Source organism: Papaver somniferum, unplaced genomic scaffold (assembly GCF_003573695.1).
Source record: "Papaver somniferum cultivar HN1 unplaced genomic scaffold, ASM357369v1 unplaced-scaffold_16, whole genome shotgun sequence".
Taxonomy (NCBI): Eukaryota; Viridiplantae; Streptophyta; class Magnoliopsida; order Ranunculales; family Papaveraceae; genus Papaver; species Papaver somniferum.
In genome coordinates this window covers 150921-223009 of record NW_020625486.1, presented here as the reverse complement: position 1 = coordinate 223009, position 72089 = coordinate 150921, and the positions used below count along the sequence as shown (strand labels likewise).

General features: G+C 37.1%; 1 protein-coding gene, 1 long non-coding RNA gene and 3 pseudogenes across 2 annotated transcripts; 2 read left to right on the top strand and 3 right to left on the bottom strand.

Moving 5' to 3' along the window:
* The first annotated feature begins 20181 nt into the window (after positions 1–20181).
* On the top strand, positions 20182–21287 carry LOC113337372 (annotated as a pseudogene).
* Positions 21288–31075: 9788 nt separating this feature from the next.
* On the top strand, positions 31076–37377 carry LOC113337371 (bromodomain-containing protein DDB_G0278469-like). Its single transcript, XM_026583067.1, has 3 exons — positions 31076–31147; positions 36382–36928; positions 37358–37377. Exons 1-3 carry the CDS (start codon positions 31076–31078, stop codon positions 37375–37377), a joined length of 639 nt encoding a protein of 212 aa, XP_026438852.1.
* A 5963-nt stretch (positions 37378–43340) lies between these two features.
* Positions 43341–44880, bottom strand: LOC113337369 (annotated as a pseudogene).
* LOC113337368 lies at positions 44714–46965 on the bottom strand (annotated as a pseudogene).
* Positions 46966–49829: 2864 nt separating this feature from the next.
* On the bottom strand, positions 49830–53708 carry LOC113337333. The gene is made up of 6 exons (XR_003354187.1): positions 53372–53708; positions 52708–53120; positions 51093–51522; positions 50631–50972; positions 50200–50468; positions 49830–50033 (listed from the first exon to the last, which is right to left on the bottom strand). It is a non-coding gene; the product is annotated as an uncharacterized LOC113337333 (long non-coding RNA).
* Positions 53709–72089: the final 18381 nt, after the last annotated feature.

The window sequence follows — 72089 nt, the reverse complement described above, 5'->3', positions numbered from 1 at the left end:
ACTTGATGTAATTCTCTCTAATTTTGATAAGTCAAACTAAGATCATAATCAACTTAGCTACTTAGAAGGATCCAATTATACAAAAATAATTGTACCAATTTCGATAAGCAAAAACTAATATCATATTTTTTCTTATCAGGAAAGTGATTAACTAGAGTATTCCTTCCCTATCTTTGATAATCCAAACTAGAATCAAAATCGATCTAGTTAGTTATCAAGAAATAAATTATTTCGAATAATTCGTACTTCAATTTCCACAACCACACTCCCCACAAAGATATACCATTTAGCCTCCCCTTTGTGTATGTATTCTCTGTGGAAAAAAAAAAGAATGACACAAAGATAATTTATTTCGTGGATAGAAATCGAAATCGATATTTTAACAATGGAAGATCAATAGTCTTATCTTCAGATCTTGAATCAATATAGCAGATCTGAAATCGTTGATACTTGAACTAGTTCGACTGACCTTATATCATAAGAGATGGATCATAGAATAAACAAACTAGATCTATCAAGGTTCAACTTCACCGTTGGTCAGTCAAATCAACAATCGAAAACTAAAATCAACAATACGATTTCATTTCCAACCAACGCTATTACTAAAAGATTCTTGATCTCATATATGACTTCAAACGATAAGAGATTTCCTTTAATTAGCATACTCTCCTTTCCAAAGAGTATTGTAAAGAACAATGGTGGGTTTCCCATACAAATGGTTAGACACTGTGTACTGGGATTAGTATGGTGGTTTGGACAATAAGGAATTACCAAATCCTAAAAATTCTAAAGATACGCAATAATATTATATATTCGGTTTCGTTATTTTCCAATAGTAATTCAACTTTCATACTGAAATATCTCATGGAGGACAACTGCTATTAGCTAGCATACAACATACACTTTACTAATATAGCAACAAGAGATATGCGTATACTCTGGATATGGAAATCATATAACTCTAAATATCTAAAAGATATTATAATATTTTTCGTTCGGGATCTCAAGTTGAGTGTCAAGGAAAATACTTGAATATTAGGTAGTAAGAGTTTAACACATGTTCAAGACACTACACATCCTGTGAATTTTCATTTTTAACCAAATACATTTTCGGTTGCTGTGCAAACCCTAAAGTAATACAACAAATCTAAAATGAAACGTTGGTTAACTAAGGATCGTTTCTATTAGAGATCCATAGGATCAGTCCCAGTAGATATCCTTGGGAGCGATCCTAGTAGAGATCCTTACTAAGGGATCAGTCCCACTAGAGATCCTTAGGATCGGTTCTAGTAAAGATCCTTGTTTAAAGATTCTTTATTAAGTACCTTCTTTCTTATTATAATAAATAAATAAAAAATTCATATTGATATATGATCTAGATTAACATTTTATAATAACAAAAAATTAAGTTGATAATGTTGATGACAATGATGAACGTTATTATGATGGTGGAAATGATGATAGTGATAATACACGTAATTAAGGAATTTCAACATGACAATGAGATTCATTATAGATAGAATAACGAAAAACATATCGGAAAAGATTCAAAAAAAGGCTTCACATCTTTGACATAACGAAAAAAGGAAAATATGACAAAAATGTAAAGGCTTTTGGTAATACCAGAAGTTTTGTGATGGACATTAATGGAAATAATATGGGTTGCTAATGGAAGTGTAAACATAATTTGGAAAATGTGTAGAAGAAGTTTTTATTTTTTTGTGAAAAATTTCCAACTTTTCTTGTGTGCAAAGGAATGTGAGACAAGCCGAATCGAAATGTGGAGTAAATGGAGGATGAAACGACCGACCCAAGGCATATTCTGGCAGGGCAGAGCCTTCCCAATTTTCAAACCTATAAACATTCATAAAACCCAACTCCATCATATTTCTTCATGTTGCTAAAAAACCATTATGAGCAACATCGATTTCAACGATAGTTTCCTCCACCTTAGCTCGCTGAGAAGCACAAGCAAGGGTATGACGCATGATAAGCACATTCAACTTTCTTTGGTCTTCACTTAGATGCCAAACAACATTAATTATTTTTTGGATGAATTGGATCTCCTCCACCAACATGTCCACCATCAGCAGGGTTTCTCCACATGCATGTCTCAGGACTAAGCAGTCGACGAGCATATTCTCCCCATTCAGAATCATCTCGATGGGATTTTATAATACTACGCAAATCAATCTTATCAGGAAATGAATTACATGGAGTTCATGGATAGCTAATTAATTTGGCCAAGTAAAGTTCTTTTGCAACTTGCGATGTTCTCTATGAGCTCATTCAAAAGTAAAGAAATGTACGTTTTTCCATCTCCAGAGTGTTCAGAGGAACTGAAAAAACTCAATTTTTGATTTGATTGAATTAAACAGGACCGTGGAGGATCATGGAAGTCGAAGAGGAGTTGTAAATGAAAAAAAAAATAAAGAAATATCAAGAAAGAGTAAATTTCATGATCATCATGTTGGAGTATAAAAATTTGACTTGAAGAAGATAAAACAGCTGCAGAAGTTGATGTGAAGAGAGGCATAAAGACCGAAGAGTAAAGAGTTAAAACTTAGGGCTTCAAAAATTTAATACTTGAGTCATCATCAGGTTGGAAGTGCTTGTGTATTTATGACCTTTAGATCCTCAATATTAGCTACTCGAAACAGTGATGGATTTCTTATAAACCGCCGATTATTCTTTTAATGCACCCTATCTACTTTGTACGGCGCTGGTTTGGGAATAAACTAGAGTTGAAACCTATGTGATTGGTTCCAAAAAATTACAAACAGTTCTTACCATTTATAAAAATCGGTTCGGTTCGAAATTTGTCGGTTAAACCGACGGTTGTAAGGACATAAAAGTGAGCTATTCGTCAGTGAGATATTCATCGAGGGTTTATCAACAAATCATAAAAATCGACGATACCGCTACTAAATTTCACATGTTTGCTGACATTCGTCACTGTTGCGTACGGGTTCACTAACTCTATGGATGACCAACATAAGAATAACTCTGTTATCGGAGGAATTACGATGTCTTTTGCATAAATAAATATATATTCAACCCAGTTTACCTTAAAGAAAATAAGATATAAAGAAGTTTAAAGAAACAACTCGTTTGAGACCTTATCTTAATTAATGTTCATGTTGGAAAATAAATGGAAAAACACTTCACAGAAAGTTACCCAGGGATTTAATTTTTTTTTTTTTCCAAATCAAAAATTAGAAAGGAAGCTAAAACATATAACTCAATACTCTAAGAAAGGAAGCTAAAATATGTTACATATAAATATTGATAGTGGCAAAAGATCTTCCATGATACATAGCTCTATATTTTCTGGATTTGTTATGCAATAAGGTATTTTGGTCATCATTTAGGATTTTTTTCTTCTAATTAATAAAAAATTTGTTAAAAAAATAGCCAAAATAAAATCTAAATTTAAAAATGAGGAAAATATATTAAAAAAATAAATAATCCCAAACACTTTGTGCCGTTATGTCAATTAATTATCCAACTCTACTTCAAAGTAAAGTACAACTCAAACTAGTTAGTGAGATTTTGAAGAAGTTAGTACTTCTTAATGGGCCAAATTGAGCCAACGTAATTCAGTTTGGGCCTTTGGGGTAGAAACTACTCCTCATAGTATTTGCTGCTCACTCTAAAAACAACTTCCTGCTGGTTCATATTTGTAGTTTGTAACTTTGTCCTACTACTACAAGAATATATGTGCATTTTATCATTTACCAAAGTATATCAACCTCATGATATATGATTTTAGTTCTTATTACGAACTTTTATATTTTAATTTTTTTTATTTTTTTACGAGAAATTGATCATCTATCTTTGAAACTCATCGTTTGCCTATCCGAATGATTTCACATCATGTATGTACAGTATTCAGATCTTCCTTCCTATCAAGTCCCTATAAAGAAGTCAATCAACAGATGTTATCATTGCAGCCTCAAATACCAAGTTCGACAATATATAACCCCTAAACTGCCGCACAGTTTAACCTTTTTAGAAATTTGGCTGCAACGATTTCAATTCAGTTCATGAACAAACCAAAACGACAATCCTAATAGACTGGTCAACTTGGTTGTTATGGCCTTAAGAACCAACTAAACAAGTTTAATGTTATATTTGTGTGAATATCATATGCAAAAAATAAAACAACATTCCAAAGTAGTGGAAACATGCCATAATTCATAAAAGAACTGTATCTCCTTTAATCGGTTTTACAGATGTCCCTTTCAATATTTTCCGGCACGGCTAAATTTTCCTGTTTCATACTGAAATTATTTGCGGTTCATTCGATGACAAAATCAGTTGCATGTTACATATACTAGAAGTGCAGAAAACCTTTTATGTGAACTCTCCATGGGGAAGTGAACTTCTCCTCTTTCCACATAGTCGATCAAATACATGAGTATTATCACTATTCGCTGACCTTCACTTTGCTTGAAGTTTGTCTAATCATTTCCTTTTTGGAAAGTCCATACATAACAACACTTTGTTGTTCCCTAGTATCAACTTAATTAGTGTTTTGTTGATTTCATTGGTATCGGCTTAAATATTACACTCTTTTCACAATTATGATTTCTGAGCCTCATTTATTTTTTATTTTTAGATATAAGAAGAAGGAGATCGGCATGGTGTACATTAGTATCTGTCTTACCCTTATACCAGTGGAACAAATGCTATTGCGGCAAAAAAAAAAATTAAAAAAATAATAAGAAGAAGATAGTTTTGAATATGACCTCATACTAACTACGAAATCAATGTTAAACAACATTGTCATTTCGATTTTAAGGTATTTAACAAGGTTTGGTTAACTTCACACTGGTGACCCGTTTCTTAAACTTTGATAAGGACTCTTTATTAAGCACCTTCATTTTAATTATAATGATTTTTTTCTTATTGACATCTGATCAAGATTAATATTTTATAATAACAACAAAGTTGGTACGTAGTAATGAAAATTTTTATGATGGTGGTAATAATAAATTGTGATAATAAATGTGATCAAATAGTTTCAACATGACAATGGGCTTCAGCATAGAAGAAATAACAAAAATCATATCAAGAAAGATTCACATAAAGCCTTCACATCTTTGACATAATGAATAAAGAGAAAATATGACAAAGACGTAAAGGTTTTTTTATATTAGAAAAAGTTTTGTGATGTTTAGTGTAAACAACATGAGTTATAATGTAAAACGATAAGATAATAACGCAATATGCAGATTGCTAGGGATGCAAAGAGAAGATAGAGATACGAATAGACGATATTAAACAAGAGAAAGAAAAGATAAAACGAATTCTTGTTATAAGAATAATAATATAATTGATAATAATGTGTTCGATAAAAGATATGCCTTGGGAAAATATCATATGCCTGTTTATATAGGATTTTTCTAATAAATACCTAAAATAACAAAAGTTCTAAAATCTTTGATACCTCAAAAGTCGGCAACATGGTTTAACATTTGCATCGTGTCCTAGTGCTTCTTTCCTACCTAGTGACCTGGAATTTATCACGTGAATCCAAATTTTATGAGCTCCAATTTTCCTGACGATAACTCAAATTTATTAAGTAATACATATCAGCCTAAAAGTTATCTTTATTTGTACGTAGTCCATCTCATAATCTAAAATTTCTATTACATCCAAAATTTGCATGATGACACGAAAATCTTAATAGTATCACAAAATTTACCAATATTACCAAAATTAAACCACATGACTTAAATAAAACTCGCGAGGTAGGGGTATACTCAGATTAATTGGGGTACACCAAATAAAACAAAATATGGGTCATTATGAAGTAAACTAAAAGCCTCCTAGCCAAATATTTTTGAAAATGGATAAATTATCCCTAAGTGAGAATTAATTTAATCTATATGATTAGCTAGTTAAATTAGTTGGATTATTTTTTTGGTTTATATATATGATTTTGGAAATTATTGAGAGAGAAAGAGAGTGAAGTTGTAGAAGAAGTTTTGGGGGAGAAAGATAGAGCTTTGAGGATTTGGTGAGATGAGTGCTTTAATCCTAATTTTGAAGTGGGGGCATCTCCTACAACACCTATAGATGAATCTCTGCATGATAATCTACAAAATCATGATGAAATGGATTATATGCATGATGCTCATTTTTATATTGCTCAAACTTAAGATGCCTATATAAATTATAAATCTTTTGAGTCAACTGAAGTATCAAATGACTCAGAAGAAAAATTGGGAGCTGAAAATAATCAGGTACATGTTTTACGTAGTGAAGACTGTAGATTTTACATGTTTGAATCGTTAAATGATGGATAAGTTTTTTTATTTTTTAAGAACTTTTTGTTACCCAGTGTTATCACGGTCGACTTTTGTCTAACCTTGACGACCACTATGATCGACACGGATTTTTATACCAAACCGGATGACTTTTCATGAGTTCTATTTTAGTTATCATGTTTTTAAGACCAGAAAATATCGATCGGATTAGCTCGTGTTGAAGTCTTCATTGTCAATATTATAAACCTTCCCGACCAAATGTGTATCTGCAAAGAGAACTATGTTGTGAAATATGTTTCGGTCGTCAATATTTATATATGTTGACCACGATAACTATTTTTTTGTTGTTAGTGTTTGCATATGGCGACCTTGGCAACTATTTTTCGGTCTTCAATGTTTGCATCTATCGACCTTGCCAACTTCTGTTTTTTTACCCTACATTATATCTAAGTTGTGATGTTTTTATAAATTGTATTGACACTAAACCATCGGCCTGAAGCTCACAGTGTTAGGGAACCTGATACTTCCGCCCATTATGGTAATGATTTCGTATGTTAATCAATCTTGACATGTTCTTTATCTATGGATGAATAAGTTTCATAGTCCTTCTAAGTTTATTTGTTAGTTGCGCAATGTAGGAATTGTTGCTTAAAGGCGAAGCAGTGAATTCGATATTGAGAAAGCAAAAGAGAAGATGTGTGTTCTAATGAAAAACACCCAACAACAACCTACGTGGTTTGAAATGGCTTGCGAGTGTGGTGAGTGTCTGGTAAGTCATAAGAGAAATGATTATGTGTATGCTAAGAAGACGAATATGGTGTACAAGGTTAAGTCAAAAAAAGTGTGGCTTCCCATTCAAGATTATATTATTGTTGAACCAATACACCAAAATGTGAAGAATGCATAGATTTGCTATTGCTTGCATAACTATAAAGATCTCCTATGTGTTGCCAAGTTGAAACCGCACGAGTTTGATCAAGTACAAACAAGTTGGGGATTTAAACCAAGTAAGCTCCTAAGTAAGTTCAAGAGAGATGACAAGGGTAAGCTTTCTTCATTGTCTAAAATTTATTCGGCCAAAAAAACTATCAAAAGGTTTGAATGGGATAATACGAAGACAATGCAAAAATCACAATAGTTGGCCCAGAAACACAACTACACGATCAGACACCATGAATCACTTGAGGAGAAAGTAGATCGTATTTTTATTGTGCATCCGAAGTTCTTATACCAAATTTTTTTTTCTTGATTGTACTTTTTTTTTCTTGATTGCACTTATAAGACGAATAGGTACAACATGCCTTTGTTGATTATTGTAGGAAAAACCTCGAAAAAGCAATCATTCAAAATGAAGTTGATAATGTAATCATAATGGTGAATATTATTATGATGATGATAGTGATAGTGATACTGATAATAAATTTAATTCACGAGTTCCAACATGACAATGAGCTTCAACATAGAAGGAATAACGAAAAACATATAGAGAAAGATTCACGAAAAAAACCTTCACATCTTTGACGTAATGGATGAAGAGGAAATATAACAAAGAGGTAAATATTTTTTGTGATTGCAGAATTTTGTGATGTATATTAATGGAAAGAACGTGGGCGGCTCATGGAAGTGTAAATATATTTAGGAGATGTGTAGAAGAATATCTTTCTTTTTGTTTGACAAATTCTAACTTTTGTTGTATGCAAAGGAATTAATTTATCTTGCTGATGGGTAAGTTAAATTTTTCAGGACATCTTGCTCATTATAGAATTTATGTCTGATATTAAGGTTTTGGTCAAACCTAGGCATTCAAAAACTTTAAAGTATTTATAACTTGGTGACCCCAAATAGCATCTCATGTGGAGATTCATAATGTAAGTACGGTGAATCAAACTTGTTAATAATATAAGATGCAGTTAGAATGGTTCCACTCAAAAATTAAAGAAAACCTACGCTTATTTAGTAAATGTATATATGTTTTTGTTTTCGAATACCCCATTTTGTTGAGACGTAACTGCAATGATGAAAAATCCTTTGATATCTATTTGGAAACTTGGGACATGACATTTTCCACCAATATAAGCCTTTGAAGTATACCTTTTTGTGTGTAGGATAACTGGCAAGGTTCATATGTTACTGAAAAAGAACACCTCTTGAATACCCAACGGTTTAGGAATATCTAGGACATGGTAAAATACTTTCACAGCGAGCCAAGTATATATTCAGAAATGGTATCTCAATTTGGATGCAATTATATGCCTGATAAATAAATAGATCAGTATGGTTACAAATGAATATGTTGGAGCAAATCAGTTTAGACTGCAAGAGTAAGACCAGTTCCTATGGACTCAACAAAACAAGAATTTGTTGATTTTGATCCCACTATGGACTCAACAAACATGAAAAACGGATGGAAAAACCAACAAATTTGTTTGTTTGTTAAGTGAGATGCAAGAATAAGAGCGCGCGAGACCGGGCAAGCGTGGCACAAACGCTGGCGTGCGAGCCAAAAGGGCTTGCGCTTCCTTCAATCTCCCGATGTAGCTTCACCCGCCAGCGGCTCTGGTTAAAGCTCCGCGTTTTTTTCGAAAAGCGCCAACGGCTGAAAACTCTTGTGACCTAACAATTTTTGAGTTCTATAAATACTCCTCATTCCAACTCTAAATTCACACATTCTTCACTCTCAAATCATCTACAAAAATGCCTCCCAGAGTTCGTGGTGTTAGATTCACGCAAAAAGAGGATTTATCTATTTGTAGAGGCTTTGTTTTCATATACAAGATGATGTCAATAGGAATGTAGCCGAGTCAACGTTGACTTTCTGGGAGAAAGTTTATAGAATGTTCACCGCTAAAACGAGGAATATTAATGGGCGTGATTCTCACTTATTGTCGCATCGTTTTATTTTAATTAGTAGTCATGTATCAGAGTTCATCGGTTTACTAATGGAGAATCACAAAAATAAGCTCAACGGTGAAGTTGTATATGAAGTGGAACCCAAAACTCTAGCGATGAGGGCAGTATCTCATGGTGGTCGTGCTTTCGACTTCCATGCTTGTTTCAACATTCTTAGGGTGCTCAACAAATACAATCCCTACATCTCCCTAGGAATTTCACCACATGAATTGACGCCTATGTAGTATTTGTTTTAATCTAATGTATTTCTTGTATTCTCACGTATGATGTGGTTTTTCAATGCAGTATGTTTTTATTTATGAGTTGATGGTGCAATGTTTAATCCAAGAAAAATTTAAATTAGTTATGATATTGATGGTGCAAATGTGAAGACATCCACATGTTTGGTTTCAGATAATAATTAAACAAAATAAACAACAAACTAAATAACATAATACCATAGTGAATCGATTTGTGATTCAACTTCAATCATCCCACTCTACCAAAAAACACCTAGGACATTCCCAGAAATGCCTTCCATATGTGTTTTCTTGAGAAAAATGCGCAAATGCATAAAAGTCTTACAAACGGGATTTGAGCATCCACTGATTCTCTGCGGACAATGTTTGTATTCGTGATCTCCGTATCCACAATGCTTCCAGTGTAATAACTCCTTCTTCAGTTTGGCTTTAAGTTTGAAGTTTTTGCAGAGTGTTGCAATCTTTTCTTCTTCTTCTTTAATCTTCATAGCATCATCTAGCATATGTGGTTCCTCTGCACAGTTGGGATCTTGACATCGCAAATACCTGATCTTTTCCGATTATGATTCAATCACCATTATGATGCGTGAAAAACCTTCCCACGGACACTTTGAATACATCCAAGGGCATTGCATAAGACTGTGGTTATCCATGAAACATAATGGACAAACCTATTTTGCTTCGACACATAATATTTGCTTCGCTTTTCCTTTAGGAAACATGGTGGATGTAGTTGGCTTAAGAAATAAATTTATTAGTTTTGTTGAGAATAAAACCTAGTGCTGTATTTATAACAAAAAGATAGGCGTTGGTAATTCAAACAGGCGTTTTTAGTAAAACCACACGTTACTACAAACGTCAACTCCTATAGTAAATCAAACGGGAGGTAGTAAAGACATGTTGTTTCACTACAAATTCCAATGTCTAAATTTCCAACTGCTCGATTTTCTTTCTCGCCCTATAAATTCCATTCTTCCCATCTTCTTTTTCTTCTTCTTTCTTTTTAAAACTCTTGATCTCTCTCGCTCTGCAGAAATGTCTGTTAGAAATCGTGGTCCCAAGTTTAGTGAAGAAGAGAATATAACTATATACAAAGCATATTTTTTCATAGGGTAAATCGTTGGTATGGGCTTTCAAGACGGTTATTTTTGGGAGAACGTTTTCTCAATGTTTGTCTCACTGACGGGGAACCAGGGATACCGAGATGCTCGTCGATTGTGTGCTCTTTTTCAATCTATTAGGCCTGCAGTCCATCCACTCCTTGATCTGGTAATGGAAATTGATCGAGAAAAGTTCATCGGTATAACTGAAGATGAAGTGATCCAAACATCTCTTGATAACTTGGAGGAAGCTAACAGTAAACCTTTTCGTTACGAAGCGTGTTTTAGAATTATAAAAGATTGTCCATCTCAATCACATATTTACAATGGAAGAAGATTTTACTCTTGTTCGATCTTGGTTACATCGTACGATGAGACCAATGAACAATGACTATTTCTGGGAAAGAGTATTGGGATAATTTGTAGCATCGCTGAACGAAACCATAATTTCATTCATTACTTAGGAAGTCAAATACTATACATAAGTTTTGTGGATGGTTCACCATATCAATTCCGGATTATCCAACGAAGAACTGGAGAGTATCTTACCTTTGTCCTCACTGATCAACTGCATTATAAATATCTGAACTGTTGTTTATCTGTTTTACATAAAATCATCGCTCAGACCAAGTTTACTGAAGAAGCCGTAAGAGAGTTTAAGCATTTTGAATACTATGAACTCTACAGAGAGAATGTCACTGGATTTGATGTAGTTTGATGTTTTTGTTGTGGTTTATCAAAATGTAGATTGATGTTATTTGCAAGTTTAAATTGTAATAAATTTCGTGTAATCTGAAGTGGAAATCTATTTTAAAATCTAAATGTTTTCATTCATTGATATTACTACCAATTCTTTTACAAGATATAAACTTAGACAATAATAAAAAGTACTAAACAACTTCAATAAAAATCAAGTACAAGCTTTGGCCTCCTATTTATCTTCATTTGACGTATCTTCCATTCAACGCGCTCTTTGACAGTTTCGCCTTTGTTTTTGAATATTTTGTTGTTAACTTTCAAAACTGGAGCTCTTCTTTTCCTTTTAGCGGAACATTTTCTTGGAGCAACTTCAAAAACTTGCACTTCCCTCTTACAATTTTCAATCTTTTTAAAACGCCCACATATCTTTAGAAACAGCAGCTTCGAGTTTTGCATCGCAAAAAAGTGTGATTGCCTTTTCAGCCTTTTCAGCAACAATAAACTAAAAAATTGAAATAGTTTTTAGAAGACAAAATTCAAGAGAAGTGAATTTTGGTGTGAGTGAATTGTTTGAAGATGATGGTAATTCATAGAGGTAAAAAGTGAATTTTGAATTTTCAAAAAACTACCCGTTGGTGTTTTTGCTCCAAACTCCAGCGCTCGAAGTTTGAACGTCACGTTTATGTTTCAAACGCCGACGCTTGTGGTTTCAACGCCGGCGCTTGTGGTTTCAACGCCGACGTTTAATTCTCACACACTGGCGTGTGTCCCTAGCCCGGACGCTTGATGTTCAACTGCTCATTTTTGTTCCATAATGGAGAAACCTGTTTGGCCATCCACCCGGCTCAACAAAAAAATGAATTTGTTCACTACACCATTTTTCCCGAATAGTAACTAAAATTCGTAACGGCCCAGCAACCGTTACAAAATTGACAGTTACAAAAAGCCTTTACAACCTAATTGTAACAGGTTGAAGCCGTTACGAATTTTTTTTGTGATTCATAACAAGTGTCAGCTGTTACGAATCGTAACAAGCTAATTATTTACGCATGCTGCTCACACGCTTGGTCACACTAGAGTCGGGTAACATGTGTATTTGCGCGTGTGCCATTCAATCGTGTGCCATTTTTTTCCACCCAACATGGATTACGCTAGAGGATAATTTCACCCTTGAAGAAATGATTTTCCCCCATTCCCATCGAGTAAATGGTAGGCTTTTAAGGATGTAAGAAAATAAGAGCAAAGAGGAAGCCTACTTGTTAACCGCAAGTGCACGGTGTCGATTGTAGCTTGTGCAAATACGGGTCGAATCCACAGGGACTAGGGTGTGTATTGAAATTCTCCTAAGCTACTCTCTAAGTTCAAGGCAGTGAAGTAAAGAGCCAAAGAAACAAAGTAAAACAGTGGTAGTGATGGAAAGAGTGCATTGAATAAAAGAAGCAAAGAAGATCAAAGTAAACAGTTGTGGTAACACTACTAGGGTCTTGAATCCACCTTCTTAATCCTATGCTAAGGCAATATTTATTCAAATTATGTTCTTGTTCCTTTCCAGAGAAAACTACAAAGAATGATTTATCAGTTAATCTTCCTAACTCACCCCTAGCATAGGCTGTCTTCTTACAGCACAACCTATCACAGGCTAATTTGGTTCAATTAGCTAACTCTCATTCCTTTCTCAATTAAGCACATTTCTTATTCTATGGTGGGATCTCAAATGGATAACTTATCAACCAACTTCACTAATTCCCCCTAGCATAAGCTGTCTTCTTACAGTACAGCTTATCACAGGTTCATTTGATCAATGTAGCTAACTAGCATCCCTAAAGCTATGAAGCATTATAAGAACAATAATATGAGCTTGAATTATCTTAACATGTGATTAAGGGTTTCATCTAAACCCTAGCAGATTAATTTAGAATATGAACTGAAATTAAATTCTAAAGTGAACTGAAATTTACAAAACAATTTAAACTAAGAACTAACCCTTGAGGCACTGGCTATTCCAGTCCTCTTGGGTGAAGCACTGGCTAGCCCAGGCATACCTCTAACACATACCCATCATCCCTATTTATACACAAATCCAAAATTAGGGTTAACACCCTCTTCCCCAAAACAGTGAAATTAGGGTTTGGTGAAAATCAAAATTAGGTTTTACCTAATCACTGATAGCAATTATAAATCTTCACCCATGCCTTTATTTCCTCTCCTGATGCAACCCATGCCTTCAATTTGTGCATGCAAGCTCAATCCCAAAAATCCCCAAATAAACAGTAAATTAGGGTTTTAAAATTACTCCTTACCAACTCTCTGAAAATGAATGATAATTCTCACCCATGCTTCCAATTCTTCTCCTGATGCTCCCCACGCTTCAATTGCTTCTCAATTTCGACCTAATTTCCCAATTTTACACGCTAGGGTTTCTGATAGAAAACGTGCAGAAATTGATAAAATAGGTGGCTAAGGAGAAGGGAAAATAATGGGATTAGGTTCCTTTGATGGACGTGGTGGTTATGATGATGGTTGAGGTGGTGACAGAGAGTTGGTGGCGGAGCAGGTGGTGGAAATAGTGGTGGTATGGAGTCTGTAGAGGAAGAGAAAGGGAAAGAAGGAGATGGCTCGATGGAAAATGGATTGGGTTTGTTTGGTTTTGGGTTATAAACCTAGATGCTAGGGTGTTGAGTGGGTTTAGCAATTGTTGATGAACAGCGAGGATGAGACGTTGGATGCGAAGATGATGGATCGATCTAACGGCGAGATGGAAGGAAGCGGGAAGCGACCGTTGGATGCCCGATACAACGAAACCGATGGCTCAAGATGGAGTTAGGTGCTGTAGTGTTTGACATGAGCTTCAGACTTCGATGCACGACGATGAAGCGACCGTAGGATGCTGAGATGATCCAATCTGACGGCTAGAAAGGGAAACGGGTATGGATATAGGAATTGGATTTGGGTGAGGGTTTTGGGCCTTGGGTATGCCAAGCCCATATCTTCTTTAAGAATAATTCTTCCTCTTCAAGCCCACTTCTAGTTTATCCGGCTCTTGAAAACATCATTCTTCGCTGCCTTCCTGCGGGAGTCTTGACCGTTTCTTTGCTCTTTTCGCTCAACAATTCATCCAAGCTTTATTTAGTACCTAAAAATACAAAATTAATTAATAAAAATATTTATTCTTGAAAACAATGAAAATACAGAATATGGGATAAAATGTAGAATTAATGCACAAAAGATGAGTTAAATGCCAAGAAAAATATATAGAAATATGCACTTTTTAGCACTCATCAAATACCCCCAAACCTGAATTTTACTTGTCCTCAAGTAAAACAAAACTAAGGAAATCCTACCTATACCACTGTCGCTGGTCTCTCGAATGCATTTAGCATATGCACTAAGCCTTTTAAACCACTAAGTGTCCCTAGTGGACGAGTGAAGTCTCGTGAAGGTTTGCTTAGAACGTACCTACAAAGTTCTAGGACAAAATATAAACTCAGATTCCATCAAATGTGATATGTGCAAGTCAGTTTAAGCTCACAGCAAAATGGAGATGTTAATCTAGCTATCTAAGGCACAATCCTAGCACTGATAACAAATAAAGACATGTGATAAGAGTGTAAAGTGTATCTACACATGTGTAAAGAAAGATCGGATGTTATGACTACTAATCACCAAGAGATAGTTTCTCAGGCTAAGAACCAAGGTCAAAATCTAGCTAGCTGTCCGGACTTTACGAAAATTGTGAATGAGTTGGAGGTATTTCACAATTACTCGCGTTGTACATCAATGGCATACACCCTCCTTGCTTATTACAATGAAACAACAAAATGACTCTTTACATGACTCTTATTTACATTGACTACTCTCTTTTATTTTTGGAACAAGAGAGGATGGAATTGATAAATACTTGATTTTTTTTTTTTGATATTTTTCTGAATATATACTTTTTTTTTTTGTGAATGGAATTTACAACATGGTAACTCTTTTGATACATAGAGAGAAAGGAATAAAAATTACATGACACTTAGCACGAGGTAGCCCTTTTTGATGCACCCAGTTAAATTCGATGGTTGTCTTTCTTAATGTAACCTCCACCTTCTATCCCAACCAACCAAGAACAAGCTAGTCAAGTTTCGTTCAGTATTCTAAAGTGATTGGCAACTAAAACTTCCGATAGAACACCTCAAGGATGAGGCTATACATGTATTGGTAGATCGTGCGCGTGCAAGTTTCTTATCACTACGTGAATTGTGCTAGAATCAGGGGTGCCTAAATATCTAGACTAAGAATCCTAATAAAAATACATATTTGCACAAGAGTCAACATTTCAAGGTAAATGAGCTCCATTTTTATGTTTTTTTAATTTTTTAATTTTTTTTTTTAAATTTAAATTTTTTCAAAAAGAAGGAGTTCTTGTTTTCAATTATGGCATATTATCATGGTATCTACTCTATACCCCCAAACCTAAACTAAACATTGTCCTCAATGTTTCAAAAGATGTAAATAATTATAATACAACATATGAAGAGGATTATGCTGAGTAGAGAAAAAGGAAAGAGAATACCTGATTTCGGCGAAAGCAATATTAGAACTCCGTTATTCAAGACAAGAATCCAACATATGTCGACTAAGAGTCACATTGGATTAGCACAATATATACAAAAGAAACAAAAGATTTAACTAAGAAATTATCTCCTGGATTATATACAAGAAAATTCTACCATACATTTGGTTTTGTGGGAAACATTTGGTTTTACGGGAAATATTTGGTTTGTAGGGGTTTGAAAAACTTTTGGTTTTAATTGGGAAAAAGAGAAAGAAAGGTTTGGTTTTTAAATGGGTTATGTGGTGAAGCCCACTTAATTTGGTTTTTAAACTTTGAAGACAAAGACCAGGATTTGGTTTAAATGGGTGAGGCAAATGGATGTTTTTGAATCAAAAAGAGCTCAAAGTACGAAGCCCACAATTCAGTGAACTAGGCCCAGTTGGGTTTTCAGTTTGTTGAGGCCCAGAGTTCAGTTAAATACTAGGCCCGGATTTTGGTTTTCAAAGTTACAATTACAAGCCCACAGACAGTTTAAACAAGCTCACAGAAAGTTCAAATAAGCCCACAAACAGGGTTCAGGAACCCAGTTGGGTATTTAACTGTTGGACTCTCAGAAATTCAAAATACGAGGCCCACTTGGGCTTGAAATTTATTTTCAAAATTTTGGGTTGGGTTCAAGCCCACAGTTCAGTAACAAGCCCAGATTCAGTTTGAGTTGGGTTTAGGGCTAACAGAATAGCCAAAGGATTAGGCCCACTTGGGCTTTGAAACTGTTTCGAAAACTTTAGTTTGGGTACAGCTCATAATTCAGAAATAGAAAATAATTACAAGCCCACAAAATAAACACAATTACACTTTCAGAAATTTCTACGTTGAGTTTAGGCTTACACTCTGAAGAGGGGATCCCCGTTGGGCTCCTTAGTTGCACAGCCCAGTTGGGCTTGGTTCTCAGCAACAAGCTCAGACCAGCAACTCAACAACAGCAGAAGGAAAACAGCAACAGCACCAGAGGCTGGCTATAGCAATGGCCCAAGCACCAGCAGCAGCAGGAACTCAGCAGCAGCAGGGAGAAGAAGAAAGTAGCAGCACAGCTGCAGCAACAACAGCAAGAGCACCAGAGACTCAGCACCAGCAGCAGTAAGTGGCAAGCCCAGCAGCAGCAGCACAGCAGCAGAGGCTGGCAGCAACAACAGGAAGCAGCAGCAGCAACAACACCTGTTGGCTCAAAAAGAGAAGTTTCTCTTGAAAAAGAAGCAATGAGGGATCAATACAGCAGTGATATGAAAACTAAGATGCAAACTAATATGCAAGATGCTAATGCAAGTTACACTAAGATGCAGTTAACCTAAGATGCAATGCAAAACAGTAAGATGCACAGCAAGTTATGCAAAAACAGCAAACTAAGATACAAGAAAAACTTCAACAAAACAGCAGCCAAGTCCCCGGCAACGGCGCCAAAAACTTGGTGGGTTTTATAAACAACCTACAAATTGACCTGCAAGTATACAGGGTCAATTGTAGCTATAATGGGAAGAAAGGGAAAGTCCACAGGGACAAGGGGGAGCAAATGTTGTTTTCTAGCTTCTCTAGATGCTTCCTAAGCTAACATGGAGCTGAATGGACTGATGTATGAGAGATGAATGGGGGCAGTAAACAGTGAGTGAAACAAGTAAAGATTGTGGTGCTAAGACACCACTGTGAGCATGAGGGGAAAACAAACAGTGAGCAATGAAGGTAAAATAAATGAAAGAAAATAGAAAACAAGCAAAACAGTTGAAGATGGAAGTTTATGAAGATGGATGAGAATTCTCCTTCACCTAGCTAGTTCACCTTGGTTACATCCCTGTCATGTGGCTAGTTAACTACCTAAAGTCCTTGAATAACCCCTAGCATTGCCTATCTGATTAAATCATAGGCAATCACAGGTCATTTAGGGTCTAGGTCTCTAACTAATATGGCTTTGTGAATCCCTTAGATTATCACTAACTCCTAGCATTAATGGTCTGTTTAAAGCACCACTAATCACAAGCCAGTGAACCTTTGGAATGTTACTAACCTAAATGTTTTGAGCTCAACAGGGTCTAACCCAAATGGCTAACCAACAAAGTTCAGTTGTCTTCTCACCCTAGTGGTGAATTAGAACATAACAAACATGGTGATTTACATGAACATTAACATACACAAGAACATGAACATAACATCAGAACAGAGTTTAATAGTGAAGAACAAGTACTGACAGTATAATTGAAATTGAAATTAAACATGAAATTGAAATTAAAATTAACCCAATTAGGGGGTATCTCGGCTAACCCAATAACACCTATTACAACACCCCAAAGCATCTATTTATAGTTTATACACACTCTCTCCAAAATCCCCAAAAAAACAGAAAAATTAGGGTTTGATAAAAATTGAAATTAATGCATACCTAATATCTGAAAACACTTGAGAACTTCGACCCATGCTTCTATTTCCTCTATTGCGTCTCCTGCTACTCTCAATTGCTTCTCTAACCTAACTTATTTCATCATCCCTTAATCCTAGGGTTTCAGAGAAAAAGGGTTGAGAAATGATGAAATAAGTTTATAGAGGGGTAGGGTAGTGATGGGTTTACGTATGGAAGAGATTTGAGGGCTCGTGTGGAGTTGGTGGTGGTGGCAGCGAGTTGGTGGAGCAGGTGGAAGGGGAAGGCTCTGCTGTGGAGAAGAAGAAAGGGGGAGAAGAAGGAGAACCCGATGGAAATTTGTTAGGGTCTTGTTTGGGTGTGGGTATTAGGTATTTGGGTATTAAGGTGTGAGGCAGGGATAAAGATTTTGATGTTTCGCGAAGCTGAGCCGTGGGATGATAACTTCTGAAACGAATCTAACGGCGAGATGGAGACAGATTATGAGCGACCGTTGGATGCCCGATACAACGAAACTGACGTCTCAAGATGGAGATAGGTGCTGTAGTGTTTGACAGGAGCTTCAGACTTCGATGAACGACGATGAAGCGACCGTAGGATGCTGATATGATCCAATCTGACGGCTAGAAAGGGAAACGGGTATGGATATAGGAATTGGATTTGGGTGAGGGTTTTGGGCCTTGGGTATGCCAAGCCCATATCTTCTTTAAGAATAATTCTTCCTCTTCAAGCCCACTTCTAGTTTATCCGGCTCTTGAAAACACCATTCTTCGCTGCCTTCCTGCGGGAGTCTTGACCGTTTCTTTGCTCTTTTCGCTCAACAATTCATCCAAGCTTTATTTAGTACCTAAAAATACAAAATTAATTAATAAAAATATTTATTCTTGAAAACAATGAAAATACAGAATATGGGATAAAATGTAGAATTAATGCACAAAAGATGAGTTAAATGCCAAGAAAAATATATAGAAATATGCACTTTTTAGCACTCATCAGTAAACCCCATTTCTCTTTTCCCATTCTCTCTTTTTTTCTCCCCCTTCTCATCGAGTAAACCCATCTCTTATCTTCCCCCTGGATATTCAGATGTGCACTACATCTGATTTTAAGTCTTCTCAACTGAAGATTTCAGTTCTTCAATCATCTGTTAATCATCATCATCATCATCGTCATCATCATCAGTTTAGGGTTTCGATTTCAGTTTCTCATCATCAATTTTAGGGTTTTATCTATTCTGTTATCAAATCATCCGATCTTTGAAGAATTGGTCTTCAATCATCTGTTACGCGAGTTTAGGTTTTTGATTTCACAGATCTCTGTAAATATTTATCATCTGTAGGATTTCAGTTTGTAAATTAGATTTTAAGGTTTTAGTATTTCAATCGATTTTAGGGTTTCTTATTACTCGTTTGATTTGGTATTGAAATTATTAGGGTTGGGTTTGATTCTCTGCAGACGAAGCCATATTTAATTAGGGTTTGATTTGAATCGTTGTAAACATATTATAAACCTTCTCAATATGATGCACATAGTTATTATTTATGATTAGTCAATCTGAACTGAAAGCATATTAGATTTCTGATTCTGATTTACGATTTTAGTTGTGGTATGTATTGTTCATTGCATAAATAAGGTTTAGTATTAAGTTTATGTCTCTTTAATAATTATACATGATAGGTAGGGTTCATTGCTTAAATAAGTTTCAAATTTTTTCATGTAACTCATCTTTAAGTGTATGAATCAAGTATCAATCTTTTTTGCACATGTATTCATAAATCCAGTCAGTTGCACTGATATGATAGTGTAGGAATTTAGTTATATTTGTTTTGATGGTAGTTTGCAAATATGCGTGCTGTCAAAGAGTTGTTGCTAATGTCATTGTTTGTATTTACATATGCCAAGATTTTGATTGTTAGGAGATTCAGTAATGCCACTGTCTAGGGTGATATGAAGCACTGGCCATTCAAGGTTCTATGCGGTCCAGCTGACAAGCCCATGATTGAGGTCTCATACAAGGATGAGGAGCAGCAGTTTGCTGCTGAGGAGATCTCTTAAATTGAAGGTCATACCTGAAAAAGTATGGGGTTGTGGGTCTTCCTTAAGAGTGTTGGATATAAGTAGAAATTCTATTCATGAAATTCCTTCTCAGATTGGTTCTTTAAACTCAATCCAGGTATACGCTTTAGTATATACTATTGGTTTTATTCGATTTGAAGGGGATTGTAATTTTATTATGTTTGTAATTTGTCGTGCTATATGTATCTTGTGCAGTTTAAATTCATTACCATCTTGATTGGGTAGTTTGGTCTCTCTAACACAACTTCATGTTGCAAACAACAAGCTGACTAATTTTCCAGTTGAAATTGGACTTCTAACTCGTCTGGAAATCTTGAAAGTAAATAACAACTGGTAATACTCACGTTTATAACCATTTTCACTTTGTGAATTTTACCGTAGTTAAAGTAATTGCTCTCTCTAAATTATTCATGTTATTGCTTTGGTGGCAGGATAAGCTCAGTTCCGTCGAATATAGGGATTTGTGTCTCCCTTGTCGAGGTGGTATTCTGATCTTACTTTATTATCCAAAAATTCGTATTTGTTACAAGTAAAATATATATATATATAACTTGGATTTGTGATCCGAAAAAATTTCTTGGTGCAGGTTGATCTCAAATCTCTTGGTAGACTTGCCTGACACAGTTGGGAGTTTACGGAATCTTGAGGTACTCCAATCTTCTTTTTTCCTACCATTGTCAATTATCTGAATCATATCATCATTTACTTAGTCCCATGTTTGTGTAGGCTCTGCATCTGAGTAATAATGGCCTCAAATCCCTTCCTTCGATGCTATTCAAACTGTGCACCCAGCTCTCGACTCTTGATCTTCATAATACAAAAATCACAATTGATATTCTCAATCAGGTATTGACTTTTGATTTTATTTTTTTCTTATCTAAAACTTTTGCAAGAGGTGATAGTCTTATGTATCCAAGTATTATGTCACACAAGCAGTTTGAAGGGTGGGAAAGTTTTGATGAGCATCATAGATTAAAGCATCAGAAGCAACTGGATTTTAGAGTTGGAAGTTTTGGTGTGTTTGATGAATGTGCTGATAAAGATTAATAAGGTACTCGATCTCTCAAGTCACATATTGCCGCTGTTAAACCGTTGTTAACAGTGTTTTGTGTCTGCAGGTGAAGTACTGGGTAGCTGCTTCTTTCTTGGTAGAGAAATCCTGTTAGAGCAATGGCCATTGGATTGAAGATACATAGCTGTTGTCGCGTTGGATTCCATCAGCTTTGTTTATCCTGCTTCAGATGCAGCAGTCTGCGGCATGAGAAGGCTTTTATGTGAGTCGTGTTTGTGTTTCTGTTATCCTGTGACATGGGAAAACTTAGATATAAGTTAGGAACTTATAAAGTTTTTTAAGTTTCTATGAACTGAACTTTGAAACTTAGTAAATTTCTGTCTATGTATTCCCTCAGAATTTGGTACTTAACAAAAAAAAATTGATACTTAGAAAAATTTGTGTTTTTTTATATGAATGTGTAGATATGAATTGATTAGGTATAGTATGAATTGATTGAAAAATTATGCCACATAGTTCAAGATATCCAATCTGCAATGCCAGCATCAGTTGGCTCAAACTTGGCCAGCACCTCAAAATCTCCATCTCCACAGGGTGTTTCTGCTTCACCTCTATCATCTCCACAGGGTGTTTCTGCTTCACCTCTATCATCTCCACAAGCTGCGACGAGTTCACCAGCTGCATCAGGAGTACATGGCATGCCGCGTTGTTCATTACTGAACTTCGAGGGTCAAGTGGTTGCAACTGGTAACATCTGTACTGGTGGTTTAGGAGAAATAATTCACGGAGATCTTGTACCCTTACATCTTACCAAGGTGTGTATCGATACTATTTCCAAGCCAGATGCAATAACTGTGAGTGCCAACAAGTTTTTAGGCTTATTTTCCCCTTTTTTTTTGCAGTTCACACTTTTGTGCATAAGAATAGCTTTACTTGAAGCAACTTTTTTTGTCCGATGTAAATTTTTCCTGAATTATGTGAACACAAACCGGCTTATGAATGGATGTGCACTTTAGTTCATCATTTATTTGTATATGTGTGGGTGGCTTTTGTTCTGTTATATGTGAATGCACAGGGGACTTCTCGCAAGGTCAGCTGAAGCAGCAGTAGCCATCCGGGGAAATATCAATCCCTGGTAAGTACTTCACTTGGTTATATTTGTACTATAAAGTTTAAGAGGCGTGGTTTCTGACCTTCAATTTATACTTACGAGGTATTATGCTGGTGGGAAGTGAACTACAGCTGGATTGGCATCAACTTGTGTACCTGCTAGAATACCGGGTAAGTACTTAACTTGTATATTTCTAGATTCCATGTTTCTTACGGGACTTTTGTTTGTTGCGCGTGCGAGAGAGCTTATGGACTTTGGTTTGTTTCAGGACCAATTGCAATGATGGTCTGGATCAGTGGTTGCAGTTTCAGTTGAAGCTCTTGATGACTAAATCATGGGCTTGTTCTTATTACAAAACCACAGTAAGTATTTCTCATTGTTCTTCTCCCCAATTTATATTTTTTTGAAGTTTTGTCTGCTTTTAACATAGGTTGGTATATATGCTTAGGAAGTTTAAACTTAGCAGATGCTTTTCATCTATAACTTTATGCATGGATTTCGAAGTTGAAGTCTTAAAATTTGCACCTTCAAGTTGGTTTATCAGCTCTAGCTGCGAACATAGAAAATTTGCAGTAAGTTTCTATGTACAGTCTAAGTTATATAAATTTGTGAACATAGGAATTTCTATGAACTGATACTTATGGGAATTTGTATACATTCCCCTACTATTTGGTACTTAGAATAATTTAAGTTCTATTTTGTATGAATCCATTTGAATGTGATAAGAATTGATTGAATGCACATGAATTTGATTGAAAAAAAAATATTGTTGATTGTGAAGGATAAACGAAAGGTGTATGCAGGTGGTTATTTTGAATTCCGGCGTATTCCGGCCGAGAATGAGCTGCCGGCCAACCTTGACCTGGTCAAAATTGGTCATTGCTGACTGATTTTGACCAGGTCAAGGTTGACCGGCAGTAATTTTTTTACTGTTGCAAAAAATTCGTAACGGCCTCAGCTTGTTACAATGTTCTGTTACTAAATAAATTCGTAACGGCTCTCGCATGTTACGACAGTGCCACGTAGTAACGGCTCTATGCTGTTACAAGAGCCGTTACACAAATAGTAACAGCTGCTGGGCCATTACAAAAAAATTATAGCACTCCTTTTCGTAACGGTCCGGAACAGTTACAACCCCGATTCGAACGTTTAGTAAAAAAATGGTGTAGTGGTTCATTCCGATTGGAATTTCCCTAAGCCAGTTTGTAAACGTATTAAATGTAGACCTTGATTTCAAGTGTGTATTTAAAGTTGCAGAAGTGAGTTTTGAATATTTTATATTGCTTTTTGGGTGTGATGTGGGGTGCATGGTTATATGATTCTAGAGTTACGAAGTGGATAAGTTGATTCTCAGTTTTGTTGGGTCTATATTTTGTTGCTTTTATGTAATTTATTGTTGTATGGTATATATTTCATTGAATTCCTGAAGTAAGCTAGTCTCTGCTAGCTAGCTACATTGTTTCCATAATAACATGTAAAAACAAGTTGTCATGTAATAACACATATACGTTATAATAGCATTGTTTCTCATGATTTAATAACACATATGTGCAGGGATCCTTCTAGGTGTGATTCAGGATGGTCAAGCGAGATTATTTCATCTCACATCATGTCGTCCTGGATTTCCTAGATGTTATGAGGCTCAGGGATATGTAGTTGATGGTTCATGTTTCTCTGACGTACTAACCTACCTACTGCATTACTATGATCCTAATATGGATGATGCTTTAGCGTTTCGACTGGTGAAAACTTGTGCTGATCTCGTGGCGGCAAGGGCCATTAGTGATTCTGTAAGAGAAGCTGCATGTGGATTTGTGCATGCTCCTTATGTTGGAGGGTCATTTCTTGGATTGATCATCCAAGAAAGCATGCCCTACAGATTACACGATTTGGGACAATGTGTCCCAACTCGTCTGGTTTGATATAATTACTCTGAAAATGTAAACTCTATTGCCAGTGGTACTATACTTTCATGATATATCAGATTCATTTTGTCTTGGTAAAAGTGGATTCATGGTTACACATTTGGTTCTGTTAAATCTTTATACTTATTTTGCTGTCACAAGATAATGTTTTGTCTAAATAACACCTAATGTGGCTGAAATATTTGGAGCATGCAAATTGCTTAGTTTCATCCTAACTTTTTTTTACATCGATTATTCCTTTTTGTATCGGTACTCTACTTCCTTTCTTTATTTATAAAATGGTTGATTTGGTAGGTTAGTAGGTTATAATTACTACAAATTTGAAGAACTGGCAGTATATCATTGTAGACCTGTGGTAAATTTCTTCTCTGGTCTGTGTTATTAGCACATTGCATTAGTTAGTTTATCACCACAAATATACAGTATTATAAGAGAATGTAGTAAGTATCACTACGGGAAAAATATAAATCTACAACTGGAGATTTACAGCACTTCGCTATACATCGTAGAAAGTCCTATGTTTTACATCTGGTTTCAAAGAAAGAGTTGTCGTATATCATCACTACCAACCCTTAGGAACAAGGGGTTGCGCTAAGAAAACAAACGACAACTCCTTTAGCAAAACTGTTGTGACGACATTTAGGTATAACAACTTTGTTTCATAAGTGTAGTGACTTAGCCTATCACAATTCTCACAAGTGTTGTTGAAGAACACAAAAATATGATAATGAAAAATACGTTAGAGGGGAGATTCGAACATGAACCTAATGCATGGATGTATAGCTCATCAACCATCCTTACAGTTCACAAGTTTGGGTTTTTTTTTTTTTTTTTAATAGAAACGTATAACGACACTTATAAGTGTTGTTGAAGTTAAAATATAGAATGTGGGAAAAAATTAGGTTTGGGGGATTCGACCCTGAGCCTCCTATATGGAAGTCTACACCACTAACCATACCTACACTATCACAAGTTCTGTAAAGTTGGTGGTTCTTTAATATACTATTATGACAACCCTTCATAAGCGTTGTAAAACAAAATATAATGCGCAAAGCCGACTGAGCCACAAAGAGCGCGAAGCATTCTCTGTAACCATATACATTCTTCTCTGTAAATAATCACATACATTCTATAAGACCACCCGCTTTAAGCAAAGCATGCAACTGGGGAATTATGGCAAAAGTATACCATCAAACAAACAAATATTCTGAAAAACATTACCATCTTCAAACCGATATTTACACACAAATGATGATAACAAAAGCAACCCTGAATTACCAACAATAGAACATAGAGTTTGATAAGTGATAAATACACAAGCCAATACAGAACTAACAATCAGCTGTAGCAAGAAACTTGAGAATAGCAGGAAACTCATACAGAACTACACACTCAGCTGTAGCAAGAAACTTGAGAATAACAGTTGAAGTAGATTACTGAGAAGGCAAATAACACCAAATATTGCTAAAGTAAGAATACAATACCGTAAAAACAATAAACTACTGATCTAACTTGTGAACTTCTTTTTCTTCTTCTTTTTGTTCTTCTTCTTTGTCGGAACCACTATGGTATATTCCCCATCTTCTCTTAAGTAACTCTCGTTCTCGTCATCCATTTGGAAACCAAGAGTTGAAATATCCACTGGTTGGAAAATTGTGTCATGCTTTTCATTGAATTCCTCTAATTCATGGAAACCCCTGGGCGGTGGTTTCACCATCACATACCAGTTAGATGTATTTGACTCTCGAGAATAGAAAACTTGTCGCGCTTGCTTTGCTAAAATGAATGGATCGTTACAGTATTGGTTCTTATGCTGCTTTAAATTGACTAATGTAAAGCCATCTTCTACCTTCACACCAAAATTGGTGTGAGCCCAATCACATTTGAATATTGGAATTTGAAACATATGATTGTAGTCCAACAATAGAATTTCTTCTAAAACACCATAGAACCCACTAGTTTCTGACAATCCTGCAACTAAGGTTGTTGATTCAATTGAAACTCCACTGTTTTGTGTGACTCTCTTAACATCCTTCGTAATAAACCTAGTGTTATTGATAAGCAAGCCTTTATATGATATGCAGTTTTCCAACGGCCCATATGACAACCATTCTACCGTGTGTGATATTGGCATGCCTTGTTCAATTTGCATCTTAACCTACAAATGTATAATCTCAGAACATAAGAATATAACTAAATTTGTTATCTAAGCATAAGAAGTTAGATTTATATGATGGTGTGCCGAACATGGATTGTTCTATGTGATAGAATGAAACAAAATCACACGCATTTGTGTTTTTTGTAGTAGTTTTTCGCAGCAGCAAAATGTCCAAGTGTTTAAACTATACTAAGATGCATAATCTGACTAAGAGTGGACTAAACATACCTTTTGTTGAAACCAATCTGCAAATGTGTCAGACTGTATGGAATTGAGTTGGTCTTCACTAGTAATTGCCCTCCCAGCAGGAGATTTTAACTCGTCCATATGCATTCTAAGACAAAATTAAAATTAGAAAATGAAGTATTAATTGACAGACCATTTTAATAAACGTGAACATCATACTTACATCATATATGGGTCAATTTCGGGTGTGTTAAAAAGCACATATCTGTGAGCTATCTTTAACTTCTCACTATCCATACGCACTTGGACACCTTTAGAAAGAGGACGTGCTGCCGGTGTGCAACCATTTTGAGTGTTTTCGTTACGCCTTTGCTCTACTCCTGTTTCAGCTGCTTGGGCCTTACGAATATCAAAATACCTAACACCTCTCCATTCCAAGATAACACTCGGCTATACAAGCTTCAGGTTGTGCATAATTCTTTACATATTCTTTGAATGTCTTCATATACCTAGTAAAGTCGAGTATGCAACAGTTACTAGTTAATTAAATATTAGTATCTCTAAGATACAAAGGGCATAACTTTCTACACAAAACCAAAAAACAGAAGTAATATAAATTAAATTGGCATACCTTTCAAATGGATACATCCAACGATATTGTACAGGTCCACATAATCGCACTTCTCGAGCTAGGTGAATTGTCAAGTGCATCATGACATCAAAAAGTGACGGAGGGAAGTACCTCTCAAACATACACAAAGTCTCAGCAACTTCTACTTCAAGTTCTATTAATCTATGGAGATCAACTGCCCTTTGGCATATTTCGTGAAAATAAGAACATAACCTGAAAATTGCCTCCCTTGGCCCTACAGGTAAAAGTCCTTGCAAAGAAACGGGTAATATTTGTTGCATAAGAACATGGTAATCATGAGCCTTAAGAACACCTAAGCAACCATCTTTTGAGAAATGCTTTCTAAGATCAGAACTAAAACCATATGGAACCTTTAAATTTCTCATCCTATTATACAATATAGCCTTTTCCTTGTCATTTAAACAGTATGGTGCTGGTGGAAGGATCGTTTTTCCATTTATCTCTACTGGATGTAATTCTGGTCTTATTCCCATACTCTTAAGATCATTGCGGGACTTTAGACCGTCTTTTGTTTTGGACTTTATATTCAATATGGTACCAATAATACTCTCGCAAACATTTTTTTCTGTATGCATAACATCAATATTGTGCCGTAGTAATAAATCCTAGGAAGATGGAAAAACCCAACATTAGTAATTAATTCTATAAAGAAATAAAAGATCAGACATTTAATCTATGTGAAAGTTATAATGTCATGCTGTCGAATCTTAGGTAAGTAATTAATTCTATTATAATGTCATGCTGGAAAAAACAGAAACAAAATGCTCATTATACTGAAAATATACTATTATGTGTCAATTATGGTGCAATCAAACTGATGCTGCCGATGCTTTATCACATTGGGAAAAGTACTCAGATGCATTATACTTCCCAAACACTATATCAAAAGAACGAGTGTGCCATTTAGATTGCATTTGTTGATAATGTGAAGTTTAGAGGCTAACATGGTGCAAAGCAGAAGAACCCATAGCCAAATATTAACAAGTAAGTTTGAAGTTATGGAACTAACCTTCCAGTAAGGCAAGTCGAAGAATATTGACCGTTTGTTAAACACCCGAAGTTCAGTTTCATCATCATTTGCACCAGAAATAGCCGCATCAGCAACAACATCCCTTTTCCGCTTCCCACATTTAGAATTACCCACATTTGCACTTGCTGCCGCACTACTCTTGCCCTTATTCTTCTTCTTTTGCTCTTTCTTTTTCCTTATCTCCTCCTCGTTCTTCTCCGCTTTCCCAAAATCATTTGTAATACTATTCTGACATTCAAGTGCCGCAGCACCAGACATAACAGGTGGCTTTTCCTTCCTCTCAATCTCTCCATTAAACCAGTCTTTTTTCTGCCGAAGAGGATGATTATGACGAAGAAATCTCCTATGATTCAAGTAGACAGTTTTACGACTAAATGCCAACCAGTTTGAAAGTGTATTTTCACCGCAAAGAGGACAGGCTGCCTTCCCTTTATACGTACATCCAGATAAATTACCATATGCAGGGAAATCGTTTATTGTCCACATTAATAACGCCTTCAAGTTAAAATCTGTTTTAGTAAACGAATCATATACCTGCACCCCTTTCTCCCACAACTCAAAAAGATCATCAATCAAGGGCTGCAAGTATACATCAATGTCATTACCCGGTTGTTTTTTTCCTGGAATCAGCATGCTCAGAATTATGTTGTCACCTTGCATACACAATTGAGGGGGCAAATTATAAACCACGAGCATCACTGGCCAACAACTGTGGGCTGCGGAAAGATCACCAAATGGATTAAATCCATCAGCAGCAAGCCCAAGACGCAAATTACGGGGATCTGAAGCAAACTCGGGATACTTTGTGTCTATGTGCTTCCAAGCCAAAGAATCTGTTGGATGACGCATCTTCCCATCCTTACTCTTGTTCGTCGCGTGCCATATCAACTGCTCAGCCAGTGCTGCTGATTGAAACAATCTTCTCAATCTCGGCACAATGGGGAAGTACCTAAGCACCTTCACCGGTATCTTCTTTTGCGGCTTGTCTATCATTTCAGCATCGTCCATGTTAGATGTGTCTGCCTTCCACCTAGAATAATGACATTTAGGACACTCGTCTGCATCTTTCAAATCTTTTCTAAACAAACAACAATCATTAATACAAGCATGTATTTTCTGGTAAGTCAATTGATAAGATTTCAGGAGCTTTTTCACTTCATATGTTGAGCAAGGAAGACAATGATCTGGCGGCAACAAGGAACCGATTGTCTTGAGAAGTTCGTCAAAAGATTTCCTAGATAAACCATTTACTGTCTTGTGCCTATACAATTCAACAGTGATGGATAACTTTGTGTGTGTTTTACAATTAGGATATAACGGTGGGTCCGCCTCTTCCACATGGTTTTCCAAACCCTCATCTTGCACAGGTTCATGTCCCTGATCGATATGTGCATCAGCTTCAACAGCAGCATCTATATGATATGATCCCTTGTTGCTCCCTCTTGGTGTACATCAGTAGAAGTGTGCATAGTCTCCCCGTGAAAAACCCACTCAGTGTATGTAGGATCCCAACCTCGTTTCAGCAAGTGAAGATGCACTTCTTTCGTAGGAAGTGGGAAAGTGAGATTCTTACAATCAACACAAGGACAACTGAATTCAGAAGGATTTCCAAGTCTCTGACAAACGGTATCTATGAAATTCTTCAAGGCCTCCTGATATGGAAGATCACCCCTACATGAAAGAACGACAAAATAATTAATCACGGAATAACACAATAAAAGAGGGAAAACCAATGTAAAGAATGTAATATTCTACAGTGAACAACATATTAACCTTGGCCAATGAACCCAATCTTTATTCATAATTTTGAATGACTTGAATCTGCAAATCTGTTCAGTTCTTCAATCCAGTTAAAAAAAACCTTTCAATTTCCCTTCTTGATAACGAAAATAGCTGGCACAAAGAGTATAACCAAACGTAATCAGGAAAACGGTATCTAATTGCTTTAACCTTTTATCTCAAAATGAACTTCAGTTTACGACTTTTAAATTTCATTCAGAACAAAGTACATATACTACAGGGACTAACACAAACATATCCCTGGGTTAGTATTGACATCTCTAATCATATGTGCCACCTAGAACATCACAAATTAGACAAAGAAACACTAACACAATTCAGTTAGGACTGATCTTTTTCTCTTCTAGTATGCAAATCTTCAGTCTTTCGAAGGACCACGATTATGAGTCACAAATTCACATATTCAAGCCCTCACCTGCCAAATCGAAACATACCCAACAAACTTAATGAGCCAATTTCTGAATCATGATTATGATTTACTGAAAATTAGACAAAGCAAACAAAACATTTTCAACAAAGCAAGATAAGAAGACTGCAACGTCTATGATGCACCTTCGACATTAAAATAAAAAAATCAACATGACTGCAGAAAAAATAAAAAGAGACTGAAGGAGAAACTACCCATATTGTTGATTTTGATGAAATCAATATCATAAGAAAGGAACAAACTACCCATATTGTTGATTTTAATGAAATTTTAAACCAAACCCATATTGTTCTGTGTTGATTATCAAAAAACCTAATTCAAATTTTAATGCAAAAAAGTCACTGAAAAAAACCTAATTCAAAAATCAAAAAAACAATATACCCTAAATTGAGCTTTGGTTACAGATCGATCTTCAACTTCGGGAAATTGGTGGAAGTGGTTAGTCGAGATATGGGTTACAGATCGATCTTCAACATTGTGTGGTGATGATGAAGTTGGTGAAGTAATCTCCTGAGATCGATGAAGTTAAAAACGATGGTAATGAATGGAGCTGTTGGAGTCGTAGACGATGAAGTTGCCAGTGGTTTGAGTTATGGAGGTGCTGTTGTACCGAAGTGGTTTGAGTGATGTTGGTTTGAATAGTGGTGGTTTGAGGTGAAGTTTCTCCGTCGAACACACTGGGGAGATGCAGTTGAGGGAAAAAAAGAAAAGGATAAAGAAGGAATAGAAATGAGAATGATGTTAAACAAAAAAAAAACTTAACGGCTGTAGATGAAATAGAATTAAAAATTAAATGAATGGGTGGTTATGATGTGATGATATACATAGAATATTCCAAAGGAATATTCCCAGTATATGGTTGGATTCATCGTTCTTACGAAGTCCCCGACTTAGAGTAGTCCACTCATCGCCAGGTTTCGATCTCGGAGCCATGTTATGTCTCGAAGTTGCCAAAACCGGTCAGGTTTAAGGGTTGGAGGAATATTATGAAAGCATCTTACCTATGAATCGACAGATTCATCGTTCTTACGAAGTCCCCGACTTAGAGTAGTCCACTCATCGCCAGGTTTCGATCTCGGAGCCATGTTATGTCTCGAAGTTGCCAAAACCGGTCAGGTTTAAGGGTTGGAGGAATATTATGAAAGCATCTTACCTATGAATCGACAGATTCATCGTTCTTACGAAGTCCCCGACTTAGAGTAGTCCACTCATCCAGGTTTCGATCTCGGAGCCATGTTATGTCTCGAAGTTGCCAAAACCGGTCAGGTTTAAGGGTTGGAGGAATATTATGAAAGCATCTTACCTATGAATCGACAGATTCATCGTTCTTACGAAGTCCCCGACTTAGAGTAGTCCACTCATCGCCAGGTTTCGATCTCGGAGCCATGTTATGTCTCGAAGTTGCCAAAACCGGTCAGGTTTAAGGGTTGGAGGAATATTATGAAAGCATCTTACCTATGAATCGACAGATTCATCGTTCTTATAAGTCCCCGACTTAGAGTAGTCCACTCATCGCCAGGTTTCGATCTCGGAGCCATGTTATGTCTCGAAGTTGCCAAAACCGGTCAGGTTTAAGGGTTGGAGGAATATTATGAAAGCATCTTACCTATGAATCGACAGATTCATCGTTCTTACGAAGTCCCCGACTTAGAGTAGTCCACTCATCGCCAGGTTTCGATCTCGGAGCCATGTTATGTCTCGAAGTTGCCAAAACCGGTCAGGTTTAAGGGTTGGAGGAATATTATGAAAGCATCTTACCTATGAATCGACAGATTCATCGTTCTTACGAAGTCCCCGACTTAGAGTAGTCCACTAACCACCAGGTTTCGATCTCGGAGCCATGTTATGTCTCGAAGTTGCCAAAACCGGTCAGGTTTAAGGGTTGGAGGAATATTATGAAAGCATCTTACCTATGAATCGACAGATTCATCGTTCTTACGAAGTCCCCGACTTAGAGTAGTCCACTCATCGCCAGGTTACGATCTCGGAGCCATGTTATGTCTCGAAGTTGCCAAAACCGGTCAGGTTTAAGGGTTGGAGGAATATTATGAAAGCATCTTACCTATGAATCGACAGATTCATCGTTCTTACGAAGTCCCCGACTTAGAGTAGTCCACTCATCGCCAGGTTTCGATCTCGGAGCCATGTTATGTCTCGAAGTTGCCAAAACCGGTCAGGTTTAAGGGTTGGAGGAATATTGTGAAAGACTCTTACCTATCAATCGACAGATTTATCGTTCTTACGAAGTCCCCGACTTAGAGTAGTCCACTCATCGCCAGGTTTCGATCTCGGAGCCATGTTATGTCTCGAAGTTGCCAAAACCGGTCAGGTTTAAGGGTTGGAGGAATATTATGAAAGCATCTTACCTATGAATCGACAGATTAATCGTTCTTACGAAGTCCCCGACTTAGAGTAGTCCACTCATCGCCAGGTTTCGATCTCGGAGACATGTTATGTCTCGAAGTTGCCAAAACCGGTCAGGTTTAAGGGTTGGAGGAATATTATGAAAGCATCTTACCTATGAATCGACAGATTCATCGTTCTTACGAAGTCCCCGACTTAGAGTAGTCCACTCATCGCCAGGTTTCGATCTCGGAGCCATGTTATGTCTCGAAGTTGCCAAAACCGGTCAGGTTTAAGGGTTGGAGCAATATTATGAAAGCATCTTACCTATGAATCGACAGATTCATCGTTCTTACGAAGTCCCCGACTTAGAGTAGTCCACTCATCGCCAGGTTTCGATCTCGGAGCCATGTTATGTCTCGAAGTTGCCAAAACCGGTCAGGTGTAAGGGTTGGAGGAATATTATGAAAGCATCTTACCTATGAATCGACAAATTCATCGTTCTTATGAAGTCTCCGAGTTAGAGTAGTCCACTCACCGCCAGGTTTCGATCTCGGAGCCATGTTATGTCTCGAAGTTGCCAAAACCGGTCAGGTATAAGGGTTGGAGGAATATTATGAAAGCATCTTACCTATGAATCGACAGATTCATCGTTCTTATGAAATCTCTGAGTTAGAGTAGTCCACTCACCGCCAGGTTTCGATCTCGGAGCCATGTTATGTTTCGAAGTTGCCAAAACCGGTCAGGTTTAAGGGTTGGAGGAATATTATGAAAGCATCTTACCTATGAATCGACAGATTCATCGTTCTTACGAAGTCCCCGACTTAGAGTAGTCCACTCATCGCCAGGTTTCGATCTCGGAGCCATGTTATGTCTCGAAGTTTCCAAAACCGGTCAGGTTTAAGGGTTGGAGGAATATTATGAAAGCATCTTACCTATGAATCGACAGATTCATCTTTCTTACGAAGTCCCCGACTTAGAGTAGTCCACTCATCGCCAGGTTTCGATCTCGGAGCCATGTTATGTCTCGAAGTTGCCAAAACCGGTCAGGTTTAAGGGTTGGAGGAATATTATGAAAGCATCTTACCTATGAATCGACATATTCATCGTTCTTACGAAGTCCCCGACTTAGAGTAGTCCACTCATCGCCAGGTTTCGATCTCGGAGCCATGTTATGTCTCGAAATTGCCAAAACCGGTCAGGTTTAAGGGTTGGAGGAATATTATGAAAGCATCTTACCTATGAATCGACAGATTCATCGTTCTTACGAAGTCCCCGACTTAGAGTAGTCCACTCATCGCCAGGTTTCGATCTCGGAGCCATGTGATGTCTCGAAGTTGCCAAAACCGGTCAGGTTTAAGGGTTGGAGGAATATTATGAAAGCATCTTACCTATGAATCGACAGATTCATCGTTCTTATGAAGTCCCCGACTTAGAGTAGTCCACTCATCGCCAGGTTTCGATCTCGGAGCCATGTTATGTCTCGAAGTTGCCAAAACCGGTCAGGTTTAAGGGTTGGAGGAATATTATGAAAGCATCTTACCTATGAATCGACAGATTCATCGTTCTTACGAAGTCCCCGACTTAGAGTAGTCCACTCACCGCCATGTTTCGATCTCGGAGCCATGTTATATCTCAAAGTTGCCAAAACCGGACAGGTTTAAGGGTTGGAGGAATATTCTAATGGCACCGATATTATTTATAGATAGACGGATTCATCGTTTTTACGAAGTCTCTGACTTAGAATAGTCCACTTACCAGTTACCGTCAGGTTTCGTGCTCGGAGCCAGGTTATATCTATGTTACTTAGAGTGTTACCACCAAATTTTTTTTGTTGTAATTTTGTCTAATCCAACGTACCAAAGTTAGGGGAAGCAACTGCTACTAAATCTAACGGTGGGAATTTTGTGTTTGTTTGTCAAAAATTGTGTTTCTTTGCCAATCCGTATGCTTTTGCTTAGACCAATCAGAATATTCCACTTTCCCGCCCAAAATCCCGCCCAAATTTGGTCACGTGTCTGCCCAAGAATTTTTCAGAGAATATTTAATTTTTGACAACTGCAACGTGTCCTATCCCATGTTTCCCCCCAATATTTTCACAACGCGCCCAAAATCATTAGTCTCTTCACTCTTCACAAAAATAAGAAAACTCTCTCACCAAAAAAAAAGGAAAAAATCTCTCACCTATCGCCATGTCTGCAACTGTGAAGCTCTAACCCTAACAATCTCTTATCGTAAAACCCTAACAATCTCTCATCAGAAAACCCTAACAATCTCTCATCAGGAAACCCTAACAATCTCTCATCAGAAAACCCTAACAATCTCTCATCAGGAAACCCTAACAATCTCTCAATCACTCAAACTCTTCAGAAAACCATAACTATCTATTAATCTCAGAGTTCTTCAACTTTGAAGAAAACCCTAACAAATTTTCAAGAAAAGGATTTCACGAAGGGGTAACCTCTCATACTCTCAAATCTTAAGAAAATAAATCTCTTTGTTCCAGTTTTCTATTTTAGTAATTTTGAGTTTTTTTTTCTTCACATAAATGTTCAGATCTTCACATGCAATTTAGGATTTGTTGTTTCCATGATGAAATTGGTATTGGGTCCTATTTAATTTTGGGAATTTTCGATTTTAGGTCTTTTTATGATGATTTTCATTTCGATGATTGTCTCTGCAGCTCATGTTCTAGTTTTTTTAGGTCTTTGTTCTGTGTTATAACAAAAAATCCCCCTTTTCTTCCTTCCTATTTCCAATCCCTCTCTCCATCTTTCAATTAGCAAATACAGAGAACCCTAGATGGCCATGATTCTCATTAGCAACAGAGAATAAAAAATCATGTTAATGGGGAGGTGCTCTTCATGGGCTCATGACTACATCTTTAGTGTAATAATTGTAGTAGCAAAGATAGGTGTATGATTTGATTATATTTGTGCCAAAGCATGAAGTTTAGCCACTGTGATTATATTTTTGCAAGGCATAACTGCAATAATGAAGACTAACAAGGAAACAATAAAGAAAAATCTGGTCAGGGAGTTGGCCATAAAGGTAAAGGCTTCTCATCTCAATTTCAGTGTAAATAAATTTATTCACCATATCATTTTAACTAACCTATATGCATTATTGTTGCAGATGAAAAACAAACAGTCCAAAACTGATAAAGGTTCTCCATCTGCAGAACCATCCCTTCCAGCTGAAAGTAGGCGATCATCACCAAGGAACAAGAAGTTTGCGATAAAGGTAAAGACTTTTCATCTCAATTTCACAAAAAACTACTTACCTTCTCATTTTAACTAAGCTACACTTTTTGCAGATGAAAAACAAACAGTCCAAAACTGATAAAGGTTCTCCATCTGCAGAACCATCCCTTCCACCTGAAAGTAGGCGATCATCACCAAGGAACAAGAAGTTTGCGATAAAGGTAAAGACTTTTCATCTCAATTTCACAAAAAACTACTTACCTTCTCATTTTAACTAAGCTACACTTTTTGCAGATGAAAAACAAGCAGAACACTCAACAGTCCCCAACTGAAAGTGCTTCACTCACTTCAAAGCTGCAACCCCCAACTCAAACCAAGTCCCCGACTCCATCTCTTTCACCTGGAAGTAGGCGATCATCACAAAGGAACAAGAAGTTAGAACCAAGTGCTGCTGTTTCTTCTCTAACTAAATGTGCAACAACTCCAAAGCATCGTCTACAACCTGAAAGTGCTGAAATGTCATCACCAACTACAAAGAGACAGGCTACTAGGAAGAAGAATGTGCAATCTGAAAGTGCTCAACATTCACAGACCACAACTACAAAGTCCCAATCAAAAAGCTCTGAAGGAGATACTGAAAAATCTGGAGTGGGGCGAAAGAATGTAAAGCGAAAACTTGACACAAGCAGCACAGGCCCATGTCTGAATGTTCAACTTAGGGATCCACACGACACTCTCGCAGATTTTCAAGATGAAGAAGAAGAGGAAGAGGAGGAGGAAGCTGTGGAAGAGGATAACTCTGATCATGTGGAGCCTGATGTGGAAGAAGAGAATGATAATGGTAATGGTGATGAGCCTGAATTGGAAGAAAAAAATGATAATGGTAATGATGATAATGAGGAAGGTGAAGAAGGAAAAGAATCGAAGAAAAGAAAATATGTTCCACGTGGTCCAACCCAGATGTATGCACTGAAGTTAGATTCTGCTGATCCGAAAAGAACAATTTCCTTCAACTCTAATGAACAACCGATTGGTGATCCATCTGTGCAACTTGCCAGTGTGCTAGGGGTGCTTGTTCGGAAACTTCCATTAACGTACAAGGATTGGAGACTTGTCCCTTATGAATCCAAAGAAAACATATGGAAGATAGTCTCGGTTCGCAATTGATAACTCTTTAACTCTTTTCATTTGTCAATAATTATTTAAGTCATAGTCAACAATTATTTAATTCATAGCGTATTCTAATTCAATTATTTAAATTTATTTGTAGAACCGATTCATTGTGCCTGAGTATTACAAAGACTATTATTTCAGCAAGATGGGAACTTATCTTAGAGAAGCAAGGTCAAGGAAAGCTGGTTTGGTACTCGACGCTTTGGATCGGCTACAAGGGGAAGAACAAAAGAAACGGCTGGAGAAGTTAATGCCCAGGACCATGACAGTTAGGGAGTGGGAAGAGTTTGTGAAACATGTAGACTCTATTGAATTCAGAGTAAGTAATTTCTATTATATAGAATGCCTATATATTTGTATTAAAAACTTTAAAGTCTGTCAAATGATTTTTTTACTTTTCTATTCAGGTCAGAAGAATAAAAATGCAAGAAAATCGTTCAAAACACACCACCCCACATACCATAAGTCGAGAAGGTTACGCCCGATTGGAGGTGAAATTGGTATGTTCTACAGTCTTGATATTCACCATGTGAAAGCTATTGCATCGTTAAAAATATAATTGTTTGAAGTTCTCTACAAAGTTTTATCTTAGAAATATTCTGAGATAATACCATGTTGTTATGCTATTCTTGATGACTCATGTATTGATACATTTATTTGGCAGCAAAAAGAGCAAAACACAACCAAAGAGATTGATAGAGCTATAATCTGGAAAGTTGGTCATAAACAGCGCAAAGGAAAGAAACCACATCCTGGTGTTGTAGAAGCTTTGGTAAGAAATCTTCTCATGTTACTTTGTTTTATTTGTGTGTGCTTGAAAAAGTCAAAAATATCTGATGTTTTACACGCTTACACAGGAAAAACTTGAAAAAGCTCGAGAAAAGTATCATGCTGATTGTGGATCATCCGTGACAGATGATATTCTTGCAAAGGCCTTTGGTGAGGACAAGAAAACTAAAGGGAGACTTAAAGGAATTGGTTTTGGAGCGACACGTAAAAAGGTTGTTGCGCAGTCCCACTATAAGATGATGATTAAAGAGTGTCAAGAATCCTATAAAGCATTGAGTGATCGAGTGGTGCAGCTAGAGGTGAGAATTTAACTTGTATTTTATTAGGTCTCCTTTTCTTGATAAACTCAAACTCGATAATGCCCCTCATACTGCTGTTTGGTCTTAATATAGGGAACGAAATCAAAATGTGTCTGCAATGGAGTCTTACCCTCTCACATGTTAAGTCCCAGCAACAATCATGAGGCTAGCACTAGCAGAAATGTTATCTGTAATGAAAGAGTCTCAACTGATACCACTCCAAGTCATGTCAGGAAACAAGATGAGGTTCAAGTGCCAAAGAGATTCCAAGTTTGCAAGTTGTTAAGCTGGTACAAGGAGGACGAGGTGGTTGCAGAGGCTGAAATTGCTGAAACAGATCCAAGTAAGCAGATACATGGAAAACCAATCGGTCTTGGAGCCTACACTGTATGTGTGAAGGTTTCTTATGTTGATGATGCTCTTGTCTACCAAGCTACTTCAGAAGTCATAACTGTTCATGATGATGTTTCAAATTTTATCACATGGCCCAAAGATAGAATAATCTACCAATAGACTTCTTAATCTTCTGTGATCTTTTTGGAGACTTAACTTTTGGTAACAAACATATCACTGCCACTTTTTTGTATGTTTTGTATATATCACATTGGTATGTGAATGCTTTAACTCTGGGTTTGGTTTAATTTGAATGAATCTTTCAGTTTAATCCAATTGTTTATTTACATTTCAGTTTAATCTAGTTGTTTCTTTACATTTCACAAATAGTAGTGACAAAAGTGAAATATATATTCTGAAATATGGGTTTGATCTTATTCATAAGTATTGTAAAAGATAGTCCTACTACACATAGTATAGTTGTATCAAGGTACTTCTACAATGCTAACAAGTGTACTAACTGTAATATTCACAATACTAATAAGTGTTGTGTTAACAATTTCTGCTACCCATGACAATAATTGTAAAAACAAATGTTCTACAATGCTAACAAGTGTACTGACTGTAATATTCACAATACTAGTAAGTGTTGTGTTAACAATTTCTACTTCATACCATAATCATTGTAAAATGAAATCTTGCAACATCAGCAGGTGTTGTTCAGAATAGTTATACAACTCAAGGAAGTGTAGTGAGAAGAGTATTCACAATACTAATAGACATCGTGAAAAGGTTTTCAACTACATAAACTAGATATAGTGAAACAGTTACTTTACAACATAAGTTCTTTGTTGTCCAAGATAGTTCTACAATTCATACAGGTGCTGTGCAAATATTATTCATAATACTGGTAATTGTTGTTGCATATGTTTCTACGATATGCAACTTATGTTGTCCACAATTGTTCTACAATACAAGCAAGAGTTGTGTTAGGTTATCAAAAAAATTGAAAGAGAATCACAACATTGGCAAACTATTGTCGAACCATGAATCACATCACTCTTTACAACACATGTCATCCATTGTAGAAAAACTTGGACTTTCTACAATACCCTCGTTCCACAATGCATGAAATGGAGTTGTCGTAGGGGTACTGCAACTCTTATCTTGTGTCGTCAATGATGATTTTTCCCGTAGTGTATTGTAGACTAAAATTTACATTATATATGGAAGCTTGGCCATTGTTGAGAAATTCGTACCCTCAAAACGTCACTCGGAAGATATTGGTACTAGCTATGTGCATTGCAAAAGCTAAAAATGGTACTATGTGCGACGCTGAGGAGGTGGTATCTCAACAGAAAAACAAGACAATATCAGTTGATAAAAGTTCCACAGACTCCGCAAAAAGAAGTGCCAGGAATAGTCTCAAGGAGGAACAACCAGGAGCCAAGGTATCCGTTTCAGAAAGTTCAAACAAGAAAGATCCAGAATTTTCAAACAATAATTCTTCAGCACCTAAGGGTCCCTGCTGTGCAGTGTCCAATTTTCCACTCTTCGATTAAGAAAATACATAACCAATAGGAGCAACATATTTCCTCCAAAATAAGAACTACCAATGAATACACGGAATACTAGAAGTACTCACCGAATAAGAAAGCATTAAAGCAAAATAAAAAGAAGAATCAACAAAGGGAAACTTGCGTAGCAAAGTTTATGTCCAAGAGAATATGGAGATCATGCTTATTATGCAAGAAAAAACTAGCTAGCTAGATGACAGTATTAACTGGCATGGTCAAACTACGAATCCAGTGCATATGAATTATATACATCTGGAAAAAGAAAAAAAAACGGGAACCAATTAAAAATAGTAAGAAATACCATATGGTCCTAGAAATAATATATTAGAGAGAGTCTAGTCCAATTGATCTAGTCAATTATCCGTTTGGTCCATTTTGAAAATATAAATTATAGTTTGGTCAAAGAAATTATAGTTTGGTCCTAATATGACGTCATGGATGATGTAATTTTCATCATGTAGTGGCACAAATATCCTTTTGGGACCATGACGTCATCCTAAGATATATATGGTCAATTATCAAGAGAGAAGATATTATTTTCAGATTTACTTTCTCTCACCTCCATATTTTCAGATCTACTTTCTCTCTCCTTTTTTTTCTTTTCTTTGCAATTATTTTTCTGCTACTGTAAAGAAGATGAAGAAAGAAATAAACAGTTGTTGTTGATAAATGATACTCGTGATGATGTTTTGAAGATGAACACATGATTGTTGTTGTTGAAGATGTGAAGACGATAAAAAAGATGATGAACGACGGAGTTTTTAGGGTTTGTTTGGTGTTGTTGTTGTTGAAGACGACGAAGATGATGAAGATGATGCTTGTGTTAAAGATGAAAACGACGATACTGATGTTTGCTGTGAAGGATGAACTAATATCAGATTATTAAAGAATGAACTAGTGTTGAAGTTCTTGTTTTTTAGATCTTTGTCTTGTTGTTGCTGCTGTTGGAGATGATGAAGATTTGTGTGTGTTTTTCGTCGTTTTTTAGGTTTTTATATGGAGTTCATTTCTGGAATGAACTCTGTTTTTTTAGGTTTTTATATAGAGTTCATTTCTGGAATGAACTCTGTTTTTTTAGGTTTTTATATGGAGTTCGTTTCTGGAATGAATTCTTTTTTTTTTAGGTTTTTATATGGAGTTCATTTCTGGAATGAATTCTGATTTTTTTAGGTTTTTATATGGAGTTCATTACTGGAATGAACTATGTTTTTTAGGTGATTTCTGAAAAAATAAGTAGAAATTAACAGGAGTTCATTTTGAAGAATGAACTGCTACAAAAAAAAAATAGAAATTAACACGGAAGGGTACTTTTGTCCATTTAATATTTTTAAATAATTACGGACCAAACAGTAAAGGCATTTTCCCAAAGGACCAAACTGACATGGGCCCACCTAAAAAAGGACCAAACGATATTTTTCCCTTAAAAATACAATTCAAGTGACAAGTGCGAGAGATGACACCTTTTTAGCCTGGCTAGTTCGGGCCTAGTGGGTTTATTTGGGGCCTATGGTTTTCTCCATCCACCCAATGAAGAAGGATAAGGGGTTCTAAAGTGTATTAAAATACTAAATTACCCTTACACAAACTTAATAATTCCAACTATCTAAAACAAATACCAAATCCTAAACATTTATATTAACCATCTTCAATCAAAAAACTAAAACCCAATCCATCAAAATCAAAATCTAAAACCTAATCACAAACAACAATTCAATTCTCCATTTTTTTTGGTTTTCGGACAATATTTCAACGACAAACAAATTCGAGTAATTGAGTTAAATAACTTTAGTACGTTCCTTTAAAGAGGGATTCGTTAATGATTTAAAAAATTTCTCATCAAAGTTTTCAGAAACCAAACCAGAATCGGTTGATATAAGCATTAACGTAAATCGAATATGATTGATGTTCCCCAGAATCGTTGTATATAGTTCACTTACATAAACCGATTATAGGTTGATGTGATGAACATCAACCACAATCTGTTTATGCTAATGCACACATAAACCGATTCTGGGTCCAATTTTGGATTTATAAAGAAATCAAGAATCGGTGTTTATGCGCCCCACATATAAACCGATTATGAGAAATGCCTAGTTTTTTGTAAGTTTTTTTTTGCTATAATCGAATTATGTGAAAGACCACATAAACCGATTCTGGTAGCCCATTTTTCTTTTCCAACTATTACTTGATCACCGAATGAGTATGAAAGCGTACTCGATTTCAGTTCGAGTACAAGTGAAAATGGTTTTATACCCGAGGTGAAAATGCGTATGATTTTGCACCCAACGAGTATAATTTTTATACTCGAATTGAAAACGAGTATGACTTCTCAAACGATTTGAGAAATGAGTATGAAATCATACTCATTGTTAATTCGGGTATATATATATAGTAGAATGAATGTTAGTTTTATTTGATGTTTAACAACACATAATTTTCAGATCAAAATGAAAAATCTACCCAGAATCGGTTTATGTTCATGTCCATATAAACCGATTCTGGATAATCGGTTGATTTTCATATCCATAAAAACCGATTCTGGGTAAAAGCAAATTTCAAAATAATTTGTATGTTTTTGAAGTTACAATCGGTTGATACCAATGTCAACATAAACCGATTCTTGGTGTGTGTTCTTAAAAAAAGTTCAAAATTTTAAATTTTTTCATGTTTTGAATATTCATTAACAAAAGTTAATTTCAACTAAATTAACGCTAATTTAATTTCAACTTAGTTAATTTCAACTAAGTTCATTAACACAAGTTAGACACGATATTTTTACTACTAATCAACTAAATTAACGCTAATTAATCGAGGATAAATTAGCCATTACTAAAATAATTGGATAAGGGGTTTCTAGAAATTGATCCTTTTTATTTTTTTAGTACCAGGCCCCAAATAATCACATTAGGCCCCAAACTAGCCAGGCTTTTTAGGCCAACTGCTAATCTGTCAAACTATACTTTGCTAGCAGGAGAACTAAGCCTTTAAAACTGGTAAAAAAAATTACAACTTTCAAAGAAAAGTTTTGGATAAAAAGCACCCTTCAAAGAAAAGTTAGCCAATGACAACCGGCACTTGGTTCTTAAGCGCAAACAAACACTTCAAAAAGACACAGAGAAGATAGAATAACAACAGAGGAGATAGAAAAACAAACACTTCTAAACACTTCTAAGGATTCTTCAACTTGGGGATATTGAGAATGAGAAGCTGCAAGAAGAGCAGCTCCAATTCCAGAGCCATCGTTTGCATGCTCAATAACAACGGTGCGCGCAACTTCATCTCCGATTAACTCACTAAGGGATCTGAATTCCGTATAATGCTCAAATAATCCTCCATCCACGGCTATAATGTTTCTCTCCCTCCTTGACCGTGTCTTTTCCCATCTTTTTCAAAATACCAAAGATCCCCGCGGCAGATAGACGGGCACCTCGTGTGGCAACAATGTTGCAGAGGTCTACAACAACTCTTCTTGTTTCAAGGCAAGTACCAGATATCCCAAAGATGTCCTTCAGTTTGCTTTCAACCACTCTCAAACCTGGGGATGTGTCATGATGCATGGCAGACATTTCAGGAGTTCTCAAAGTGGATGGAGTCTTTTAAGTTTTGGTGGAACGATATCACCAAAAAAATCCAGCCTCCTCGGCCATTTTGCAGAGGACTCTACGTACAATATCTCCCAAATACATCCCAGAAATAATCTTCTCAAAAATCTGCTCACCAACGTTAAGACTGTCCTGGTCCAAAGCCTGATCATACTCGGTCACAGGAAGGTATGTTGATTACTGTTTCTCCTGATTGATTTAACTGCACTCTCTACATATGCTGCGTTTGTACCAGCTCCCAAAATAACTGCAGCCGCAACATCATTGTTCAAGTATTTGCCTCCAGCTAATGTCCCAATTGTATCATTCACCAGAGCCGCAACACGCATATCTATGCCCTGTCTGTCCAAGGCTTTTGTTAGCTCTACCACCACATCTTTATCAACCGATTGAGAAACCCTTTGTCCACCTGATAAGAGTTCCAGACGCGATTGATAACTGCTTTACAGGGAATGAAAAAGTAAAACCCAATTCCCTCTTGACTACCAGGAGGAAGGAAGAAACTCAGTTCACTTGCGAAAAAACAGTATTATCAAAGATTAAAAATCAACCATTGATTTAGAAACCTGTTTTGAGGCATACATCTGTCTAAGTTCGGCTGAAAAGTTATCAGCCGAACCTAGGCAAAAACATAGGTTATCAGCCGAACCTTGAGTATGCCTCAAAATATGTTTCTTGATTTAAAAGAGTAATGTTTAATGGGCCTTGCCCAGCAAATTTTGACTAAGATCCTGTAAAATTTGGAATTTTAGATGGCCATTTATACTATTGACACTGGGTAGAAAATTGAACTTTTTGGTGCCACTTAAATTAAAATGGCACAAGTTTTTGTGAAATGGAAACTAATCACAGGGAAACCACACGCAGTAGAAGTCTAATCTACAACGGATGCATCTTAACTTCATAAACTAACAATTTAAACTCTTAAAGGAGCAGAAGAAAATCCTGAAAACCAAAACATCAAAACCATCTCTGATTTAAAAGTTACAAAATCATGTACGGCGTTTACTCAAACGCCATGAATTGGCTCATGACATACAGTGGCTCAATCTTTCCTGTCGCTTCCTTTTACTCATCTTTGTGAGATCTGCAGCTTTAAAGAATCTTGGGGCCGAATCAACTAGACATTCAGGGTCAATGACTGTTACCTCACACATGTATTCCTTTGCAGTTATTACCACCTCGTGGTAGATCAATCTGGCTGACCCTGGAAAAGAGCACTGCTTCTCCACTAGTGTCCTCGGGATCCTATCTGCATGGAACAAGAATCCTGCAGCAGTTGCCTTTCTCATCTTGGTGAAACTCTTTCCTGCATACACGACATCCAGCTTATACCTGAAATTCCAGAGAGAGCGACGTTAGTTATGCTGGTTCCATTTATTATAATTGGGTAACATTTATAAAGCACAGTTAGCAGGTTGTAATTACGGACTACAGATCCTCAAAACACAAACAAAAAATACACTAATACATAATTTCTAATCCACCCTAAGAAGCTTATGCCAAGTAAAATTGTCTTGGAGAAAGAAAAGAATAATCAGCCTCCTAATTAACAATGATATATCCAAGATTAGTTACCATACCTGTCCATAATGGTGAGAAGTTGTTTGTTTCCTTACGTCTTGCGCCCTCCTCAAAGATCTCGACTGCACAAAGTTTTCAAAGCACCACGGCCCGGAAAAATTCTTCGCCTTCCATGCCTCATAAACAGCAAGAAGTGTGAGATGATTTCCCTCGGGCTGAAAAAAACTTGCTTAGCAGATGCTTGTGAGATGGGAGTGATGATAAGGAATCAAGTCCTTGCTTCGGGTTATATGCGTTCTGCTTGGCAAATCCAGGATCAATGACATAGAATATATCATCAATAGTCAAATATGCCTCAGCAATATTAGTAGCTACGACCACCTTCCTCTTCCCAGGAGGAGCAGGATCAAATATTCTTGACTGCTTTTCACTAGGAAGAGCACTGTAAGCAGGCAAGATAATTAGCTCCAGTACATTTCTCCCAAGCCCTTTCATTCTCTCATAAAGGGACTGACAAGCGTATTCAATATCCACCTGACCAGTGAAGAAGAGAAGAATATCACCCTCAGGTTCTATCAAGTGGATCTGCAGGACAGTGATCAATGAAGCATCCAAATAATCACTCTCTGGCTGTTGTGTACATGATCTCAGCTGGAAAGGTTCTCCCAGGAATGGTGAAGATATTAAAATTGAAGAAATAACCAGAAAACTCTTCAGCATCTAGAGTGGCAGATGTTACAATCAACAGAACATCAGGTCTTTGATTCAAAAGTTGCTTGAGTAAACCAAAAAGGACATCGGTTTGGATCGTCCTCTCATGAGCTTCATCAACCGTGATAACAGAATACTGAGAGAGGCTTTCATCAATCAAAATCTCTCTAAGAAGCATACAGTCAGTCGTATACTTGATTACAGTATCTGGTCCAGTGAAGTCCTAAAACCTGATAGCATAACCAACTTCCTCACCCAGACGGCAACCAAATTCTTCGGCCACCATTTTCGCCACTGACATAGCAGCAACCCTACGAGGTTGTCTACACCCAATTTTACCTTAGGTTGTGTAACCAGCCTCTTCAAGATACTGAGTCACTTGAGTCGTCTTTCCTGAACCTGTTTCTCCAATGACAACCAGTACCTGGTTATCGTTTCGAGCTCCTCAAAAGGTAAGGTTTCCTTCAGGGACAAGACTTCATTGCAACGCCAGAGTAGCTCATACAGCCAATCATAAAACCGGAAAATAAAAAAATAAAAAAAATAAAAGAGGATAAGGAAAAAGTATAAAACAAAACCAGAAAGAGGGATAAGATAAAGAAGCCTAGCAGACAGGGTATACATCCAAATAGTACAGCCTCTGCCACTTAAATACTTGAGATCCGAAATACACATACCTGTAAAACACACCAACCAGCTGTGTTGATAGCTTTGAGCTCCATAGCTTGCCATGATGAAAATGTCTTCTGATTCCAAGGTCTTGAACAATATACTGCTTAAGCCTTTTACATTTTCTAAATACACCATCTGCAGCTTCTTCATATTGCATACCTTGAAACATACCCTTTCTTTTAGCATGAAGTAGCCCATTTCAAACAACTACAAAATTGGAGTAGTCATTTCGTCTTGTTAGGAACTCGTATTCTGAACATGTATCGGACCCAGGAAGCTCTTCAATAATTTCCTGCATAAATTTCATACTGAGTTATCCTGGTTTAACCATTTCTCCACTTCTTTGCGCATCATCTCGAGCTCATCTAACCTTGAATTACACGGGGTATGTGCCTGGGGCCATACAGATCACAGATTTGGTGCGGCTGACCAGAAAACTTTTGCTTCCAACCGGTCGGGTACGACCCGCTTGGAGAGCTCCCATTCTCTGATACACCACTCGAGAAACCAGATTTCCAAATGACTCTGACCAATTTGATTTTCCCAACCAAATGTTCACTGATTTATCCCAAATTGCTTTATAAGCAGGCAAACATTGCTTATATACTTCAATATGATTCCCATCGTTTTACTGTGAGGATACACAATATCTCTTGCCAGAGTAGTCGGATACCAGCCACCATTGGCCAGTTGCCAATGGTCTTCTGGGTAACCACCCATAGGTGGGAGCTCCCGAGTTGGGCCTGGCAATTCACAGTATTCAGACAAGCTCAACATAACATCTTTTTCAAATGATATGAACTACTCAAAAGAGTTAGTAATCATTTCCATATCGATGATATGAACTGTCATCATAAATAGCAACCATCCTTTATTCTCAGATGATATGAGTCACCTCATACAATAATAACCATTGCTTAACTCACAAATCGAGACAGATGATATTACCTCGGACGGTAATAATCATCTCTTGTCTTATGGGTTGTTCAGTTATCAAACAATATGAATTATCTAGGAGAGACAACAATCATCTCTTTACTAGGTAGTATGAAGAGCCAGTACTTGCCAAGGTTGCAATCATTTCCTAATAGTTTATGTAAAAACTATGACATTCAGCAAACATTTAAACCGTGTGCATCTCTTTGAATACTATATGATGGATCAATTCTGGACCATCGTCTAACGATCGTGATGCTCTTCCTACTACCGGAATGGAAAAATATATTCCTAGTTGTGATGATCAATCTTTATTAAGGAACCTGGTGGTCCAAGAGCTAGTAAACAAAAAATGATCAAATGTTATGTGAAAAACCTAGCTAAGGTTCTTGTTTACCTTGGAATAACCTTAGCTATGGTTTTCACATAACGGTTGATCATTTCTTGTTTACTAGCTCTTCGACCACCAAGTTTCGTCATAAAGATAAGTCAATGTTGATAATCACATCCAGGAATATATTTTTCCATTCCGGCAATGGAAAGAGCATTGCCGTCGTTAGATCCAGAATCAATCCATTGTATGGTTTAAATGTTTGGTAAATGGCATAGTTTCAACAAGCGCAATTTATGCAACCAAGGTGCTAAGTCAGCACATAAGGTTACCAAGACTAGCAGACATGAAAATAAATGAGATCTAAGATCTCCAAGGTACAAATCCAAAAATAGTACATCAGGACAGAAATCAAAATCACAGGCCTCACGTATCAACAAATTACAACAATCAGATGGAAGCAAGGAATATTAGATGCCTTGTCGTCGCCACGACAAGGCCCAAGAAAATTTTCGCCAGTTCTTAATACTGGATACCAGCAAAAGCAAATGAATAACAACAATCAGAGACATTTTCTTATTAGAACATTTAAAAGAAGGCGAATACAATTTCCATAAACATAATGGTTATAGAGATGAGGCACCACAGCAGCATGCTAATACGGAAGTTTTAACATAAGTGCAAAAGACTGTATGCTGTAAGTCTAATAGTCTTTCCCACTAATGACGAGTTGGCTCACTTTCATACAAGCATTATCCAGTACAAATTCATACTAGTACTTAACTTCAAATACCAATTTATTAACTCATCTCTGTCTAAAGGAACATTCCATCTGAACTCTAAAGCTACCCTAAGAGAAGAATATATATGTGTCCATCATTCATAGACTAGCTGACTTGAAATTAAATACAGACTAACACTTAGTTGAGGGCTTTATTTACCTTGAAACCGTAGATGATTATGACTAAATTAGCTCACTCATAGAAACACCATCATTGTTCATACACTACACTTAGTAACACCAGTTTAGTCCATGTGTGAAAGCGCGATACGACTTGGTATTACTTCAATATAAATCCAAAAGGGTAAGGATATTAGGCATAAACCACAGTAAATACGCACGCACTCAAAGAAAAATCAGCAAGATTAATCGACATCGATACACAATTTAGCACACGGTACATAACCCAAGTTCACATAGCAATTGAGTACACATAGTAATCTAGGTACACAGTAGTTCTACCAAAAATATTTGAAATAAGAATACCAAACTTAAAAAAGAGCTGATGCCTTAAGTTTAAAAGGTTAAGGTTAAATTAACCACCACAATTGTCTAACCATACTGGAAACATTACGATTATGAATCCAGTAAATACATTAACATTTTATGCTAAAATAAGTTTTCATAGAGTCGCAACCGTAGCTTATAGTACACTAAAACTTATTAGTGCAGACACTGTGTATGTACAATACAAAACTAAACGTAGATAACTAGTTATCCGTAAGACCCCTTGATGGTCTAAATTACTACCCAAATTCCCACAAATGAAATCCATTTTTCTTCCAATCAAATGTATAACCAATACTTATACTTAGGAAGAAAATTATAATCTGTAAATGGTGAGCTTTGTAACTCTTGTAATCATTTTAAAACTCAATAACCAATGGAGTACCAAATTCGGTGGTACTATTTAAACAGAAAAATATCAGTTGAGTATACAATTGATTTTAAGTCCAGTGCCGGTATCTCCAGGAACTAACAAGCCAATTAACACATTTAGAGTATCGGGTCGGTATATCTGACAAGTTTAATGGAGTCACATTTGTATAAAATTGTGAAACTGGCCATCAACAATGGGTAAACGTAAAATCAATCAAAACCCAAAATTTGATTTCTTAGAGAAATACATAGCTCCTCTCCTTACCTCTTCCGGCAGGAAAATTCTCCCAAAACCCACACGCCAACAGCAACATCACTTCTCTTTCCTGCCAATCTTGTCTACAAAAATGACATCTTTAATTCGATGCAATCAACAAATTCAAATCTCCATAAAATCAGATCTCTAATTGCTTCAATTTTCAGTTTAATCTCATCTGCCATTTTTTCTTAGTGAAATTTAAGAGAGGAGAAAAATGCATCCCCCAAAATTAATAAATATGTTTACCTAGTTGTCTCACAACATGTGATTAGCTGCATGGATCACTATTATAGCACCCAAGGGTTTGACTAAGGCAGACTCTATTTAGACACCATCATCTGTTCTTGAGGCAACCTAAAAGTGGACAGGGAACCAACACCATTTCTGTCCTTGGCATCTGCAACAGATTACTATTTGACTCATGGGTGCAACAGAACTGAACACCGCAAGAATTCTCAAAGGCTTCACGGCTGAAGTTGATGACCTTCCTTCAGCAAAAACTCACCAACTTCATCCTGAAAACCAACTTATTAGATATGACTCCACCAGATTTTTGGACTAAGCAATTGGCCTGTGGGGTCAAATTGTCTTATATAACTCAGTAAGTTCACTAAGGGTACTGACTGCGAAACATGATAAAAGATCTTGCTCAGGTGGATAAGGATCGAAAGAAGTACCTGAATGTCAGCGACCTCGGTATCACTAGTGTCTGACAAAGTGACTGTTCCACTTTCTACTTAGCTTTCACCTTCGGACTGACCAAGAATTTGTCTTAGTAGGACTATTGACGCATCGGATATGACCGATGCAGAGCAAGTATATCGTCTGACCTTGAAGACTGGTCTAGAGCTTCCACCATCCGGTACATCAAACAAATAAACAGATCCAGCAACCTTATCATGCCAACTAGATCTGTAACCAACAGGCCTGATACGGCTCCTATCATGATATGATGGTTGAGAATCAACCTTCCTTGAACAGGTAAGGAAGAGATCTTCAAACTGAACCGGAAGTCCATCCTGAAATCAGAAACAAAATCATGTATGCTGAGCTGAAAGAACCAGTAACCTAGTGTCTGCTGGATTACGGTTTACTGGTGGTAAGTAATTATATAAGGACAAGAACAAAATGCATCTCACATTAGATCGACCAGAGGCACAGCCACCGTTTCTCCCCTGTCCTTCTTAACTCTTGCGCTTCTCCCAAGATTGCTGGCATGAGGTTCCACAATCTCGACATCAGAAGATAAATCCCCACTTCAACTATTCCTTAGAGCTTCTCGGTTATCAGCAAAACCATTAGTTCTTGAGTGTCTAGCAAGCACCTTCCTTCTGGGAGGAATTAAAGAAACTATTACTCCAAAATCTTCTCATATGAGTAGGGTGCAAATCTGCCTCCTCATAACTCTTATTCATAGTTGGTCTGCGGACTAAGAACCTTTCAGAAGCTATTTTGATGGGGTGTGAATTTATGTACATCAGATCCAGCACCTGGATGCCACAAGATTCGATACTTCACAGGAGTACCATACGGAAAGCCACTAAAACGGGTATCACCCAGGTATGCATCCTACAAAAGCAGCAAGACAAATTAACTTGAAAAATTAAAGTCCAAGCAATTAACAGCAATATTAACCAAATACTAAAAATCATGCAACAACAAATTTGACATGAATTAACTGCTAGCGACAGAAGAAGCCAGCGATCTCCTAACTCCTAATTAGCTGAATATGATTTCTTAAAACATCATTGCCATGTGAAACAGGAGCTGCAGTTTACTCATACCATCAGATGTTCTAGTGTGCTAAATCACAGTAACTAATTGCTTATTTCCAACAGTAATAGCCAAATGGAAAATAAAACCATCTGATCACTATTTACTGTTGCAACTTGTAATTCAATGTTTATCTTCAACTTGTAACATATTACGTACTGCATCACATACGCAGTATGTGTACCATACCAATCAAAATTTACGAGAGCACTTAACTAGATCCTTTAAGCAAAAAGTGGCGATCATTCTGAGATATCTATAATGCTAATCTGTTAGGCACTCTAAATAAAGTACTGAAATGAACATCCATAGTAGGAAGAAGCTTTAGTTTTGTGAAGTTTATTCATCTTTGTTTTCTTCTGCTTAACCAGTCAAACCATTTTCAGCTTTACATTTTAACAGTCAGCTAGTAGTTGCCTTATCGTCGGCCACTCAGAGTGGGACCTTACCAAGTGTATGATCCACCTGAATTGATGGACTAACAGTTTCAGCAGAGGAGATACGATGCACCCATGACATCTGGCACGCAAGGGTTCAATGTCACAACAACCTAGAGTATGAACCAGCAAAAACTTTTCCTTGTTGTCAGCTTATGCATGAGTGCATGACAACTGTCAACATGGCTACAATCTCATGTCTAGCTAGAGATGGGGACTGCATAAGCATAAGTCACTAGGAAACTACGTGTTTGATCATGACGAACAGAATAAAGAATTCCATGTGAACGCCCTTCAAATGCCTGGTGGTCATATTATAAATACCAATAAAAGAAAAGTAATCTTAAAAAACAGCAATTTAGTGTTACCCATATTTGCATGCTCGCTTCATTTCAAATGCAGATATTTCTTGGTCATTTATCCCTTGAATAGGTTAATAGATTAACTTCATATTCAAACAAGTAGAACCAATAAAAGAAACCCAAATCAGCAGAAAACCAAAAGAAACAAGAAGAAAGGGAATAGACAACTGGGAGGGGCATACCTAGAATGTCGTTCCAAACTCTTTAAAAACATCTGCATCTCCAGGAGGAGAAACATTGATATCCAAAAGCGGCCTAACAGCAGTATGTTTATTCGTCGGAGGAGGAATTAGCAACAGTAACGTTAATGAAAACACAACCCAAGTTCCATCTCTTAATACCAACACCATTCTGTCTAAACAAGAAGAACAGATCCAATCTTCTAAAACAATAGCTTGACGAGAACACTTTCAGCAACAACCCAAATAAAACTGTCTATCACAACCATCACAAACTAGTACACCACCTCTAGCTTCAGCTCGGCCACAAACACATGGTACACCACGTATATCAGCTGGTAACTATTTGAAGATTAAATTTCACCACAAAATCATCAATAATTTACCTATCCAGGATAGTAGAATGGAAGCTCAAGCTGCATAAACAACGTGTGCACCGATTAGAAACCCTCTTGTAGCAAGACATATCTCAATTCAACGAAAACTCAAAGAAGTAAACAAACAAGCATCCATGATACCATATCGTCTCTATAATTTCCAAAAACAAAATAATTTTGGTCAAACTACATCATAATAATCTCCAAAAACAAAATAAAAAAATGAAACAACCCAGCAAATCCATAAACTCAATTTCCAATAAATGCAGCTTTAAACTAGAATTCCATACCTTATAAAACTCTTCTTCCAATCTTGTGTTTGTCTTAACATTCTAAAAGCTTCAATTGCTTCAGGTGATGTTAATGCTACTTCTTCACCTTCATTTGAAATTCTTCTAGCAAAATCAGCTTCAGGAGAGAGAATCTCTTCCCAAGGTGCCCAATTTCTTTCAACCCAGTTACCTTTACGTGGTTCGTCTTCAGTTTCTTTTATCTGTTGGACCAAATTTCTTTAAGAATGTTTCATCTACTGGAAATTCATCTGCTTTCAGTTTGAAAGCGTTCGGGTCCATGGAAATGGAATATGAGATCTGTGGGGCTGAGGGTTTGAGTTGGGTTTTGGTGGGTTTTGAAGATGGGAATGGAAAAAGAAGAAGAGGGTTTAGCAGGGATGGAATCTTGGAAATGTTTACAGAGGAAGTGAGTAAGGACCGAGGGTTTTGACTTCTGAGTAACCAAGGAAAGAGACAAAGAGTTGTGTGGGACTGATATGGTGTAAACGGGAGTACTTAAGTGTTTGTGGTAGGGTTTATAGAAATTTGTGCATGTAAAAAAAAATGAAAAAAAAGGTAAATGTAAATTGCTTTCACTTTCATTTGATTTCATATTTGGGCGGGCATTGGGATGCTTTAGTGTTGAAACTGGCATGGTTCAACCTGTTAACACTTGAATGCTTTAGTAGAATAGTGCAGTAGCAAATTTCAACAAACAAATCACAAGCTCAACACCAACATTACTCTGCTTTTCATTTATTGAAAAAATCAGCACAAAGTATCTCGACAGAGAATAAGTCCACATTGCAAACGCACATATATTGGCTTAGATTGTTGGTAGTAAATTTCAATATACAATCAGTGTTGGTGTCTCATTCACACACTTGGATAAGTTCCTTATACTTTTCTGAAGCAACCGCCTAGGAACAAATTTTTCTCTGGCACTGCTAGATCATATTTGGTCTAGCAGCACCATGGCCAAGCATCTGTTGTTTTGTGATGTCAGATAACTCACACTTTAACTATGATTATTATAATATATATTAATAAATTTTTAGCATTCCTTCCCCGAGTAACTGACTAACATATCAAAATATCTTATTTCTAGAGAGAGATATGACTAACACTCAATCATCCAATCTTCATTTTTTTTCAGCTAGTCGGTAACACAAATCTCTTCTTCCCTGAGTTCCCTCTAGGCGTCCCCTTTCATTTTCTATTATTGTTTTCATACTGATTAATACTGTTTTTTTTTTCTCTAGAGTTTTCAAGAAATATATACGTTGGAAGATCTTAGATCCTGAATTATTTTAATCTATAGCTACCCAATTTTACAACATACTACCAACTTCCTCCCAAATTTGATTAATTTTGTTTTTTCTATTTGTTCGTTAAATTTTGCCAACGGTTATTTGTGTAGGAGTATTATGGAACTAAGAGGCTACTTGGTCAAAGAATATATAATTTGGTTACACCTAAGACGAATAATCAGAAACACATTCCAGTTATTGCTAATGTAAGTCTTAAGTGTTACTCATATTGCATTTCACCTCTTAGATTTTGAAACCTGGGGTTTTATGTCACATCAATGATTAAGTTCTACTTGTGGGTTGATGAGCAGGTAGTATATCTCATTCACATATCCACATCAGTGATTAGGTACTGATGTATTTACATTTTTATTTGTAGTCGATATATGAGAAGGAACATCGAATGAAATTGATGATTTCAGCTATTTGTTGAATGTAAATGAAGACGATATAACTATGGTTAAAGTGTGGATTAGATGACATCATAAAATGCCACATGCTTTTATTGTGGTGCTGCTAGAGCAAAAAAAATCCAGCTGCCTACAATATCAAAAATAAGCAAGCAATAACATATTGGGTGTCTTGTGCAGTACACATACATCAGTAGAGAAGTAAATTTGCAACTACACATTCACCTTGTATGATTTATCTACAACCAATACGTCAACTGATTTCCACCAAGCAAATAATTCCATAAACCATCAATGTTGTGACAGAATAGCAGTAAGGACTAAGAGTCCATTGATTGAATCATTCCATTATTGCAGGCACACAGTCACATCGTGATCTCAGTTGTAATAGGTGTATTATTCTACGATACCACGAACAAACAAGAAAATAAAAGATAAATAATAACATGCTACATTCACAATTGAATGTAGACTTAGCAAAGAGGACTTCAAATGTATACCAGTACCATCAATAATCCAATTCCAAAACAGCATACTCAACTTCATAACTGACACACACAAGCCAACACACCCACATACCAACTATGAGGATTATATCAAAGTAACATCAAGAGGAATTATTAAACTGAAGCAAGATTAAGCACACAATGGTGTGGTAAACAGTCAACACACACACATACCTTAATGTTCTACTAAATGTAAGAAGAAACTCTTTTCACTATCCAATTGAACAAAATTAAGCTTCTTTCTAACTAACTCTTGTAAAAAAACTAGTTTAAACTCAAACATACTTATGATGATAACAAATTTTGAAGACGAAATTAAATGTTGTTGACATGAAATCTAAAGAAAAGATAAAGTACCAGTGGATATTCAGTTCTAGTAGTTGAGATTGAGAAATTCCAATCAAAAAAATTTAAAATCAAACGCTCTTAAAAAAAAAATACTGCTCAGAAAGTTGGAAATCCAGAACAACCGAGAGCTCAAGTTAGGAAGCCAAATTTTAGATCAAAAAAGCGTGCTTAATCAGATTTGGAAATGTAGCAATGAACCACCAATAACAAATCTTCTGGTGTACTCCATGAATCTTCCATTAACAATATGAATCAAACCTGATGTTGCTAGAAATATAGAAACAAAAACCTAAAATCAGTGAATACATCTTTTAAGAGAAAACTAGGACGAATTACATCATCGAAGTTGATTTTTTGAGTTTCACAACAACAGAAGAGTTTGTTGAAGAACAACAACTTTGAAGATGGATTAAAGAATTCAAGATTGAAATAAGCGGAAGAAAGATTGGTACCCATCAAAATTTCGATACTCAGCTCTGATACCATGGTATATTCTAGATTTCTGCTTAACAATTTGATTCAATTGAATTAATAAAAATATAGTCTTATTTTTGGGAGACATACTATATTTTATACACTCGATTCTAAACTGTCACAGATTATCAAATACGCACGTACATACCACGTACTTGCACACATTACATTTAGCAAACCATCATATGCTATTAGGTGAAGGATGTAAAATTTGCAATAACATATCATATCGATTTAATGAACTAGAACTTTTTTCTTTCGCTTACTTCAGTTTGTTTCCTTGTGTTAAATTGGAATGCTAAGTGCAACTTTCAAAGTTGTAGATCCTTATTCTAAATTGGGATGATAATTACAACTTTCAAAGGTGTGGAAATGATTCATATATTCGAAGTCAACGAAAATTGCAATAGAAATGTTAACCAGTCATATATGAGAGCACAAGGCTCACATGATAAGCAAGAATTGGTACAACCTATAAGAACCTAAGTGAATTAGAGGTCTAACTTACCACTCTTGATCACCAAAACTAAGTCTGAAATACTGAAACTGCCGTAAGTAATTTAAAATAGTTTCTTATCAAGGACCAATTACTTGAAATAATTCTCCCTGATTTCAATAAGTCGAATTATGATCAATATTAACCAAGTTACTTATTAGGATCCAATTATACAAAGATAATCATATCTATTTCTAAAAATAAAAAACTAAGATCATAGCTTTCTTATAAATAAAGTGATTAACCAGAGTAATTTTTTCCTAACTTTGATAAGCCAAACTAGAATCAAAATCGATCTAGTTACTTATCAGGAAATCAATTATCAGAAATAATTTTTCTCTCAATTTCCACAACCATACTCCCCACAAAGATATATCATTAAACACAAGTTCAAAATAAAACACCCATAAGAGAACAACTAAAACCCATACAACTCATATGTATACCTAATATTCAATTTATAAAACATAAGTTAATATTAATATAGTTTCTTACATATGAGTTAGATCACCATCATCTTCGTATGATTTTTGATATATATAGCAACCCAAAAGGTTAGATATGAAATATGATTTTTGATATATATAGCAACCCAAAAGGTTAGATGTGAAAGTATTGGGTGCGGATAATCCAATGGATTTGTGTTAATTAAAATTTTATAATGAAAAAATAACGCCTATATAAATGACTTCTTATAGTACCTATACATTTTATATATGTATATAAATATAGAAGTGCCATGGACTAAACTCCAAGCAAACACCTAAAAATTCTAAAACTATCCATATATTTTCTAGAAACTATATAAATTCCGTTAGTCTAACAGATATGGATGTCCAACGGATTTTCAAGGTTGCATCCGGGTCCAATCCGCAATCCGTTGAATTTCAAAAATTCCATCCGCGTCCAACCCATTAGCGAATGGTCCGGGCATCCATCCACACCAATACGGTTGGTCCCGGTTAAATTCGTGAATTACGGATAGAATGCTCACCCCTAAATTATTGCCAACCATCCAACTCTACGTCAAGTTTTCAACTAAAAGTAGCACTTGAACTAGGAAGTGGGTTTTGGAGTTAGCTACTACTTCAGGATGGGCCAAATTCAGCCAACTAATTCAGTTTGGGCCTTCAGGGTAGAAACTACTCCTCGCAGTATTTGCTGCTCTAAGCCTCTAACTCTAAGATAGCCTCCTGCTTCAAGTTTGTAGTTTTTAACTTTGTCGCCTACCTATCTGAATGACTAATGTGAACACGTAAATCATGATGAGGTCCACGTGTACACAAACAATATCGCATTTTCCGCTAAAAATGTTAAGGTTAATAAATCAGATATGAAGTGATGCAAATACGATGACTAATCGACTCAAAGTCTTCGGACTCGTCATTGTCTAGTCCATAGAGTGTGATTCCGTGCCATTTCATATCTACGAGGCATATATCACAAAATATAATAACAAAAGCAGTAAAATGAGTAAAGAGCAGAAATATAAATGAGACAATGATTTACATGGTTCAGCACTAAGGCCTACGTCCACGAGGGTTGGTGTTTCACTATGTATCTGAGAATTGCATAGATAGTCGAATGACTCTGTCTAAAATACGAAGATAAAAGGGGAGATGAAGCTCATACTTGCTCTTCCTATTTCTCTCTCCTATGTTTTCTAAGAATCCTTCCACCCCCTATCTCTTAGTGGAGAGGGGTATTTATAGGGTTGATACATGGGGCCCACTGTCAGAGATAGTTGCAACCTTATCTTCTCATTCTTTGTATCGATGTCTCTGGTATCCTCGTTCTGAACTGATGCCCCCAGCGGCTATGCCAGATGACGATGTGTCACTTCTTTCTCATCCACAGATCGATTGCAACGTACCCTATGACTATGGTATTCAATGCTGGTGGATGGGATGGTCCGCACGCGTCATACAGATGCTGATGCCCCTATCATATCTTCGTCAGTAGAGTTAATATCCACCGTTAGTTTTGCGTCTGCCTTGAGATGAGATAAAGCAGATCTTGGGTTACTCTTCAGTACTTCGTGGTGGCTTTTTTCTTCAGTGCTCCATGATCCTGAGACATTGGATCATCGTGAAGATGAACAAATATATGCAATAGAGGTTTCTTGGGTATTGGGACGTGGCATCGTATCTTGATGATCTACTGCTGCTTGTCTTTCACGTGTACTTCCTCCAACACGTGGCGGAAGATGAATCGTGTGTATACAATTTGCCCCGTTTCTCTAAGCTTGAAGCTGGTCAAAGTTTGGAGAAAAAACCGTCTCCACATTCATCTCTCCTTATTAACTTATCCTTATCCTTATCCTTGTCGCACGTTTCCCCCTATTGGAATTAACTTCCCCTTGATTCCTGGGCGTTTATTATTGTTATAAATATGATAGAAGTTGCTAACATAATAAATTTTATCCTTCTTCACTCCTTGTCGGTTTATTCTTCCTGACTTTTCATTCTTTTTTCTAGTTCTTCTTTGTTCTTTAGTTCTTAACTGCTGCTGTTGTTGTTCCTGATTCTCCTTACAACTTCGACCAACTCTGAAAATATTCTCTGAGTTAAGCCTTCGTTACTGTTCTCCCATAGTTTCGACCTTGTTCACCTCTGATCATTTAAAACGCTCGACCTCCAGGTATGGTGTTCACCATCTTGTTCTAGATATTCATTCATTTTTTTCTGCTACTGTATCTAGGTTTTTGCGATAAAGAAAAAAATATACAAAAGTATATATACTTGCCCCTATCCTTTTTCGCAAAAACTTAAGACTTCTCTGCTGGTCATCGAAGCTTATTTTTGGTATTTATGACTGAATTAGGGTTTCTTCTCTCTGTAAGTCTGTTTGTCTCTGTGCCCCTGTCGATGTTTCTGATGAACTGCGAAAGTTGTCAAACCCTAATCTTTTGATCTGTTAACTTATTTGTTTTAACCTTTACCTTGTTTTTGTGCCCCTTCGCAGATATGGCTGATCGGGTTTCTGTGCCCCATCGGGTTCCTTATCAGACTCCGCCATCTAGCCCCTGCATATCTCCATAAAGAAGTCCTGATATTTCCCCGCCAAAAGGTGGTCCACCAAGGTTTTCGCAGCCAGATTCACGATTCCAGAAAGTTCCTTCATCTTCGGGCCCAAGGGTCTCTATTACGAAGAAAGGAGATCCACTGAAAGGGTCTCGATATGCGGTTAATCGTCCAGTGGCTAACCCCTCTTTTAGCGTGCTGATCCGAAGGGTGTGCAGCAACCTTCTCCCCAACGCACTGAACCATTAAATGTTCGCCCTCTTCAGTCCCTACCGCCTCAGGTGTCGATGCATCCGAGACCTAGAGCTTCGCAACCCATTTCTTTGGTGAAGGAGTCTTCTTCAAAATCTACAATGCCCCAAGCGGACCCTCCGAGGAATCTACCGGTTAAAAGGAAAGGCTCTGATTTAAGTCCTCCAAAAGCGAAGAAACCATTGTTTAATGATCTCGGTGACTCTGATGTTGTTCCGATGGTACGAAGCATTTCGGTGGGGAAGAAGAAAGTCACTTTCAACCATGTGGATCTCGAAGCGTTCAAGAAAAAGCATGGCCTCGAAGCTTTTGATGTTAAGTTCTTTGCGCCACGTGATGATCTTACCTATGATATGATCGTGAATTATAAGTATGATGAATTTCATTTGCTGACTGCCATGGGAGCTGATGAGTGCCAAATATTGTATATATTTGCACCTTTTTATTGGCATTTAACTCATCATTTGTGCACTAACGCTCCATTTTATCCCATATTCTGTGTTTTCGTTGTTTTCAAGAATAAATACATTTCAAGAATAAAGCCTGGTTAACTCACGGAGCGAAAAAAGCAAAAGAACGGCAAAGACTCCCGCAGAAAGGCAGCGAAGAATGATGTTTGAAAGAGCCGGATCAACTAGAGGTGGGCTTGAAGAGGAAGAATTGTCCTTAAAGAAGATATGGGCTTGGCATACCTAAGGCCCAAAACCCTTACCCTTACCCAAATCCATTTCCATACCCATTTCCATAAGAGCCGTCAGATTGGATCCATCACATCATCCAACGGTTGCATCATCACCGAGCATCAAATCTTGAAGCTCCTGTAAAACATCATAGTACCTAACTCCAATATAAGCCGTCAGAATTGTTGTATCACGCATCCAACGGTCGCTGCAAGCCTGTTCCATCTTAGCCGTTTGATTCAATCCAGATGTGATCATCCAACGTATCATCTTCGCCGGACATCGAATTTGCTACAACCGCTTAACACTACAAAACCTAACACCTATATCCGCAAAACAAACGCACCCTTCTCTAATTCTATCGACTCCATCTTCTCCCTCACCGTCTGCAGAGAAAACTCTGTCATCACCACTACCTTACGCCACTTGAGCTCTCAAATCACTAACCCATCACTACCCGCATCATTATTACAACTTTCACCAACTCTATGGCCTCTTAATCTCTCAATTTCACGGCTCACCCATGTCAGGAACCCTAGAGGTGAAATTGATAAATTAGGTCGGAGTAGAGTTGTAATCACAACATGGGAAAAACAGGAGAATACGAGGAGGAAGCATGGGTCGAAGCTCTCAAGTGTTTTCAGTGATTAGGTAAAACTTAATTTCAATTTTTGGTAAACCCTAATTTCACTGTTTTAGGGTTTTTTGGGGGAAAGTTGTTATATGTATAAATTGACGTCTTGGGTGTGAGATTGGATATGCCCGGTCTAGACGGAGCACCAAGCTCTTACTGTTCTGTAATTTCACCATTTCATCTGTTTCATCCAGTAGTATAATTTGATCATGTTTTAGTTCACTAAGCTAAGGTTGAGATGAAACCATAGCTTTGTACTATGTTATTTATGTTGTTTGTGTGATTCTTGAATGCTTAAATTGTTCTAGAAAAGTTTAAATCTTAGTTCATCATCACCTTACTTTCACATTGCATACCATGTATGCATTGTAGTTAGATGCATAAGTTGTTAATAAACTGCAACTCATGTTTGATAGACTAACCTTTGACTAGTTGTGCCTTAAACAAGACAATTAGTACTTTGGAGTAAAATCATAGTTGAGGATTGATATCTTAGTTGTGATTGATTCATCTACTGGTGAAATACCTTAGGTAAAAGGGAAGACTAGAATCTTCACCCTTACCTGCTATAAGGACAAGAATGATACTATCAGCTGAGTTCATAGTGTAGGTTAATGGTGGAATCAAGACCTTAGTTCCCTTTTATCTCTCACTTTGTTTACATTTTTTTGTGTCACTAGTTCAGCTACATCAACAATTCAGTTGTGTTTCAACACAAACCAATTCACTCTTTGTCACTGATTGTCATTGTCACTTAAGCTTAGAATCAGTCTAGGAAGAATCTTTGAAGTAATTCATACACCCTCCAAGTCCCCGTGGAAAAACCCTTTCTTGCTCCACCTATCTACAACAACCCTGTGCACTTGCAGGTATTTCTGTGGGTAACTTTACCAGCCCACCAAGTTTTTGGCGCCGCTTCTGGAGACTCGGTAGCGGTGTATTTGCTTCTTTTTCCTTCTTCACTGATTTTCAACTTTTCATCCTGTATATATGTGTTTAATTTTTGTGTTTTCTTGCTATTGATAATATAGTTTAGATGTAGTTTTAATTTTTTCAGTTCTGAGCATCTGTAGCTGCATCATTCTATCATCTGTTGTTTTGTTAACTTAGCTGTATTTGCATACTTAGCTGTAGTTCTGCATCACTTCATCGTATATCCATATTGTTTTAGCTCCACGTACATCTTTGTGCATAACTGCATACTCTCCAGTATTTTTTCCTATGCCCTGCATACTAGTTTTTCAATCTGTGCATATCTGTAACTTGTATATCTGTTCTGCATCTCAAGTGCATCTGCATTTAAGTCCCATTCTGTAGCTTGTATTTAGTCACTTTTGTCCTGTGCTAGCATGCTAGTGTAGTGACATCATTCTGTTCTGCACCTGTAACTTCATCTCAGTACAACTTCATCTAGCACTGTGAACTGCATTTGGTGTCCTATAACCTTCTTGTCCTCTGAAAGATTGTGCCATCTGATCCTTGCTTACACTTGCATCTTAGCATCTTGCTCTGTATTGGCAACATAGCTTGCATCTTTTGGATTATTTCTGTGATTGGTGTCTTGTGCACATTTGAACTGATAAGCACACTTGTGTCTTAATTATGCTCATGCTTCTATGAACTGATAAGAATCTCAGTTACAGTTCAGATTTCAGCCATTTAGGCCATATTCCATATGTAACTCTGTCACCTGAAGCTTACTTGAAATGGTATACTGTCAACCACTGCACCATTGCATCTTGTTAGCGATGTTTCAGTCCAATTGAACTGACAAGCTCAACTGAGTTGTGCTGTAACTGGCAATATCTCCATCTATTTCCAACTGCACTCTTGTAATTTGCACTATGTGAGACTGTAACCTTGCTATTGCATCTGCAACTTGCTCCTGCTGCACAAATACAAATTGTGTTATCTCTGAAAACTGCCTGCTCATCTGCAGTTCTAACTGCACTACTTTATGCAGTTGTTCATTTTGCTTCCACCATTCCATGCCTTTTCTGTGTACTGATCACACACAGTGAGTGTCAGGTAGTTGGTGTTGCTGCTGCAAAGGCAAAAGAGCTGGAGGAGAAAGGAGTAGCAGTGCACTGAGAGCCAAAAAGCTTGTGATACTACCCGTGGTGCTGCTGTTCAAGCCAAAGCAAAGGAAAAGAAAAGGAGCAGGAGAAGCTGTGGTGCTGCATTGGTTTGGCTAAGACCCAACTGGGTTGTTGCATTTGCTTGAGTAAGCCTAAAAACAGTAAGCCTAAACTCAAAACAGTTCTGTGGGCTTGTTGTGTATCCCTGAATTGTGGGCTTGTTTAAATTTTGTTTCAAACTGAAGTCTGGGCTTGTAGTTTAACTGAAGAGTGGGCTTATAGTTTGTAACTAAACCGTGGGCTCAAAACTTAAACTGAACTTTGGGCTTTGTAATCAAAATTGAACTTTGGGCTTCTGTTTAAAATTAAACTGCTGGGCTTCGTCTAAATTTCTCAGCTGGGCTTCATTGAAAACCAAACAGTGGGCCTAGAATTTTCACAACTTCTCTGTTGGACTTCATTCAAACTGAGTTGTGGGCCTTGTAATCCAAATTTTCAGAATCAAAAGCCCCTCTTAACCCATTAAAACCAAAATTTGCTTCCATTTAACCTGTTTTGCTCCCATTTAAAAACAAAAATTCCCAAATGGGCTTTACCTTTAAAGTCTAAAACCAAAATTTTGGGCTTACCTAGGGGTGAGCATAAAAACCGTAACCGCGGATTTGACCCGTATCCGTCCGCAAAATTGCGGATTTCACCCAGACCGCAAGATGTATGGGCCGGACACGGATGGAGTTCTCAAATCCGCACGCGGTGCGGTTGCGGTTGCGGTTGTCTTTTAAAAACCGCGGATTACCCGCACCGTTGGGAACAATCAAAAACTCGCAGTATAAATGGCCTTGCAGTACCCAGGCCAGAGATGCCACATGCAAACATAGTTTCATAAGGGAAGGTAATGATCCAGCACTACATCTGAGGTCCTTGTTTTTAACTTTCTTGCTATATGACTTCAGGAGTAAAGATGATATAATTTGATCTTTATGCAGAGTGAATTCTCGGGATTTACTTAGTATATGTACTAATGTAACTAGATTAAATTCTCACTTCTACTGTTTGCTGCTATTTGAATTGATATTTGAGATGTATAATATATAGTTCCTCCGCACCGTTGCGGTTCTCAAAGCCCATTTATACTAGAGCTGTTAGTGGGCTTGGCCGAAATGGAACATTTTCTGCTCTAAAATTAGTGGGCTTGGCCTAACAAATCCGCGGTTAATCCGCAACCGGCCCGTACAATCCGCGGATCCGCGGATGTAAAATCCGCGGGTGATTGGGCCGGTCACGGTTTGATTTTTCAAATCCGCAACTTTGACGGTTTGGTTGCGGGTGACCCCTAATCCGCAACCGTCCGTCCGTTGCACACCCCTAGGCTTACCTTTTTTCTCAAAGTATGGGCCTTGCTTCTTTGTGATTTGTATGGTTGTTAAACAAAACATGTCTGGATTTTGGTCTGCTTCGGGGAGAGAACTTGCTTACGGGCCAGATTCACATTGTGATCCTCCCCCATTCCATAATCTCAATAGTTATAGGGATTATTATTAAGAACCTTTTCAAGGTCATGAGACTCAATTTGCAAACCCTAATGACTATTCAGACATGTATCAACCTAGCCAACCTGAAATGCATGCTCGTACCTTATGTGGTGTTTTATACCACCCGGATGAATATTGTGATATTTTGCATGAATTTAGGCAATCTAGAGGATACCATGAAAATCCAAATTATGAAATGCCCATATATCATGAGGCTGGTAGTCATTGGGACCATAATCAACCTTTCCAAGGTTGCAATCAATATTTTATAGATCCCAATGACCATGCACACATGTACCAATCACCACCACAATTTGAACATGAAGAATTTTGTACCCCATGAATTTAGACTCCACCATAGAAGCTCCCAGACTCAGTGAACAAAATTCTGCTAGATCTATATCACGAATTCAGGCGCATTTATATCAGATTTTGCATCACCTACAAAAGGAGGAAATTCATGAGGAAATGTATGTTGTCCCTAATGAAGTGTCTAGTCCCATTCATTTAAGTGATGTTGAATATGAACCTAATTTAGAGGAACATGAATTGACTAAGGACACCATCACTGTTAATGAGGACCAATATGCATGCTACCATGATGATGATTATGATGATATGTTAGAAGAACATGAAAATATTGTGGAACCTGTTGGTTCAATAACATATGGCTTCTCTCCCTTGACCTTCATGAATGTTGTTTTTTCTAATACTCATTGTAATTCATATGATTTTGATATTGACATGGGATTCGTACAATTATTCTGTGAAGATGAACATGACATAGGAGAAGTTGAATCTTCTGTAGACACTAATGTTATTATGCATGAAAATGAATTTGATGTGTCTGATTCCTTGCCTAAGTCACAAAATGTTTTTTCTTCCGGTGTTGATTTGAGTACTTCGGATAATCATGATACTGATTTAGGTCTTGATGTTTTGTTCGATGAATGTGAGCATGATTTACCCATTTCTGATTTAGGGAAAGTATGTGTTGGTACTATTGATCTTATCCATGAAAACAATTTAGAAGTACCTACTTTCTTACCCAAATTACAGATTGAGATTATTCCACCCAACCCAGATTTGGTTGTAACAAAATTTTTAAACCAACTTTTCTGAAAATTCCTAATCTAGGATTGGAACTGTGTGCCTCCCAAGTTCTCTTGGACTATTTTGCATCTAAATACAATACTTTTAAGGAGTCACAGTTGTAATACATTTATTTGCCCATCCCGCAAATAGTCCATTTTGGGTTAGACCTTGTGAATCCTGAACCCCCAAAATTGCTAGATTTTGTGCTTAAAAATAAATCCGTTGAAAAATTTAGGTTTAGGTGTGATTCATTCGGTTTTTCACTCTCACTCTCATTTAAGTCCAATTTTAGTTGTTTGAAACTGTCTATGTTTCAACAATTTGTCTTTTGGGTTGATCCTCAACTCTTTAGACTGTATGTATATAGTGAATTGTTTGTATATAATCTGGTAGGTAACTTTTAGTGTAATCATATGTTTCTTGTATATATTGTGCTAACCCAATGTGAATTCAGTTGAGTTATTGTTGGGTTTTGCCTTGAATAATGGAGTTCAAAACTTGCTTTCGCCAATATCCGGTAATCTCTTTCCTTTTTCTACACTTAGCATCGTTCTCATGGTATGTGTTATAATCATGTTTATCTTTTGAAACATTAAGGACAATGTTTAGTTTAGGTTTGGGGGTGAAAAGTAGATACTTTGATAACATGTTATAATCGAAAAATAGAACTCTTTCTTTTTGAAAAAAAAGAAAAGAATGAAAAATGAAAATAAAAAAATAGAAAATGATAAAAACATAAAAATGGAGCTCATTTACCTTTAAATGTTGAATCATGTGCAAATATGTAATATTAGGATTCTTAGTCTAGAAATAAAGGCACCCCTGATTCTAGCACAATTTACATCGTGATAAGAAATTCGCACACGCACGATCTACCAATACATGTATAGCCTCAAACTTGAGGTGTTCTATCGGAAGTTTTAGTGGCCAATCACTTTAGAATACTGAACGAGACTTGACTAGCTTGTTCTTTGGTTGGTTGGGATAGAAGGTCGAGGTTACGTTAAGAAAAACAACCATCGAATTTAACTGGGTGCATCAAAAAGGGCTACCTCTTGCAAAGTGTCATGTAATTTTTTTGTTTCTTTTTTCTTATGTATCAAAAGTGTTACCATGTTGAAAAAAATCAAATTCAAAAAAAAAAAAAAACGATGTATATATTCAGAAAAATATCAAAAAAAAAAATCAAGTATTTATCAATTCCTTCCTCTCTTGTTCAAAAAATAACAGGAGTAGTCAATGTAAATAAGAGATTCATCTTTTGTGTTTTTGTGTTATAAGCAAGGAAGGGTGTATGCCATTGATGTACAACGCGAGTAATTGTGAAATACCTCCAACTCATTCACAATTCTCGTAAAGTCCGGACAGCTAGCTAGATTTCGACCTCGGTTCTTAGCCTGAGAAACTATCTCTTGGTGATTAGTAGTCATAACATCCGATCTTTCTTTAAACATGTGTAGATACACTTTACACTCTTATCACATGTCTTTATTTGTTATCAGTGCTAGGATTGTGCCTTTGATAGCTAGATTGACATCTTCATTTTGCTGTGAGCTTCTACTGTCTTGCACATGTCACATTTTATGGAATCTGAGCTTATATTTTATCCTAGAACTTTGTAGGTACGTTCTAAGCAAACCTTCACGAGACTTCAACTCGTCCACTAGGGACACTTAGAGGTTTAAAAGGCTTATTGCATTCGCTAAATGCAAACGAGAGACCAGCGACAGTGGTATAGGTAGGATTTCCTTAGTTTCGTTTTACTTGAGGACAAGTAAAATTCAGGTTTGGGGGTATTTGATGAGTGCCAAATATTGTATATATTTGCACCTTTTTATTGGCATTTAACTCATCATTTTTGCACTAACGCTCTATTTTATCCCATATTCTGTGTTTTCGTTGTTTTCAAGAATAAATACTTTTCTTAATTAATTTTGCATTTTTAGGTACTAAATAAAGCCTGGTTAACTCACGGAGCGAAAAAAGCAAAAGAACGGCAAAGACTCCCGCAGAAAGGCAGCGAAGAATGATGTTTGAAAGAGCCGGATCAACTAGAGGTGGGCTTGAAGAGGAAGAATTGTCCTTAAAGAAGATATGGGCTTGGCATACCTAAGGCCCAAAACCCTTACCCTTACCCAAATCCATTTCCATACCCATTTCCATAAGAGCCGTCAGATTGGATCCATCACATCATCCAACGGTCGCATCATCACCGAGCATCAAATCTTGAAGCTCCTGTAAAACATCATAGTATCTAACTCCAATATAAGCCGTCAGAATTGTTGTATCACGCATCCAACGGTCGTTGCAAGCCTGTTCCATCTTAGCCGTTCGATTCAATCCAGATGTGATCATCCAACGTATCATCTTCGCCGGACATCGAATTTGCTACAACCGCTTAACACTACAAAACCTAACACCTATATCCGCAAAACAAACGCACCCTTCTCTAATTCTATCGACTCCATCTTCTCTCTCACCGTCTGCAGAGAAAACTCTGTCATCACCACTACCTTACGCCACTTGAGCTCTCAAATCACTAACCCATCACTACCCGCATCATTATTACAACTTTCACCAACTCTATGGCCTCTTAATCTCTCAATTTCACGGCTCACCCATGTCAGGAACCCTAGAGGTGAAATTGATAAATTAGGTCGGAGTAGAGTTGTAATCACAACATGGGAAAAACAGGAGAATACGAGGAGGAAGCATGGGTCGAAGCTCTCAAGTGTTTTCAGTGATTAGGTAAAACTTAATTTCAATTTTTGGTAAACCCTAATTTCACTGTTTTAGGGTTTTTTGGGGGAAAGTTGTTATATGTATAAATTGACGTCTTGGGTGTGAGATTGGATATGCCCGGTCTAGACGGAGCACCAAGCTCTTACTGTTCTGTAATTTCACCATTTCATCTGTTTCATCCAGTAGTATAATTTGATCATGTTTTAGTTCACTAAGCTAAGGTTGAGATGAAACCATAGCTTTGTACTATGTTATTTATGTTGTTTGTGTGATTCTTGAATGCTTAAATTGTTCTAGAAAAGTTTCAATCTTAGTTCATCATCACCTTACTTTCACATTGCATACCATGTATGCATTGTAGTTAGATGCATAAGTTGTTAATAAACTGCAACTCATGTTTGATAGACTAACCTTTGACTAGTTGTGCCTTAAACAAGACAATTAGTACTTTGGAGTAAAATCATAGTTGAGGATTGATATCTTAGTTGTGATTGATTCATCTACTGGTGAAATACCTTAGGTAAAAGGGAAGACTAGAATCTTCACCCTTACCTGCTATAAGGACAAGAATGATACTATCAGCTGAGTTCATAGTGTAGGTTAATGGTGGAATCAAGACCTTAGTTCCCTTTTATCTCTCACTTTGTTTACATTTTTTTGTGTCACTAGTTCAGCTACATCAACAATTCAGTTGTGTTTCAACACAAACCAATTCACTCTTTGTCACTGATTGTCATTGTCACTTAAGCTTAGAATCAGTCTAGGAAGAATCTTTGAAGCAATTCATACACCCTCCAAGTCCCTATGGACAAACCCTTTATTACTCCACCTATCTACAACAACCCTGTGCACTTGCAGGTATTTCTGTGGGTAACTTTACCAGCCCACCAGGAGCCTTCGAGGCGGGTTTGATGCTACCCTTGTATAGGTCGGGTGATTCTTTCTATTATGATGTTATGGCCGACCGCGAAGGTTCCACTCACAATACTCATTGTCTTTCAGTGGTGCAGCTAAGTGGGAACTATCTTCGGACCTTGAGGGAGTGTTATCTTCGTAGTCATGGTGAAACGACGATGACCTGCTATACTCCCGATCCCGCCGATAGAGCCTTGTATACTCCTGAAAACTTTAATGCCTCTTTTGGAGATTACATCAACGGTAGGAACCGCAACCTTGGAGTGTAGGCCTTCGTACAATTCCTTCTTCTCGTGGTGAAGTTCGTCTCTTAAGTGAGGTGAGTGATTCAAAGCTTCGCTACGTTCCTGGTACCGAAGGGACTTCTCAGCAGAAACTCTTTCCTAGTCGTGGAAAGCTCAAGCGTGATCATGACTATGAGTGGCATGCAACTGTTATTGAAGTTGTCGGTCCTTGGGCTTACGGCTGGGTACCTGGTCCGCGGGGCTGGTGTCCTACCGCTGGTAGTCAACCTCGTGATAGTGCTCCAGCTCGCTATGGTGACTTCTTCCCTTGGCGGTTGAACTTCGATGGAATGAGTTTCGAATATGCCTTTGATGTTGCTGATGAAGACGAAATCTCCGATGCTAACCTTCCTCCGAAGGGTAAAGCCGCTGCCAAGGTATGGTCCCTTATGTTGTCCCTTTCTTCTTAGTTTAAAATAAATAGTCGTCATTTTGATGCGTTGAGTGTTGTATGCTTAGGCAAAGAAGAAAAAGAAGATTGACGCGGTTCAGTCTTCTACTGCCCCTGCGGAGGAAGCAGACTTTCAGGATGAGGTTAACATACCCGTGAATGATGAAGATTTTGAGGACGAAGAGGAGGTTACCGATGGTGAGGAACGAATAGATACTTCCCCTCCTAATCATGAGAAGGATGCAAGCCACGATGGTGGTACCCACAAAGAGAAAGTTATGTCTGATATTCCGATGAACGATCCCCCTATTGGATCGGCGCAAGACCAGGGAATGGGGATGCTGAACCTCCGTCAACAAACCCTCCCGCAGAATTTTGTTTTGGTAAGATTCACTCCGCTGATGGTATGATGGATATTAAAGCTTCCATGGGACTAGCTAAGGAGTTTTCTTTGGTTTCACCGAATGATGAATGGGATGTTCTTTGGGATGAAGGTGGGAAGACCGTTGATGGGTTAGGAATGAAGGATGGTGGCGAAAAGGCAGCTGGAACCGGTGATGAAGAGGCTGCTAGGACCGATGGAGAAAAGGAAGCTGATCAAGAGGGAGATTTGGGTGGTGAGGGCGATGAGGCTCGTGTTAACGAGGAGGACGGGGACAAAAGATGTTCTACTGGTCAAGAGAACACGGCTGATATTGGAGATTCTGCTGGTTCACCCTAGGGGAGTTTTGATAGTTACCTGATGTAGGATGGTGATGATGTTATACTGGATTGGCTGATGAAGAAAGGTCTGATGTTTGTGCCGAACCCTGCCCCAGTGATACCTGGTGAGAAAAACTCCGATGCCTTTACCCGTCAAAGGATGAAGTTGTCATCTCCTGATGACGTTGCCGAAAGTCGGGAGAAGAATTTGGGAGCTACCTCTACCAGATTATTGGTCGATCCCCCTTCTTCTGTTGCTGAAATGATGGCTATCGCTGATGGGTACCAGTACAGTTATCCCTAACAGCGTGTTCTTGAAGTAATTTATTGTAGGTTCCATCTTTTATTGTTGACATACCTTTTTATTAATAGTTATGGTTTGTTCATGATTATTGCAGATAATGAGAAGTGAACATTGCAACAATACTCTGTACCAATTATTCAAGGCGAAGGCCCTCAAGCTTGAGGAAAAGCTTCGTCATAGGGAAGAAGAGTTGAACGCTGTTGAAGTGATTATTACTGCTAGGGACAAGGACATATTGGAATTGAAAAACCGTCTGAAGGGGAAGGATCAAATCGAAGCTGAGAAGGAGAAGCTTCGTGTTGAGCTTGCATTAGTTCGTAGTGAGTTGGAGAAATCCCGTAAAGATTCTTCGTCTTCTAAAGGTTTGTCTTTGTTTTTTTTCTTCCCTTCATATTCCTCTTCTGTCTTCTTAGTGTGTTGTCTGAGTCTCCAGCCTTATCTTTAGTGGTTGATATCCGAGAGTTAGCATGGCTTTGGAATGAGAGGACTCACCAAGTGATAGGCTTTTAAAAGAGGTCCTAAAAATTATCCCCGGCCAAAAACTTGGTGGGCCCGGAGAT

Coding starts and splice junctions, on each gene's coding strand:
- LOC113337371 (XM_026583067.1), top strand. CDS start 31,076: ATGGTAATGAATGGAGCTGTTGGAGTCGTAGACGATGAAGTTGCCAGT. Junction 31,148..36,381: donor TGAGTTATGGAGGTGCTGTT/GTACCGAAGTGG, acceptor CACTTTTTGCAG/ATGAAAAACAAGCAGAACAC. Junction 36,929..37,357: donor GGAAGAAGAGAATGATAATG/GTAATGGTGATG, acceptor ATTTATTTGTAG/AACCGATTCATTGTGCCTGA.